At 38.5% G+C, this 72,089-nt stretch overlaps 2 protein-coding genes across 3 annotated transcripts; both read left to right on the top strand.

The window, feature by feature from the left end:
* The first annotated feature begins 18,395 nt into the window (after positions 1-18,395).
* LOC147371852 (lysozyme C-2-like) lies at positions 18,396-45,464 on the top strand. 2 transcript variants are annotated; one of them, XM_086400047.1, is made up of 5 exons: positions 18,456-18,591; positions 42,051-42,195; positions 42,968-42,978; positions 43,566-43,641; positions 44,910-45,464. In XM_086400047.1, the coding sequence occupies exons 1-5, from the start codon at positions 18,456-18,458 to the stop codon at positions 44,974-44,976; spliced, it is 435 nt and encodes a 144-aa protein (XP_086256173.1). In that variant the 3' UTR covers positions 44,977-45,464. The 2 variants fall into 2 exon arrangements, with proteins under 2 accessions (XP_086256172.1, XP_086256173.1); XM_086400046.1 differs by lacking the exon at positions 42,968-42,978 and having other exon boundaries at positions 18,396-18,591; positions 42,051-42,208; positions 43,568-43,641.
* A 13,767-nt stretch (positions 45,465-59,231) lies between these two features.
* On the top strand, positions 59,232-66,236 carry LOC147371851 (lysozyme C-2). Its single transcript, XM_086400045.1, has 4 exons — positions 59,232-59,395; positions 60,648-60,812; positions 62,607-62,682; positions 65,672-66,236. The coding sequence occupies exons 1-4, from the start codon at positions 59,260-59,262 to the stop codon at positions 65,736-65,738; spliced, it is 444 nt and encodes a 147-aa protein (XP_086256171.1). The 5' UTR covers positions 59,232-59,259; the 3' UTR covers positions 65,739-66,236.
* The last annotated feature ends 5,853 nt before the right edge of the window (positions 66,237-72,089 follow it).

Raw genomic sequence — 72,089 nt, 5'->3', positions numbered from 1 at the left:
CAGACTTAAAAAAAAAAAAAAACATAAAATAAGTTGGCACAACTATATTGGGAACTAAAATCAGCAAGAGGTAGACAAAGAGGTTATAGTGTGTTAAGGGCTGAGAATAGTGTTGCATTGGAATTTCTTCCCTTTCATTTGAACTTCAAGGTAACAAGGTAAACTGAAAAGACCATGGACCTGACCTGAATCTAACTCCCAGATCTCCCACTCACTATCTATATGTCTTTAGGCAGGTGACTTTTTTTCTCTGGAGATATAGTTTTTCATTTGTAAAATGGACATACTACCTATCTTTAAGACCCCTGCAAGAATTATAAATAATGTTTATTAAGTGGCTAACACTTTGCAAGCATTTGACAAAAAAAAAAGCTAGTATTATTTACCTTTCCTTTTTCTGCTGTGTCCCAAAATAATCTCCAATCTTGATTATTAAAACCTCTTAAATATCTCTTGAATCCCCCCACTTCTATTATCCATTCCCTGCTCTATCTGCCATCTGGATTACTTGTCAGTTTTCTAGCAGTAGTCCCTGAATCCAACTGAGAGTGTTATTTTGTTTTGTTTTTTAAAATTTTGATCCAGTTACTCTCCAGTTTAATAGTCATGAATAGTTTCCATTGTCTTTGAGATTAATTGCTGAATTCCACTGTTTTGGGGATTAAGCTTCCCAGTCTGGTTCTGCTCACCCTCCAATGTTCTCTTTGCCACCAGACAACCTGATATTTTTTCATTGTCTGCCTAGCACATTGAGGAGACAGTAGCAAGGAAGACAGAAGAGAGTGAGTGCATGGCAAGTATGCTTGAGTGCTCAGTTGCTTCAGCCATGTCCGACTCTGTGACCCTATGGACTGTAGCCCACCAGGCTCCTCTGTCCATGGGATTCTCCAGGCAAGAATACTGAAGTGGGCTGCCGTGACTTCCTCCAGGTAATCTTCCCCACCCAGGGATCAAACCCACGTCTCCTGTGTCTCCTGCATTGCATGTGGATTCTTTACCGCTAAGCCACTGAAGAAGCATGGCTAGTATGAAGAAAGGTAAAATCTTTGTGAGTAGCAGTAAAGTACCTGGCAGATTTATTAGACTGGTACTGTTTTAGGCTTAAAGATCATTCATGGGTCAGCAACTCTGTGCTAGACTACAGTAACTCTTAAAGCACAATATTGACTCCACAGTAGAAATAATTTCTCCTGTGTGTATTAAGTAGTAATATTTTTTCTCAATATGAACAGTGTTGTTGTTTAGTTGCTAAGTCATGTCTGACTCTTGTGCAACCTTATAGAGTGTAGCCTGCCAAGCTCCTCTGTCCATGGGATTTCCCAGGCAAGAATACTGGAGGAAATAAATACTCAGAATGGAAATACCCTGTCCATTTCCTTCTCCAGAGGATGTTCCTGACGCAGGGATCAAACCCACATCTCCTGCTTGGCAGGTAGATGCCTTACCACTGAACCACCTGGGAAGACCATGAACCAAGAGTATCTGACTCAAAACACCAAAACAGCAAGAGCACAGAGTAAATTAAATACAAAAGTTAGATGATTTCTGGAGTTTGGATGCTGTCAGGAGACGTAGGAAAGCATCTTGCTTGTTTGATCTATTTTGCAAAGAGTGGAAACTTAAATTGCAGAGACATTGAGAGCTAAAAGAACAGAAAGTGGTCACTAATCCTCAAAAAGGATACAGTGGTCTGGATTAGGCAAACCCAAATCATTTACCATTTTTCAATGACCCAGTACCTGGTCAACAAAATGCTAGCTTTGGATTGGGGTGAAGCACTGCCCTGAGTCAGGGAATGTCCCCACAGAGAGCCACTCTGACCTGTGGCTAGGATGCTGGACTTGCTGGGAGAAGCTGGATGCTGGTGCTGTTTCACAGGGCTATTACACAGCTCCATTAGTTGAATAAGAAATTATTCCATCTTAAGCTTTCAGCATCTGGGCTCCCTGGGAAAGTCCAGTTGTGCCCCCCACCCCACATGCCAGCCCTCCCATCTCCCGTACCTCTTCCAAATTCTCCTAGCAGCCATGCTGCCACAGCAGAGATGAGATTAGGTCCTCTGCACCCCTGAGCCAAACTACACAAGGACAGTATCAGCTGGGTAATGAGAGCAGTGCAGCTGCTCTGACCATGGTCTCCAAAGGTCCATAATGGCTTCAAGAAACTGGCACTACTTCATAGCAAATGACTATTTACAGTCTTTGACAAAACTCATTCCAATGCCTCTTTTCATTAATACAGTCAATTAATTTACCAGTGTCAATTATTAATACTTTCTGAGGTTATGCTATTTTCATATAGCTTTTCATGTCCTTCATATGTTGACACAAATAGATTTTAATTTAAGAAAAAGCGGAGACATCACTTGCTGACCAGTTCCATCTACTCAGAGGTTGGAACTTATCTTCCCAGAGCCTGCTGGGAAGCTGGTGGGGCACGAACTCCCCCAGGGATCCCCAGGAGGATCTCAGCAGGAAAGGAGGCAGCCTACTGAGCCAGCCCTTGGGTCCTCTCTCTCCAAGGCAGGCAAGGGAACAGGGTTCTTCCAGCAAGCCCAGGAGCCCCACAGTGCCTCTCCCCCAGAAACAGATGTGTTCTTGGAAGGTTTTCTTTTCTTTGTTTTAATCAAAGGATTAAAACAATTTTAATTTACTAGTGTCAGTGATTTTCTGAGATTATCTATCTTCATACAGTTTTTCATGTCCCTCATATACTGACACAAATAGGTTTTAATTTTGTGCTCATAGAGAAAAACAGGACTACAGGAACAACAACAAAAAAGTGATGGGACAGATTATAGTGAAACTAGATTATCAAGACAGAGAGGTCTGAATCACTGAAAACAGAAACACCCAGGCTTACCTCCAGAGTCAATGGTAGCCTGAATCATGGAATGGTAGAGCCAGATGAAAACAGTTTCATCTCTAGGGCTCCCCAAAACCATTTCACTTCCCACTCTCCAGTCACATTCCCTCCCATTACATTCAGAGAAGGTAAGTCTGGGTCAGGTAGTGCAAAGGGCATAAATTTGCTATACCATAAATGGGTGCAAGAACCACCACTTTGCTTTATTTCTCTAAATCAAACAAAATTTGTCTCTAAGCCCTACTTCCCCAAAAGATGAGTCAACAATAGTTTTTTGAAACTTCTGTAGGTAATCCCCTGCCCAGAAACTTCCACCATCTCAAGAAACAACAGAGTCCAGAAAGCTTGAGGAAGACCTTAGAGTTTCAGTCCATCACTGAGATGTTCATACAATAGTTATTACCCAAGTTGACACGGTTCACTGAAAGACAGAAGCTCCTTCCCAAATCTTCATTGATTCCCAAGGTGGGCAATTCGTGTTCGCTTTCCCCAGCAGTTACAGGCCATTCAAGAGACCTCTTGCCATCGCTCTGGGCCCCACATGGGAGTGGGATGCAAGGTCCTCCCATTTTTCAAGCACGATATCACTGTCATCTTAGGTCTCTCCAGACTTGCCTCTTCAATTACCCCTGGCCTCAGGAAATCTTTCTCTCCAGCTTATCCTCCTTCAGTGATATAATCTCCCAAATGAAAGCCTGGATGGGACAGAGTGTTCCAGGAGCTTGGCAACTTGTCTTTCACTCCAAGAATTATAAATTCTATCCTTACAAGAGTATTTTTTAGACTTTTTAATAAATTAACTATACAATAAAAATGATCCTAACCAAACAGCATTGTTCTGAGATATTCTCTCATGTTTCTCTTTATATAACTTACATGCCATTTTAATCCAGCTCATGAAGCTCAGTGAAAAATAATATTTAACTCCTTTCCATTGAAGCTTAAGAGACCACTGATCTGGATACAGATGAACTACATAAGAGAAGGTTAATTTTATTTATTTATTTATTTTTATTAAAACGTAGTCAATTGAGAAGGTTAATTTTAAAGTTAAATGGCAGAATAATTCTACCAATATAGCTGAGTTCATATACACAGAGGAATGTTGAGGACTTCAAAAAAAAATCACTCTATTTTTAGTGATTCCGCACACTCCTCTCTGTATGTGTAATTACTTAGTATTTTGCTAATTGCAAAAGTAATATATGCTGAAAGAAGAAAACTTGGAAAATGCCAAAATATACAAATTAAATAAAAATTCTGAAGCATATTCATAGATAATCATTGTAAACATTCTGATGTATATCTTTTATATCTTTTTCTTACGTAATACATTTTAAACTTTTTTCCTTTTAATATATATATTTTATTGAAGTATAGTTGACCTACAATGTTTCAAGTGTACAGTATGGTGATTCAGTCATACATATACACCTATATTACTTTTCAGATTATTTTCCATTATAGGTTATTACAAGATATTGACTATAGTTCCCTGTTCTATACAGTAAAACTATGTTGCTTGTTGTGCATTTGTTTTTTTAATTAGAAATCTAGCATTCTATTCATACTAAGTCAAACAAGTGGAATCAAATGTTGTAAGTTTTTTAGCTAGGTAAACATTCACAACTTTTAAAATATATATATTATAAATACTATTTATATAATATGTTTACAAAAGCTTTTCTACTATGCTTGATAAAGGCTTGAGAAAGAACATTGATAAAGATAAAAACAAGATGGGAGATATTGGAAAACATAAGCTAAATGAAATGGGAGCACTGAATATGAAATTTAAAAAGTGAAACAAACTAGATACAAGTAAAACATTATCATATAGTCCAGTTGTTTTTAAACATGGCTGCTCATTAGAAACATATCTGGAGTTTTGGAGAAAAAAACTTTACCTGGGCATTTGTATTTTTCAAAAATTCCAAGATAATTCTGATATACACCTGGATTTTAATTACAGGTTTTTCTATTAAATGGTAGTTTTAGGGATATAGAATTCTATTATTTTGTGTAGACCAATCATGATACAATGGTATTAAGTGAATAATTACATAACTACAATAGTAAAAATGCCTATCAGTTTTCACAATCAATAGCCAGACAAAAAATAAAAGAGAATTACAGTTGCAAGCCATAATGGAAACATGATTAACCTAACAGTATAAAATAATTACATACAATTTGGGGAGTTAAGTAGAGTGATGTTATAAATGGAAATGCATACATGCACATGTTTTCATCCACCCAGTCAGCAATGTCTTTTGGTTGGTGCATTTAATCCATTTACATTTAAGGTAATTATTGATATGCATGATCCGATTACCACGTTCTTTGTTGTTTTGGGTTTATTTTGTGTAGATCTTTTCCTTCTCTTGTGTTTCCTGCCTAGAAAAGTTCTTTTAGCATTTGTTGTAAAACTGGTTTGGTGGTGCTGACTTCTCTTAACTTCTTGTCTGGGAAAGCTTTTGATTTCTCCATCAAATCTGAACAGGAGTCTTGTTGGGTAGAGTATTCTTGGTTGTAGGGTCTTCCCTTTCATCACTTTGAATATATCGTGCCATTCCCTTCTTGCTTGTAGAGTTTCAGTTGCAAAATTAGCTGATAATGTTATGGGAGTTCCCTTGTATGTTATCATTTTCCCCTTGTTTCTTTTAATATTTTATCTTTCTCTTTAAGTTTTTCAGTTTGATTACTGTGTGTCTCCGTGTGTTCCTCCTTGGATTTATCCTGCCTGAAACACTCTGTGCTTCCTGGATGTGGTTGACTATTGCTTTCCCATGTGAGGGAAGTTTTCGGCTATTATCTCTTCAAATATTTTCTCATATCCTTTCTCACTCTCTTTTCCTTCTGGGACCTTTATAATGCAAACGTTGGTGTGTTTAATGTTGTCCCAGAGGTCTCTTAGACTATTTTCACTTTTCCTCCCTTTTTTCTGTATTCTCTTCTGTGGCAGTGATTTCTACCATTCTGTCTTTAAGTTACTTATCCCTTCTTCTGCCTGAGTTATTCTGCTGTTGATTCCTTCTAGTGTATCAGTCATCTCTACTTGTTCTTTAGTTCTTCTAGGTCTTTGGTAAGTATTTCTTGTATCTTCTCCATTCTGTTTCCAAGATCCTGGATCATCTTCATTATCATTATTCTGAATTCTTTTTCTGAAAGATTGCCTATGTTCTCTTCATTTACTTGTTTTTCTGGAGTTTTATCTTGTCCTTTCAGTTGGAACAAAACCCTCTGCTTTCTCATCCTGATTGACTTTCTGAAATATGGCTTTCATTCTAGCTGCTGTGGGATTGTGGTTCTTTTGATTCTTCTGTCTGCCCTCCATTTAATGAGGCTAAGAGGCTTGTGTAAGCTTCCTGATGAGAGGGACTAGCCATGGGAAAAACAGTGTCCTGATCTGGTGGGCAGGACCATGTTCAGTAAAGCTTTAATCCAGTTATTTGCTGATGGGTGGGATTGCACTCCCTCCCTGTTGGTTGTTTGGTCTGAGGTGATCCAGCCCTGGGGTTGATGTGGCTCTATGGTAGGGTTAATGGACACCTCCAAGAATACTCACATTAAAGGGCACCTTCCAGGACTGCTGCTGCTGGTGTCCCAGTCCCTGTGGTGAGCCACTGCTGACCCACACCTCCATGGGAGACCCTCCAACACATTGGATTGTGACATGTGACAAAAAGTGGATTTTATACAACAACCTGCAACATGTCACAGACAGCATATAGGTCTGCTTCAGTCTCTTATAGGGTCACTGTTCCTTTCCCCTGGGTCTTGGTACATGCAAGATATTTCCCCCCCACTTTATTTATTTTTTTGAATGAAGGATAATTGCTTTACAGAATTTTGTGGTTTTCTGTTGTACCTCAGCAAGAATCAGCCATAGGTACACCCATGTCCCCTCCCTCTGGAACCTCCTTCCCATCTCCCTCCCCATCCCACACTTCTAGATTGTCACAAAGCTCCTGTTTGAGTTCCCTGAGTCTTGCAGCAAATTCCCATTGGCTATCTATTTTACATATGGTATTGTAAGTTTCCATGTTACTCTTTCCATACATCTCTCTCTTTCCTTCCTTCTCTCCCCTGGTGTCCATAGCTCTGTTCTCTATGTCTGGTTCTCAAGATTTTTGTTTGTGCTGTCCAATAGTAGAGTCTCTGCTTCCCCCAGCCTTGTGGAAGTCCTGTAATCAAATCCTGCTAGACTTCAAGGTCAGATTTCCTGGATTTCCCTGTCCCTTTGCCAGATCCCCAGACTGAGAAGCCTGATGTGGGGCTCAGAACCTTCACAAAAGTGGAGAACTTCTTTGGTATTATTGTTCTTCAGTTTGTGGATAGCCCACCTGGCGGATATGGCATTTGGTTTTATCATGACTGTACCCCTCCTATACCAGCTTGTTGTGGCTTCTTCTTTGTCTTTGGATGTGGGGTATCTTTTTTTGGCAGGTTCCAGTGACCTCCTGTTAATGGCTGTTCAATAGCTAGTTGCAATTTTGATGCTCTTGCAGGCGGAGATGAGCACACATCCTTCTACTCTACCATCTTAAACCTTTTTTTAATTGTAAAATACATGTGTATATTTTTAAAAGTCAAATGAGGTGTTATAAATTTAATGATAAAAATAGTCCTGACCTTTCTCATCCAATTCCCAACAGCAGAGGCAATCTCTTTCAACTTCTTTAGCTATTTTTAATAGGTTGGTACATGGGGAGGGAGGAGGGAGGAGGGTTCAGGATGGGGAACACATGTATACCTGTGGCGGATTCATTTTGATATTTGGCAAAACTAATACAATTATGTAAAGTTTAAAAATAAAATAAAATTAAAAAAAATAAATTATTTACACTTACAAAAAAAAATAATAGGTTGGTACAAAAGTAACTGTGTTTTTGAACTGTGAATTTTAAGTCATTATAACTAGGTTCAATCACATCTTTATTAATCAAAATAGGAACCATTACTGTTAACACATTTTTGCCAATGAAAAGCATTTGTTTATTTCTGTAGCATAAAAATTTATGCTTTGGATGGCTGACTTTATTTTTCTGGGCTCCAAATCACTGCAGATGGTGATTGCAGCCATGAAAGTAAAAGATGCTTACTCCTTGGAAGGAAAGTTATGACCAACCTAGACAGCATATTAAAAAGCAGAGACATTACTTTGTCAACAAAGGTCCATCTAGTCAAGGCTATGGTCCGTCTAGTCAAGGTATGTATGTATTCATACATACAGTGGTCATGTATGGATGTGAGAGTTGGACTATAAAGAAAGCTGAGCACTGAAGAATTGATGCTTTTGAACTGTGGTGTTGGAGAAGACTCTTGAGAGTCCCTTGGACTGCAAGGAGATCCAACCAGTCCATCCTAAAGGAGATCAGTCCTGGGTGTTCACTGGAAGGACTGATGTTGAAGCTGAAACTCCAATACTTTAGGCACCTGATGTGAAGAGCTGACTCATTTGAAAAGACCTTGATGTTGGGAAAGATTGAGGGCAGGAGGAGAAGGGGACAACAGAGGATAGGATGGTTGGATGGCATCACCGACTCAATGGACATGGGTTTGGGTAGACTCCGGGAGTTGGTGATGGACAGGGAGGCCCGGTGTGCTGCAGTTCATGAAGTCGCAAAGAGTCGGACATGACTGAGCGACTGAACTGAACTGAACTGAAAAGCTCTGCCTCCTGCTGGTTGTGGAAGGGTTTTCCCTGCAAAAAGTTGTTGAGTTGCTTGAACAAGTGGTAGTCAGTTGAGAGGTCAAGTGAATATGGAGGATGAGGCAAAACTTTGTAGCTCAATTTGTTCAACTTTTGAAGTATTGGTTGTGGAACATGAAGTTGAGCTTTGTTGTGGAAAAGAATTGGGCCCATTCTGTTGATTGACCTGAATCAACCTGAATGCAGGTTGCAGGTATTGCAGTTTTCAGTATATCTCATTGATTTGCAGAGCATACTTCTCAGATGTAATGGTTTCACCAGGATTCAGAAAGCAGCAGTGGATCAGACCAACAGAAGACCACCAAACAGTGACCATGATCTTTTTTGGTGCAAGTTTGGCTTTGGATAGTGGTTTAGAACTTCTCCATCCAGCCACTGAGTTGGTCATTACATGTTGTCGTATAAAATCCACTTTTCATCGCACGTTACAATCTGATTGAGAAATGGTTCATTGTTGCTGCATAGAATAAGAGAAGACAACACTTCAAAACAATTTTTTAAATTTTTGGTCAGCTCTTGAGGCACTCACTTATTGAGTTTTTTCACCTTTCCAGTTTGCTTCAAATGCAGAGCGAACATAGAAGGGTCGACATTGAGTTCCTCAGCAGCTTCTTGTGTAGTTGTAAGAGGATCAGCTTCGATGATTGCTCTCAATTAGTGGCTGTCAACTTCCGACGGCCAGCCACTGCACTCCTCAATGTCAGGGCTCTTTTCTCCTTTGCAAAATCTCTTGAACTACCACTGCACTGTACGTTTTTTGTCAGTTCCTGAGCCAAATGCGTTGTTGATGTTGTGAGTTGTCTCTGCAGCTTTATGACCCATTTTGAATGTGAATCAAAAAAATCACTTGAATTTGCTTTTTGTCTAATTTGTTTCCATAGTCTAAAATAAATAAAAAATAAATAGCAAGTAAAGTCATTAGCAAAAAAAAAAAAAAAGAGAGATAAAGCAAGAAAGGCACATCAAAATGATGTATAACATAACCACATTTATTTAACAATGTATTCTAACATCAAATGGCAAAGTTCAGCAATGCAAAACTGCAATTACTTTTGCACCAACCAAATAGCTTCTTTAGTTATATTCTAGTATTACAGCTATATGGCTTCCCAGGTGGCTTAGTGATAAAGAATCTGCCTGTCAGTGCAGGAGCCACAGGAGACTCGAGTTTGATCCCTGGGTCAGGAAGATCTTCTGGAGGAGGAAATGGCAACCCACTCCAGTATTCTTGCTGGGATAATCCCATGGACAGAGGAACCTAGTGGGATACAGTCCTTGGGATTGCAAGGAGTTGGACACAACTGAGCAACTGAGGACACACACAATTACAACCGTATGTCATAAGAGTATGATTATTTTACTCATTTTTGATTTTCAATCATAGATACTCTTTATTTATCTCCAACAAGGAAGATGAGGATTTAGCTCTCTCAACTCGCCTTGCCTTGTTCCTCTTTATAAGCGTGTACAAATACTCACAGATGAGTATAATATGATCTTATAGTTTGGTTGTATTTCTATTCTTAAGTTTCCTGGTTTCCTTGGAATTAACAATTGGCTTCCTTTCTGTTTGCTTACTTTCCTGTGTATTTATGCATGTATTAATTCATTATCCAAAGTCTCAGCCAGAGTTGTCAAATTCCTTTCAATAGGTTCAGACATTCCTGGTCTTTTTTTTTTTTTTTTTTTTTAAGCTGGGCTATAACACATGTATTCTAAGATTTTTTTTTAATTGATTAATTGATTTTTATTTTTTGGTTGGGTCTTTGTCTCTGCAAGGGCGCTTTCTCTAGTTGTGGTGAGGAGGGGCTGCTCTTCATTGCCATGTGCAGGCCACGCATTGTGGTGCTTCTCCTGTTGAAGAACACAGGCTCCAGGTGCTCCAGCTCCAGTAGCTGCAGCGCATAGGCTGCAGGGTCTAGAGGGCAGGCTCAGTAGTTGCGGCACACAGGCTGAGTTGCTCTGTGGCATGTAGAATCTTTCTCAACCAGAGATCGAACCCGTGTCCCCTGCATTGCCAGGGAGATTCTTATCCACTGTGGCACCAGGGAAATCCTCCAGGACTTTTTAAAGTTGATTTTTCCCCAGGGAGTCCACAAGGATACGGTTCCCTTCATTTTGATAATTTTCCTTCTCCTCTCTCCTGTATTAGCACTCTGTTACTAGAACCCACATCTTTTATCTTATTTGCTCTTTTGAAATTTTATCTACTTATTTATTTTTTGTCCAAGTTGCATGGCTTTTGGCCCTTATGCCTTTTTATAGTACAATTGTTTTAAAGTGGCAAAAATAAAATGTTATTAACAGACCCAAGTACCTTTAGTTTCTCTAAAATGAAGTGAAAAGAAGATAAACCTATATTTGACAATGTTTCAGCATTTCCTCTTATCTGGAAATGAGCTAGATATTCAATGAATATACATCATTTAAACTAAGGTTACAAAGAGTTTGAAAATGTTTTTTAAGCAGACATATTTTATAAAACATGATGAGAGTTGCAAAATGTATTTACAAATATTCCTCCCACTTATATCCATTTAATTCATGTGTTCTTAACACTTATGCTTGAGTTGCCGTGAAAATTTAATGAGACATTAAAAATTAATAATCATTTTAAGTTATTTTTCTTGTTGAAAAAACAGGCAAGTAGCAAAAATCACAGAAGCAAAGAACTTAAAAATTTAAACATGGCTTTTCTTCCTCCTAAGATGTTCACATACATTAAAGAAATGATTTTTATTGTAAATTTAGTTCTTAGGTTGAATTTACAATTTTATAATCTCAAGCATCTAGTAGAGATAACATAAACTTATTTGACATCTTAATTTACATAAGTACTTATATTTTCTTTAAGCCAATTAAATAGAGCTCTTTCACAAGTTTTTATGACTACTATCCAGAGGGAGAAAAATGTCATATGTACAGAACATACATACATAAAGGTACATAGACATATAGATATTAACAGATGGAAACAGAGATCTTATAACTTTCATTTAAAAATTTTAGCCATGTATCAAGTACAATAGTATAAAACTCACTAGCTTATAAAGGATTTAATGGTGTTTCTTGCAAATGGACCAAGTTAAGTTTACCCCCTCAGATGACTGAAGCCTTTTGCTAATATTTTCAGAAAAGTCTATTAAGAATTTTGTCTTTAATGAATAATCTTGTAGAGCCAATGGGCAAAATTTGGGGCAAAGGAGCTTATGAAAATATCAAATGCAGTTTGTTCTTTTTAAAAAGTCTCTCTTTTTTGTTTGTTTCTAGTGCCATGATTGCTTTAGTCAACAATGATCTCTTTGGATGCTTACATTTCAAAGATATGGTAAGAACAATAGTTATAAGGGACTGAGAAAGGACTGTAGGTTTTATATGAGATGGAACTCAAGGGCTTATTTGTCTATTTTCAGAAATCTAGGATAATTCTATAGCATTTTTCTTTTCTTTAACACTAGGAATTTATAGTTCAATGATTTTTTTTTTTTTTTTTTTTTGTAGTGCAGGCCCAAAATATAGGAGGTCTGGACCTGGTGGGATCTGCTATATAGAATAAGGGACATTAAATCAAGTCTTCTTGTGCATTTTCTGGATCTTTGTGAAATCTATTCCTTGGCTATCAACATTTAGGTAAGTTTTACACCTGCTTGAGAGATGTTGGCAGTTCTTGAAATTTATCCTCTTACCTTCCCCTCATAATCTTGTTAAGAAAGTGTGTGTGTGTGTGTGTTTCTCATACTAACCAAGGTGCTATTCTGTAGCTATTTCTCTGTTGTCTTTTTTTCATCTGATCTTTCCACTGGTATCAATAGGACATTTATTTAAAATGAGAGCTCTCTTAAAAATCCTTTTAGGTGTAAAAGTCCATCTTCAATATACCTATTTCAATTGTGACTCCAAACCAATAAGTGTTTTTATGACTTGAAACCAATATTAGGGCTTAGCCATGGACACAAGAGTCATCTCCTAAGAAATGTAGCCCTCTCAAAATGCAGAGCCCCCTCCAGAAAAGCCTAAGAATGCCAAAACTTTTCTTGTCATAAGTGGCAAAGAAACCTCTATCTCCAACAAAGTGAGACACCTTGAATCACTATCCTCCTAACCTGAGTTACCAGAAGGTGATACTGCTATGAGAGTTTTTCCTTCACAAATGAGGCAACGAAGGTAGAGGCCATAAAGGGCCCTTATGATTTAAGACAAACTCCCCTGATAGCCAGCATGTTTGGACAAAAAGAATGTTGCCTGTCACTTCATGTCTTCAGCTCCTAGCTGGCTGGCTAGCTGCTGGTGCAAGTCTGACAGACAACCTGAACTACCTCCTCCCCACCACCTCCCCACTGGCAGAAGCCAGAGGGAATATTCTCACTGGTTACAAAGCCAAGTTCTCAGGATATAAAACAAGACAAATGGAGATTCTCACCTTATGGTTGTTCATCCTTATGACAAATGACAGAGACAAAGGGAAACATGATTCGTTCTGGAAAGCTAAGGATCAATAACCATAGGTGTTGATTACCAAAACCAAATTCACAAAAGTCAAAATTCAAGATCTATTTTCACAAATGCTTTTCTCCTGCCAGTGTGAATTTGAATAGGAATAGACAAGGAGAAATTGTTATCCTCTTTTCTTGACTGTGCACTCTAGATAGAAAGCTGGGAGACTGAAATGGTAAGAATTCTTACTTTCTGCTGGTCTGTTGTTGGTTATCCCATATCTCAACTGCCGTCTCCAGGGAAAGGGGAGCATTCCAGCCTTTCACTGTCCCATCTTCATCACTAGAAACTGTACAGGAGGAAAAATTTGTTTCCTTTTACCTTTTTTTAAATTTTTGGCTGGGGCTCTGTAACGAAAGACAGATTAATAAGATAAAAGCAAACAAGTGTATTAAAATGTACATGCTACATATGCTCTGGAGAAATGCAGGGATGAGTAACTCAAAGAGGTGGCTAGAATTGGACTTACCAGATCATCTTAACCAAAGAACAGTATATTTTTATGGGACTACAAGACAGAGTGAAAGAGTGCTAGGCTTCTAAGGTGCCAAGTTGTGGGGTAGTAAATACATCAGAAACTAAGAGAAGATAATAGCTAGTCAGTAAAGGTTGCTTTCTAGAGTCCTATGATCCTTTCTTGGGGGCTAATAAGTGTCTGGGGCTGTTGAGGATAATTTCTGCACAAATTTATGCTCTGCTTTCAGGAAAATAGGGAGAGGACAGAGAACTTTTCTTGGATCTGCTCCTTCTCAGTTGCCTTCAGCTCAAAATAATTCTTGTGCCCAAAGGGAAGATTTTGGGGTGGCATATTCTGTTATTCTTCTGTGTGTGCATGCATGCTGCTGTTTCAGTTGTGTCTGACTCTTAATGACCTTATGGACTGTCGCCCACCAGTCTCCTCTGTCCATGGAATTTTCCAGGCAAGAATCCTGGAGTGAGTTGCCATGCCCTCCTCGGGGGGATCCTCCTGACCAGGGATGGAACCCACATCTCATGTCTCCTGCATTGTCAGGCAGATTCTTTGCCACTAGAGATGAGAGAGTTGATTTCTAGGTAGGTTGATAAGAAGTTCCAGGTCTCCAAGGAGGAGAAAGGAGCCTGGGGCTTTCAAAGAGGAGATAGAGTGTTAGAATTCTCAAGAAGGAAAAAAGAACAAATGTCTTTTTTCTCTACATTCTTTAGTCTTAATGAGGAGAAGGGAATGACAGAGGATGAGATGGTTGCGTGGCATCACCAACTCAATGGACATGAGTTTGAGTAAGCTCCAGGAGTTGGTGATGTACAGGGAAGTCTGGCATGCTGCAGTCCATGGGGTCGAAAAGAGATGGACACATGACTGAACTGAACTGAACTTAGTCTTAGTCACATAAAGCTTTCACTTTCATTAAGAGGCTCTTTAGTTCTCCTTCTATTTCTGCCATAAGGGTGGTGTCATCTGCACATCTGAGGTTATTGATATTTCTCCCGGCAATCTTGATTCCAGCTTGTGCTTCAAAGTGAAAGAGGAGAGTGAAAAAGTTGTCTTAAAATTCAACATTCAGAAAACTAAGATCATGGCATCTGGTCCCATCACTTTATGCCAAATAGATGGGGAAACAGTGGAAACAGTGACAGACTTTATTTTGGGGGGCTCCAAAATCACTGCAGGTGGTGATTGCAGCCATGAAATTAAAAGACACTTGCACTTTGGAAGTAAAGCCATGACCAATCTAGACAGCATGTTATAAAGCAGAGACATTACTTTGCCAACAAAGGTCCCATCTAGTCAAAGCTATAGTTTTTCCAGCAGTCATGTATGGATGTGAGAGTTGGACTATAAAGAAAGCTAAGCGCAGAAGAATTGATGCTTTTGAACTGTGGTGTTGGAGAAGACTCTTGAGAGTCGCTTGGACTGCCTGGAGATCCAACCAGTCTATCCTAAAGGAAATCAGTCCTGGAAGGATTGATGCTGAAGCTGAAACTCCAATACTTTGGCCACCCGATGCAAAGAACTGACTCATTAGAAAAGACCCTGATGCTGGGAAAGATTGAAGGCAGGAGGAGAAGGGGATGACAGACGATGAGATGGTTGGATAGCATCACCAACTCAATGGAAATAAGTTTGAGTAAACCCCGGGAGTTGGTGATGGACAGGGAACCCTGGCGTGCTGCAGTCCATGGGGTCTCAAAGAGTCAGAAATGACTGAGCAACTGAACTGAACTGAATCCTGTTATCTTAAAATGTAAATTATGGGAGTGGGTCTGGTAAGATCTTTCTATTGTTAGTTCTAATCCTGTCATCTTAAAATGTAAATTGTGGGTGTGGGTCTGGTAAGATCTTTACAACCTTGAGACATTCTTTTGATTTATTCTAAAAATCAACTTAAAAACGTATATAGCTCCCTTGCTAACACTAGCGAGTGGGGCACTCTTTGTCCCTCTTCTGATGTCTATGTCAGAAGCTTTCTCAAATTGCCAACGTCTGTTGGATCATCGAAAAGAAAGAGAGTTCCAGAAAAACATCTACTTCTGCTTTATTGACTATGCCAAAGCCTTTGACTGTGTGGATCACAACAAACTGTGGAAAATTCTTCAAGAAATGGGAATACCAGACCATCTGACCTGCCTCTTGAGAAATCTGTATGCAGGTCAAGAAGCAACAGTTATAAATGGACATGTAACAACAAACTGGTTAAAAAGCAGGAAAGGAGTACATCAAGGCTGTATATTGTCACTCTGCTTATTTAACTTATATGCAGAATACATGATGAGAAACGCTGGGCTGCATGAAGCACAAGCTGGAATCGAGATTGCCGGGAGAAATATCAATAACCTCAGATATGCAGATGACACCACCCTTCTGGCAGAAAGTGAAGAAGAACTAAAGAGCCTCTTGATGAAAGTGAAAGAGGAGAGTGAAAAAGTTGGCTTAAAGCTCAACATTCAGAAAACGAAGATCATGGCATCTGGTCCCATCACTTTATGCCAAATAGATGGGGTAATAGTGGAAACTGTGACAGACTTTATTTTGGGGGGGCACCAAAATCACTGCAGATGGTGACTGCAGTCATGAAATTAAAAGACCTTGGAAGAAAAGTTATGACCAACCTAAGAGTATATTAAAAAGCAGAGACATTACTTTGCCAACAAAGGTCTGTCTAGTCAAAGCTATGATTTTTCTGGTAGTCATGTATGGATGTGAGAGTTGGACTATAAAGAAGGCTGAACACTGAAGAATTGATGCTTTTAAACTGTGGTGTTGAAGAAGATTCTTGAGAGTCCCTTAGACTACAAGGAGATCCAACCAGTTAATCCTAAAGGAAATCAGTCCTAAATATTCACTGGAAGGACCCATGCCACCTGATACAAAGAACATACTCATTTGAAAAGACTCTGATGATGGGAAAGATTGAAGGCAGGAGAAGGGGATGACAGAGGATGAGATGGTTGGATGGCATCACCAACTCAATGGAAAAAAGTTTGAGTGAACCTCGGGAGTTGGTGATGGACAGGGAGGCCTGGCATGCTGCAGTCCATGGGGTCGCAAAGAGCTGGACACGACTGAGTACTGAACTGATGATACTTTAATAAAACTCTGGTAAACAAAAGCTCTTGAGTGATCAAGGCTGGTCTCTGGTCCAGAAGCTAAGTCTTCTTCTAAATCTTCAAAGATCACAAATGCGACACCGTTCACCATAAGCTATCAGAGCCACCTGGGAAGCCCTATTCTTCTGTAGGTTTTACTGTAAATTCCCTTTGCACAATGACCCTTTATGTTCTAAAATAGAAACTGAAGTAAGGCATTGTCAGAAAGGAGTTGGAATGTTATTCATCTGAACTTATGATGGTAAACATTAATTTATAAATTAAGAATTTAGAATAGACACTGGAAAAGTGAGTATAGGAATCTGGCTGAGCAACACAGTGTTGTGATACCTATCTATCAGAACAACAGGCAGTGTGTCATGTTCTTTTGTGGAAAGTGTTAAATGAAAAAGATGAAGCCAAGTTAGTGAAAGCACATAAAACAATTTGATGAAAATAATTTAATGAAAGATTGGAGCTCATTTTTAGTTGAGTAAAATGTTCATTCAGGTTTCTTTTCTTTATACTTGCTTAAATTATATGCAGGTCAGGAAGCAAAAGTTAGAACTGGACGTGGAACAACAGACTGGTTCCAAACAGGAAAAGGAGTACGTCAAGGCTGTATATTGTCATCCTGCTTATTTAACTTATATTCAGAGTACATCATGAGAAACGCTGGGTTGGAAGAAGCACAAACTGGAATCAAGATTGCCGGGAGAAATATCAATAACCTCAAATATGCAGATGACACCACCCTTATGGCAGAAAGTGAAGAGGAACTCAAAAGCCTCTTGATGAAAGTGAAAGGAGAGTGAAAAAGTTGGCTTAAAGCTCAACATTCAGAAAATGAAGGTCATGGCATCCGGTCCCATCACTTCATGGGAAATAGATGGGGAAACGGTGTCAGACTTTATTTTTGGGGGCTCCAAAGTCACTGCAGATGGTGACCACAGCCATGAAATTAAAAGACGCTTACTCCTTGGAAGAAAAGTTATGACCAACCTAGATAGCATATTGAAAAGCAGAGACATTACTTTGCCAACAAAGGTTCATCTAGTCAAGGCTATGGTTTTTTCAGTGGTCACGTATGGATGTGAGAGTTGGACTGTGAAGAAAGCTGAGCGCTGAAGAATTGATGATTTTGAACTGTGGTGTTGGAGAAGACTCTTGAGAGTCCCTTGGACTGCAAGGAGATCCAACCAGTCCATTCTAAAGGAGATCAGTCCTGGATGTTCTTTGGAAGGAATGATGTTAAAGCTGAAACTCTAGTACTTTGGCCACCTCATGGGAAGAGTTGACTCATTGGAAAAGACTCTGATGCTGGGAGGGATTGGGGGCAGGAGGAGAAGGGGACGACAGAGGATGAGATGGCTGGATGGCATCACCGACTCGATGGATGTGAGTTTGAGTGAACTCTAGGAGTTGGTGATGGACAGGGAGGCCTGGCGTGCTGCAATTCATGGGGTTGCAAAGAATCGGACACGACTGAGCAACTGAACTGAACTGAACTGGAATTCATAATAAAATAGGTGTAAGTTCCTCTTTAGCAATAGTGCCAAATTCTTCCTGAGCAATGTCTTCAAGCAATGTCATTTCATAATTTTCTTGCAGATTAGTTCTTAGGACATCAGAATGTCCCTCTTCAGACATAAGAAAGAAAAAATTTAAAGTCAGTGGACCAATAAGCATTTCCTATTTACCACATGTCTCAAAGGGTGGAGCTTCCAAACCTGTCAGATAAGAGGGAAGTGAAAAGATGTTAAATACCAAGACCAGCTCACCCTGGTCAGCCTGGACTTTTGGCTTCTCAGTCAAGATGAAGGCTCTCCTTATTCTGGGGCTTCTCCTCCTTTCTGTCCCTGTCCAGGGCAAGGTCTTTGAGAGATGTGAGCTTGCCAAAACTCTGAAAAGACTTGGAATGGATGGCTTTAGGGGAGTCAGTCTGGCAAATTGTAAGTTAACTTCTCTTTCTCCTTTCAAACAGGTAATCATGTGTGGAACAGATACTAATAGAAGATGAATAATAAGAAAGGGACTTTGAACAAATGGTTTTTTTCTTTCTTGGTGGGTTTGTACACTTACAATTATTCAAAACATTGACTTGTTCCTTTAGAATCAAATGTACCAAGTGAAGGATTGATGCATGAAAGGGTCAAATTCTACAACATTCTAAGCATACCAGGTCCCCATGTACTCCTCTCAGTTCAGTTCAGTCACTCAGTCATGTCCAACTCTTTGCAACCCATGAATTGCAGCACGCCAGGCCTCCCTGTCCATCACCAACTCCCAGAGTTCACTCAAATTCAAGTCTGTCGATTCGGTGATGCCATCCAGCCATCTCATCCTCTGTTGTCCCCTTTTCCTCCTGCCCCCAATCCCTCCCAGCATCAGAGTCTTTTCCAATGAGTCAACTCTTCGCATGAGGTGGCCAAAGTACTGGAATTTCAGCTTTAGCATCATTCCTTCCAAAGAACACCCAGGACTGATCTCCTTTAGAATGGACTGGTTGGATCTCCTTGCAGTCCAAGGGACTCTCAAGAGTCTTCTCCAACACCACAGTTCAAAAGCATCAATTCTTTGGCACTCAGCTTTCTTCACAGTCCAACTCTCACATCCATACATGACTACTGGAAAAACCATAGCCTTGACTAGATGGACCTTTGTTGGCAAAGTAACATCTCTGCTTTTGAATATGCTATCTAGGTTGGTCATAACTTTCTTTCCAAGGAGTAAGCACCTTTTAATTTCATGGCTGCAGTCACCATCTGCAGTGATTTTGGAGCTCCAAATAATAAAGTCTGACACTGTTTCCACTGTTTCCCCATCTATTGCCACTAAATTTGCCAGCTGGCACATGTAGGCTGACTATTACATAAGATGCATTTGAGAACCTGGAATGTGTCTGTCAGCCCTTGGTGTTTTACTTCAGCCATTTCCAGTTTGGAACTTGGGTTCTGTAAGCCTGAGTAAGGTACTACTTTTCTCATTTTTAATCTTCCTACCATGATGTTGGCTTTTAACAGCAAAGTTTTTTTCAAAATTACATTGAACTCTCAAAAATTGATTGATTTCTCCTCAATCAATATTGGCACAAGGATCCCTGAAATGCAGCATAAAACATCATTTTTAAATTCTGACTCTAATTCATTAATTGTTTTTCATTTTCTTCCACAGAATTCAAGGTGTGCTCTAAGGAAAAGCTTTTTTGTACTTTAGTCCATATTTGTCAATGTCATCACTGTATTTTTCAGGTTGAATTCAGACATATCCTTTCCATAGCTATTTTTTTTAATGAATGAGCCAATGGCTAGATGAATGGATAGTTGAAATAGTTTTTCCTAATCTTTGATTCTTGTTGTCTGGTTTCTAGTTTGATACCCGAATTCAGCTTTCAGTTCAGTTTAGTCACTCAGTCCTGTCTGACTCTTTGAGATCCCATGGACTGCAGCATGCCAGGCGAATGTCCATCACCAACTCCCCAGAGCCTCCTCAAACTCATGTCCATCGCATCAGTGATGACATCCAACCATCTCATCCTTTGTTGTCCCCTTCTCCTCCCACCTTCAATCTTTCCCAGCATCAGGGTCTTTGCATCAGGTGGACAAAGTATTGGAGTCTCAGCTTCAGCATCAGTCCTTCCAATGAATATTCAGGACTGATTTCCTTTAGGATGGACTGGTTGGATCTCCTTACAGTCCAAGGGACTCTCAAGCGTCTTCTCCAACACCATAGTTCAAAAGCATCAATTCTTCAGTACTCAGCTTTCTTTATAGTCCAACTCCCACATCCATACATGAATACTGGAAAAACCATAGTTTTGACTAGATGGACCTTTGTTGGCAAAGTAATGTCTCTGCTTTTTAATATGCTGTTGAGGTTGGTCATAGCTTTTCTTTAAAGGAGCAAGTGTCTATTAATTTCATGGCTGCAGTCACCATCTGCAGTGATTTTGGAGCCCCCCAAAATAAAGTCTCTTAGTTTCCATTGTTTTCTTATCTATATACTATGGAGTGATGGGACTAGATGCCATGATCTTACTTTTCTGAGTGTTGAGTTTTAAGCCAACTCTTTTCACTGTCCTCTTCCACTTTCATCAAGAGGGTCTTTAGTTCTTCATCACTTTCTGCCATAAGGGTGGTATCATCTGCATATCTGAGGTTATCGATATTTCTCCTGGTAATCTTGATTCCAGCTTGTGCTTCATCCAACCTGGAATTATACATGGTATACTCTGCATATAAGTTAAATTAGCAGAGTGACAATATACAACCTTGATGTACTCCCTTTAACCATATTACCATTTGTTTCATCTTTCTATACAGGGTGGCATGGAAAAACAAGTGTCAAACCAAGATCTCAGGAGTTATGTTCAGGACTGCAGAGTCTAGCAGTGGTGTTTTCTTTCTTCAGCTTATTTCATCTCTTTTTCATATTAAGGAAATAATAGTTGAGTGGAAGTTTATGCTACCGTTCTTTCAAACAAATAATGTTTTTATAGAAGCGGAAGCGCATGGTCTTCCTTCTAAGAGGCTTAATGTTTGCCTCATGTGTTTATTGTTTGATATTAGCCTAGAGTATATTTACGTTTGTTAATTGACTTAAGCTAGTGAATATTTGTCTAAAATGTTGATTATCAAATATACCTCCAGTACATTCATTTCTTAATTAAATAACCCAGACGTAATCTTGAATGACGCAAGTACTCCTCAATACTCAATATAAATATAACAAAAGAATACCTTTTTGTTATATCAAACAAATTGATCTTAGGCAAAAATCCCACCTGTGTAAGCCTGTGACACCTTCATCTGTGGAGTTGTCTCTAAAAATAGTAAAAGATAACTACTCTTGTTGGGCAATATAAAATTTAAAAGGAAGCAGAATGCCAAATAGCTAAAAATGAAAACAGCCTGCCCTAAGGATTTTGTTTTCATAAAGTGTGACCTTTGAATTAGATGTTTTCTTAGAAATGCTGCATTTACACAACTTCAGGAATAAACTCAGAATTTATTTATCAACGTATTTTAAGCCTTTTAAAAAACTCATTTATGCACCTTGCTGATCGTGAAAGAATATAAAGAAGGATTAGATAAATTGTTGCTTTCTCTTAATTTTATTTGCTTAGATTAATGCCTTATGACTGAATTCAGAGGCAGATAATTTTGCAAATATTGAAATCATTGCTAATTAATCACAGGTATGAAATCATGCATGCTAAACATTTTCAATACATCTTTGCAATTCATATCTTGTCTTTTTCTGTTCAGAGCGATTTAGTGTCTCTGAAAAAGTGCCTATGTATATCTTAGGAAAAAATGATGTGACACTTGGTATTTCCTACCTCCTTACCTGTACCAAAGAAGATGGATATGGCTGCAGAAAAATTCATAAACATGTTCACAGATCTCACTTTATTTATTTATTTTTGTACTTTCGGCCATGCCACTGGCTTGAGGGATCTTAGTTCTCTGACCAGAGATTGAACCCCCACCCTCACCAGTGAAAGCTGGGGTCCTAACCACCAGACCCCGAGGGAGTTTCCCTCACATTAAATTCATAACCACAAATCTCAAATGGCCTCTCAAGTCTGCCTGGTTGTCTTAGTCACTTCTCTGCAATCCTTCAGTGTTGGTGTCCTGACTCTTCAAAATGGCTGCCATTTTACTTCTCTCACTTCAAAGTCCCATTTACCATTTACTTCTCTCATTTCAAAGTCTCATTTACCATTTACTTCTCTCATTTCAAAGTCCCAGCGCACATGCCAACCACTGGCCTTCCACACTCTTCTCTCAGTAGATAACCTGGCCTCACTTTACACTGCCAGAACAGAAGCAACTGATACAAAATTCTCCGCTCCTGGCCACAATATAAAGCTCACATTTTCCCTGGGCTCACCCTCCCTTCCTTAGCCTTTTTTCACTGGGATGAAGGGCCTTTGTTCCTGCCAATGGCAGTGTATCCACACGCAGTCTTTTTTTTTTTTACTTTTTATTTTGTGTTGGGATACAGCTGATTAACAAACAATGTTGTGATAGTTTCAGATGAACAGCGAAGGAATACAGCCATACACGTACATGTCCCCCAAACCCTCCTCCCATCCAAGCTGCCACTTAGCACTGAGCAGAGTTCCATGGACTCTACAGTAGGTCCTTGTTGGTTATCCATTTTAAATAAAGCAGTGTGTACATGTCCATCCCAAACTCTCTAACTATCCCTACCCTCATCCTTCCCCAGGGCAATTATAAGCTCGTTCTCTAAGTCAGCGAGTCTCTTTCTGTTTTGTGAGTTCATTTGTATCATTTCTTTTTAGATCCCACATATGAGGGTGCTATATGATATTGCTCCTTCTCTGTCTGGCTTACTTTCACTCAGTATGACACTCTCTAGGTCCATCTATGTTGCTACCAATGGCATTATTTCATTCTTGCTTATGGCTAATACTTCATTGTATATATGCACCGCATCTTCTTTATCTGTTCCTCTGTTGATGGACATTTAGGTTGTTTCCATGTCTTGGCTATTGTAAACAATCCTGCAATGAATATTGGGATGCGTGATTATTTTCAGATAATGTTTTTCTTTGGATATATGCCCAGAGTGGGATTGCAGGGTCATGTGGACGGGTCGTGGTGTGGAGTTCTGACAAAATCTGGTCCATTGGAAAAGAGAATGGCAAATCACTTCAGTATTCTTGCTTTGGAACCCCATGAACAGGATGAAATGGCAAAAAGATAAGACACTGAGAGATGAGCCCCTGAGGTCAATAGGTGTCCAATATGCTACTGGAAAGACTGGAGGAATAGCTCCAGAAAGAATGAAGAGGCTGAGCCAAAGCAGAAATGACACCCAGTTCTGGATGTGTCTAGTGGTGAAAGTTAAGTCCAATGCTGTAAAGAACAATATTGAATAAGAGCCTGGAATGTTACATCCATGAATCAAGGTAAATCGGATGTGGTCAAACAGGAAATTTGGCCTTGGAGTAAAAAATGAAGCAAGGCAAAGGCTAACAGAGTTTTGCCAAGAGAACGAGCTGGTCTTAGCAAACACCCTCTTCCAACAGCAAAAGAGGTGACTCTACACATGGACATCACCAGATGGTCAATACTGAAATCAGATTGATTATATTCTTTGCAGCCGAAATGGAGAAGCTCTGTACAGTCAGCAAAAACAAGACCTGGAGCTGACTATGACACAGATCATGAGCTCCCTATTGCAAAACTCAGACTTAAATTGAAGAAAGTAGGGAAAACCACTAGGCCATTCAGGTAAGACCTAAATTAAATCCCTTATGATCTTACAGTGGAAATGACAAATAGATTCAGGGGATTAGGTCTGATAGACAGAGTGCCTGGAGCAATATGGATGCAGGTACAGGAGGCAGTTACCAAAACTATCCCCAAGAAAATAAAATGAAAGAAGGCAAAATGGTTGTCTGAGGAGGCCTTACAAATAGTTGAGAAAAGAAAAGTGAAAGGCAAAGGAGAAAGAGAAAGATATACCCATCTGAATGCAGAGTTCCAAAGAAGAGCAAGGAGAGATAAGCAAGCCTTCTTAAGTGAACAATGCAAAGAAATAGAGGAAAACAATAGAATGGGAAATATTAGAGATCTCTTCAAGAAAATAGAGATACCAAGGGAACATTCCATGCAAAGATGGGTACAATAAAGGACAGAAAATGTAAGTAGTAACAGAAGCAGAAGATATTAAGAAGAAGTGGCAAGAATACACAGAAAAACTATACAAAAAAGGTCTTAATGACCTGGATAACCACAATGGTGTGGTCATTCACCTAGAGACATACATCCTGGAGTGTGAAGTCAAGTGGGCCTTAGGAACAAAGGTAGTGGAGGTGATGGAATTTCTGCTGAGCTATATCAAATCCTAAAAGATGATGCTGTTAAAGTGCTGCACTCAATATGCCAGTGAATTTGGAAAACACAGCAGTGGCCACAAGACTGATAAAGGTCAGTATTCAATCCAATCTCAGAGAAGGGCAATGCCAAAGAATGTTCAAACTATTGTAAAGTTGTACTCATTTCACATGCTAGTAAGGTTATGCTCGAAATCCTTCCAGCTAGGTTTCTACAGTATGTGAACCAAGAACTTCCAGATGTACAAGCTGAATTTAGAAAAGGCAGAGGAACCATAGATCAAATTGCCAACATTCATTCGGTCATAGGAAAAGCAAGAAAATTCCGGAAAAACATTTACTTCAGCTTCATTGACTATGTGAAAGCCTTTGACTGTGTGAATCACAACAAACTGTGGAAAATTCAAGAGATGGGAATACCAGACCACCTTACCTGCCTCCTGAGAAATCTGTATGCAGATCAAGAAGCAACAGTTAAAACCAGATATGGAAAAATGGACTAGTTAAAAATTGAGAAAGGAGTACATCAAGGCTGTATATCATTCAGTCTACTTATTTAGCTTTTATGCAGAGTACTTCATGTGAAATGCTGGGCTGGATGAATCATAAGCTGGAATCAAGATTGCTGGGAGAAATATTAATAACCTCAGGTATGCAGATGACACCACTCTAATAGCAGAAAGCTAGAGGAGCTAAAGATCCTTTTGATGAAGGTGAAAGAGGAGAGTGAAAAAGCAGACTTAAAACTCAGCATTTAAAAAACTAAGATAATGGCATCTGGTCTCATCACTTCATGGCAAATAGATGGGGAAAAAACAGAAATAGTGACAGAGTTCATTTTATTGGGCTCCAAAATCACCTTGGATGGTGACTGCATCCATGAAATTAAAAGACGCTTGTTCCTTGGAAGAAAAGCTATGACAAACCTAGACAGCATATTAAAAAGCAGAGACATCACTTTGCTTGAACCATCACAACCAAGGTTCACATAGTCCAAGCTATGGTTTCTCCAGTAACCATGTATGGATGTGAGAGTTGGACCACAAAGAAGGATGAGTACTGAAGAACTGATGCTTTCAAACTGTGGTGTTGGAGAAGACCCTTGAGACTCCCTTGGACTGCAAGGAGATCAAAGCAGTCAATTTTAAAAGAAATTAATCCCGAATATTCATTGGAAGGACTGATGCTGAAGCTGAAGCTCCAATACTTTGGCCACCTGATGTGAAGAGCCAGCTTATTGGAAAAGACCTTGAAATGCTGGAAAAGATCGAGGGCAGGAGAAGAAAGGGGCAACAGAGGATGAGATGGTTGGATGGCATCATTGACTCAATGGACATGAGTTTGAGCAAACTCCAGGAGACAGTGAAGGTCAGGGAACCCTGGCCTGCTGCGGTCCATGGGGCCGCAAAGGGTCGGACATGACTTCGCAACTGAAAAACAAAAACAGTTGCTCTATTTTATACTGTTCTCCATAGTGACTTTACTAATTTATATTCCCACTAACAGTGTAGGAGGGTTCCCCTGTCTCCACATCCTTTCCAGCATTTATTTTTTCCACAGGCAATCTTCATCACAGCCCTCTTACTACTCCAGTTCAAGCTGAGTGTTTTCTGCATCTGAGTTTCTCCCTCTTTGCTGGATGATTTTTATCACCATGCAAAGTGCCCTGGTAAACGTCTATCTTACAAAGAACTCTCCATGGACTCTACATAACCCTCCAAGGACAACATCATTCTCTGCTCCCTTTTATAGGAACACTTCTGGGATGAGATATCTATGCTAATCTTCTCTGTATCCTTCCAATTTTTGTATATTTGCTGCAGAGGCAAGCACAACTGTGAATTTTAAAGTAACTCATCTTTAGCCAGTCTTTCTAAAGCATTTAACAAAGTTTTCTTTGAACCAATTGTGTTCATAGTTGTATTTTGTTGGTTTCCATAATACCAAGCCACGAAATCACTGGAAAAAGTACTATTGATATAGTTTAGGAACACATGCCTGAGTCTGATGGAATGTAATTAGTAACCAGAAGTTTCTGGACTTAAATGTGTGAATAAGTCAGTTTTATAGAAAGACTGTATAGCTAGGCTGTGTAAAGTTCTTATAATTGGGTACTGAGGTTATTCCACTAGATTTCTGACTTGTATAAAGGATACTCTAATGATCTTACTTACAAGTAAATCTAAATGCATATCTTTTCCAAAAAGTAGTTTCTTGTGCTTGATTTAATAAGTATGAACAATTGAAATTTTTTGATACACGAAGTTGCTCTCTGACTTTCACCACGTCTATACGTGAAGATGCATATTTTCCCACAGCTTTTTCAATAATGGGTGCTTTAAAATATATTTATTTTAGTGGTAAAAGTTGGTATCTTTTAAAATATTTTGTGATTTTTTTTTTACAGTAGCTTAAACTCTTTAACATTTTAAAATATTTTAGGTATTTAAAAATATTAGTGTACTGCCATCTAGTGATAACTTTGTAAGAAAGAAAAGGGTAAGTCATACTTCAGTAATTTCACCTTATAATAGAGGAAACAGTTAAGCATATGCATTCATACCCCAAGTAATATACCCAATTAAGTGCGAACTCAAGAACAGAAAAATCCAAGCCAAGCTCTCATCCAAGAAAGATCTGAAAGATTCTTTTCTAATCCATTGTTCCTCCTAAGTCACAGCAGTACAGTCAAACCCAAAGTTCAGATGGTGAGGAAAATAATATTCTCATTCTTCAGATGAAAGCAGTTAATAAACCCTTTTTATATTTATACTGAAAATATTTCTAAATTTGCTCAATGCTCATAAAAAGAGTCATTTGAAGGAAAGGAGTTTTGTACCTACATATTTTGCATTTATATATAGATTATTTGGGAAATATATTTAACATCTCTTTGAAGAGTATAGAATTCTAATGTCATTCTGAATAGATTTCTCATGGTAGGTGTAAGAGTGTGGGCTTAATTTTACTTAGTTACATAGTACCTGTTTTGTTTTTATCCCTAGGTGAAAGAGCCTATTTTTTTTTGGCATTTGAGTGCCCACTCTGATGCTATACATGACATTTGGAAAGGGGATATGAGTCAAGGAATATTCTTTCTGTCCTTTGAGAGTAAAGAAATAATTTATACCCAATGAATACTCAAAATGACTACAATGTGCAAAATTCCATGAGCACACAAAGAAAGAAAACCGTGTGTTGTCTTGGAAGAAAGCAGTTGAAGGGACATACTGGCCACTTTCCCATGTGGTATTTTTAATGTAAGCACCAAATCAATTCCGTTGGAGTTCCTCATTTTACAGGTGTGGAAAGAAATTTAGGAAGATTCAGTAGCAAAGCAGTAATCCACTTAGGATCAGAAGAGCCAGTCTAGAGCATGTGACAGGGGGACTTAGTGGCGATTACTTACAGAAGACGGGAGACGGCATGAAAGACTCCCCAGATAAAGCATCAGGATCAACAGGTTAGAAAACTTTGTGAACACAACGGTATAGAAACCAGATATAAAGTAGCTAGTATTAAATCTAATAAAGAGTTCAAGCCCTTTTGGAGAAACTTTTAAACCTTTAGCGGAAGGCACTAATATAGACCCAAAGTCAACAGACATACCAAGTTCATGAACAGGAAAGTTCAACGTAGTAAGTGTGACAATTCCCTCCAAAGTGACTTAGCATTAATGCAAAGCCTATTAAAATTCCAAGAGGTTTTTCAAATCTTACTGGATATGACAATCTAGTTCTAAATTTTATGTGGAATTAAAAGTAAATGAAGAAAGAGACTGGGGAAGAGTTGCTCCATCAAATTCCAAGAGGTTTTTCAAATCTTACTGGATATGACAATCTAGTTCTAAATTTTATGTGGAATTAAAAGTAAATGAAGAAAGAGACTGGGGAAGAGTTGCTCCATCACATATGAAGGGCTATAATAAGATAGTGCAGACTTTCTACAAGAATAAACAAATAGGCCATGGAAAAATACAGAGGTACCAGAAACCACATGTATATGAAAACTAGAGTTTATGCTAAGATGGAAATTGCTACGGATTACACTGAAATAGAAAAATGAGATCTTTACCTAATACTACACATAAATATCAGTTCTAGGTGGATCAACGTGGACTTAATGGGAGGGGCAAAGATAGACTATTAAGAAGAAAATATAGAAAATAATTTTATGACCTCAGATTAAGGAAGAAAATTTTAATATACAAGTACAAATCATAACAGGAAAGATTGGTAAATGTGACTAACGTAAGAACTTCTGTTCATTAGAAGATACCACAAAGGCAGAGAAAAGACAAGTCCTAATGACTATCTGGGGTGAGAAATAGTCTCTCAATAAATAAACAATTAACATACTGTTAAAAAAAAAAAAAAGACAAGTCCTAAAGTGGGGAAACATACTTGAAACATACAAAAGTGACAAAGGATTAATATCAAGTATATATAATAAACTACAGATCTATAAGAGAATGACCGAAATCCAGTAGGAAAATGAGCAACAAACATGAACTGATATTTCACACACACACAAATAGTCCATAAATATATAAAATGATATCCAACTTCATCGGTAATCTAAGAAATGCACATTGAAATCACAGGTGCCATTTCATACCTGCTAGGTTGACCTCCCAAAAAAATTTAATCAGTTCTAAGTAAAGTAAATGTCCATATACCCTTCAGGGAAGCTTGCATCTTTGCACTTGGGGGGCATTTGCAATAATGCATACAGCAACATTATTTCTAACAGCAAAAAACTGGAAACAGCTCAGATGTCCACCAGTATTAGAGGAGATAAATAGTAGGACATGTATATAATGAAATACTACACAGGCTGAAAAGACAAGAAGTCTAACAGCACACTATGACCTAAATGAATCTTAAAATTATGTTGACTGGAAGAAGCAAGTCACGGAAGAATTCACACAGTATTATTCTGTTTATACTACTGGCAGGATCCAAGGATTCCAATTTCTCCACATCCTCACCAATGCTTATTTTATTTGTTGTTTGGGGTTTTGTTATATTTTGGTTTTATAATGGCCATCCTAGTGGGTAGGAGATGATATCTCATTTTTAGTTTAATAGGAATTTCTCTAGTTATTACTGATGATGATGATCTTTTCATATGCTTGTTGGCCATTCCAGGGATCAAGCCCATGCCCCCCACAGTGGAAGGCGGAGTCATAACCACTGGACTGCCAGGGAAGTCCCTCTCTTACCCATTCTTTAATCAGGTTCATTGTTTTGGTGTTGAGCTGTTAAGAGTTCTTTATATATGCTAAATATTGCCCTTTATCAGATATATGATTTACAATTTTCCTCCCATTCCATAGTTACCTTTTCACTCTGTTGATTATTTACTTTAGTGTGCACAGTTTTTAAGATATGAACCCACTAATCTGTGTTTGCTGTTGTTGCCTGTGTTTTTGGTATCTTATCCAAGAAATCTTTGCCAGATCCAAGGTCATTAAGTTTTTCTCCTATGTTTGCATCCAGGAGTTTTACAGTTTTAGGAGGAGATGAGGATTGAGTACAGTTTTCAGAAAGAGTATGGCTACATTCAAATTTCCTACTTTTAGGTCCCAGAACCATGAATCAATGGGAGAGAAATTAAAGTGGCTTGACTGAGATAATAGCAGTAGAGAGGAAGTAAGACTGAGTATATTTTAAATGTAGAGCCAACTTCGTTTGTTGATGGACAAAAGGTGAATATGAGAGAAAGAAATCAAGGATATCTCTATAGTTTTTGACCTAAGAAAGATTTATCTGTTTATTTTATTTTGGCTCTGCTGGGTCTCCACTGCTGTGCTCAGGCTTCCCCTGGTTGCAGTGAGTGGGGGATACTCTCTAGTTGTGGTGCATGGGCTTAGTTGCCTCACAGCATGTGGGATCTTCCTGGACCAGGGATAGAACCCATGTTCCCTGCATTGGCAGGTGGATTCTTAACCACTGGGCCACCAGGGAAGTCCAAAATTTTCTTATTGAGTATGTTGGGTTTGAGAAAATGATTAGACTACCAAATGGAAACATCAAGTACTCATTTGGATGTATATATCTGGAATTCACCAACTTGATGGATGTGAGTTTGAGCAAGCTCTGGGAGTTGGTGATGGACAGGCAAGCCTGGCATGCTGCATGGGATCACAAAGAGTCAAACACGAATGAGTGACTGAACTGAACTGAGTCTGGAATTCTGGGACAATTTAATGGTTGGAGATATAATTGTGTGAGGTTATCAGTGTCCAGATAGTGTTTAAAGCAGTGGGACCAGGTGAGATCACCAGGAGATTGTTGATGGATAAAGAAAAAATGTCATCAGCCTGAACCATAGGGAGCTCCTATGCCTAGAAAAAGGGGAAATAGAATGATGCAATTAAAAAGACAGAGGCAGAAGCTTATGAGGTAAGAGAACCAAGGAAGAAAGGAAAAGGGTGAGAAGGGAAAGAAGAGAGAGAGGGAGGGAGAAAGGAGGGAAGACAGGGAAGGAGAAGGGAGAAAAAGAAGAGGAAAAGTAGAGGAAGGAAGAAAGGAGGGAGGGAGGGAAAGAGGGAAAGAAAAGTTGGGTGTCTCAGAAGCCAAGTTTCACAAAACAGGGAGTGAAGTGTGTCACATGCCACTGAGGGTTTTGATGAGATGAAGACTAATCTGAGCTTTTGGCTTGACATCTGGAATTCATTGGTGACTTCCAGTTGAATGATTTTAATGGAGTGGTGAGGATAAAAGGATGATTAGAGTGAATTCAGGAGGGAATGGAAGGAGAGAAAAGAGTTTTTAAAAGAGTAAAGAAATGGGAAAGTAACTGGAAGGGGATGTTGTTATTAACTGGTGGATGTCTGGAATCTTACACAAACCAAGGGTCATGATGATGTATTCAGGAATGGCCAAGCCATATTTGAAAGATCATCTTCCACTTGTTGACTTAGACAAAGTTGAAGGCCCACAAGGAGCATAGATTTTTACAAAATATCCACCTTCCAGTGAGCCGGTTTTGAGTTGTGAGAGTATGTAAAGATCCAGAATAGTAATCTCATTAAGGCCTCCACAGTCCTAACAATGGAATTTCATATTTTTCTCACATAGTACACCTGTGTGTCCTCATAGGATACTTGAAAGGCATAATGAACTTTTACCAGAACATGGTATATATTGACTTCAAAAGAACCTTTGTTTCTAGCAAGGACACAAAGTCACTATAACTCTAGCCTTCTAGATTGTGGTCCCACTTACACTATGGAGAAGTTCATTTGCCTCCATATACAAATATACTCCTTAAATATATTTATTTATTCAGGATAATTTGTGAGTTAGCATATGAAATTAGAGCCCATTCTTTTTGGGAAAAATCATGTAAGAGAATTCTTTTGTAAAAATGGAGAGTACTACTAGGCTGTGAAATTGGTGACATCCTAGATCCAAAGTTCCTTTTACCTTCTACTTAGAAACCAGCCAGTGCAACAAGGTGGCAAGGGAGACACCCTCTGAATTTGCTTCCTAGCACTGCTGTAACAATGCACCACAAAAACAACAAATGTATTGATTCATGGTTCTGAGACCTAGAAGTAGGAAACTTTAATGCAGCCATACTCTTTCTGAAAACTGTGCTCAATCCTCATCTCCTCCTAAAACTGTAAAACTCCTGGATGCAAACATAGGAGAAAAACTTAGTGACCTTGGATCTGGCAAAGATTTCTTGGATAAGACACCAAAAACACAGGCAACAAAAGCAAACATAGATTAGTGGGTTCATATCTTAAAAACCTGTGCACACTAAAGTAAATAATCAACAGTGAAAAGGAACTGTGGAATGGGAGAAAAATTGTAAATCATATATCTGATAAAGGGCAATATTTAGCATATATAAAGAACTCTTAACAGCTCAACACCAAAACGATGAACCTGATTAAAGAATGGGTAAGAGAGGGACTTCCCTGGCAGTCCAGTGGTTATGACTCCACCTTCCACTGTGGGGGGCATGGGCTTGATCCCTGGAATGGCCAACAAGCATATGAAAAGATCATCATCATCAGTAATCACTAGAGAAATTCCTATTAAACTAAAAATGAGATATCATCTCCTACCCACTAGGATGGCCATTATAAAACCAAAATATAACAAAACCCCAAACAACAAATAAAATAAGCATTGGTGAGGATGTGGAGAAATTAGAATCCTTGAATACTGCCAGTAGGAATGTATTAATAATATGGTGTATGGACTGTGGAAATCAGCATGAAAATTCCTTTAAAAATTCAAAATAGAGCTTCCTTGTTGTTCAGTTGCTAAGCTGTGTCTGACTCTTTGTGACCCCATGGACTCAGCACACAGGCTTCCCTGTCCTTCACTATCTCCCAGAGTTTGCTCAAATTCATGTCCATTGAGTTGGTGATGCTATCTAACCATCTCGTTCTCTGCCACCCCCTTCTCATTTGGCCTTCAATCTTTCCCAGCATCGGGGTCTTTTCCAATGAGTTGGCTCCTTGCATCAGTGGCTCAGTGGTAAAGAATCCACCTGCCAAAGCAGGAAACAGGGGTTCAAGCCCTGATCTGGAGGATCTCACATGCCACGGAGCAGCTAGGCCCATGCACCATAACTACTGAACCTGTGCTCTAGAGCCCAGGAGCCGCAACTACTGAAGCTCACGTGGCGTAGAGCCCACACTCTGCAGTAGAGAAGGCACCTCAATGAGAAGCCTGCACACTGCAATTAGAGAGTAGCCCCCACTTGAGACAGCTAGAGAAAGCCTGTGCAGCAATGGGATTCTCCAGGCAAGAATACTGGAGTGGATTGCCATTCCCTTCTCCAGAGGAACTTCCCAACCCAGGGATCAAACGCTGGTCTTCTGCATCGCAGGCAGGTTCTTTACCATTTGAGCTATAGGGAAGTCTTAATTGAAGACCCAGTATAGCAATAAATAAATAAATAAATATATAAATAAATTTTTAAAAAAGCCCACATGTGATAAAATGTAACCATTTCTTTTTATATTAAAAAATACTCCTCAAAATAGAATTACCATGTGATCTGGCAATCCCTCTTCTCATATCCAAAAGTATTAAAAGACAGGATTTTGAAAAAAATATTTGCACACACATGTTCATTGTGGCATTTCACTCACAATGTCCAAGAATGGAAGCAGTCCAAATGTCTGCTGATAAACGGATGAATAATGTGTGTTTTATTCATACAATGGAATATTCTTCAGTCTTAAAAGAAGGAAGAAATCCTGTCACATGCTGCAACATGGATGAGCCTTGAAAATATTATGCTGAGTTAAAAAAGCCAAACATAAAAGAACAAATACTGTATTATTCCACTTTTGTGAAACATCTTGATAAGTCACCAGCAAAAAATTATGATTCTAGGTTTCCTGTAAAAATCATGGAAACAGAAAGTAGAATAGTGGTTGCCAGGTGCTTGGAGGAGAGAAAAATAGAGAGTTGTTTTTGGGTGGATATACAGTTTTACTTTTTCATGAAAAAGTTCTAGAGACCTATTACACAACAATGCATGTTGTGAATATAGTTGACTTTACTGAACTGTACACTTAAAAATGGCTAAGAGGTTAAATATTATGTATTTTACAATTTTTAAACTGCAAAAATGTGATAATAAATGATTTAACACATTGTAAAAATAAGCCTGAGCTTATGCAAATATAAACAAATAAATGTAACTTATGGGTGAATTGACAAGGAATGGAATATTTGCAGAGTTTCAGGTATCTCCATACAAAGTATTTACTAATGATAAAGGGGAAAAATTAAACTTAGGGGTGAATGATAAGGAATGGGATATTTGCATAGTTTTAGATATTTCCACAAAAAGCAGTTACTAATGATTAAGGGGAAAACATTAAGTTCACAGTGGAGGTGCCTCATAGACCCAGCCTTAATTGAAGTGATCAAAGTGATTATCATCAGTAATGGGAGAAGTGAAAGTCATGTGCTGACAGGATGCATTGAAAGGAATACAGCCTAATATCTGTAATATTCCTGCCAAAAATACACAACCTGAATCTAGTCATGAGGAGAAATCAGACAAACCGAAATTGAATGATATTTCTATAAAGTAAATTACTATGATTTCAAAACTGTCAAGGTCATAAAAGTCATGAAAAGACTAAGGAACTGTTGTAGCCTAGAAGGACTAAAGAGAAATGACAAAGACATTGTGTGATGATAAACTGAATTCTTTTTCTCTAAAACACTATTGCTAAATTTACCAACATTTGAATAGGGTCTAAGTTGATAGGAAAGTTGTTGTTGTTCAGTCACTAAGTCTTGCCAAATCTTAGTGACCCTATAACTGCAGTACGCCAGACTTTCCTGCCCTTCATTATCTCCTGGAGTTTGCTCAAACTCATGTCCATTGAGTTGGTGGTGCTATCCAACCATCTCATCCTGTTGTCTCCTTCTCCTCCTGCTGCTGCTGCTAAGTCACTTCAGTCGTGTCCAACTCTGTGCGACCCCATAGACGGCAGCCCACCAGGCTCCCCCATCCCTGGGATTCTCCAGGCAAGAACACTGGAGTGGGTTGCCATTTCCTTCTCCAATGCATGAAAGTGAAAAGTGAAAGTGAAGTCGCTCAGTCCTGTCCGACTCTTAGCGACCCCATGGACTGCAGCCTACCAGGCTCCTCTGTCCATGGGATTTTCCAGGCAAGAGTAGTGGAGTGGGGTGCCACTGCCTTCTCCTCCTACCTTCAGTCTTTTTCAGCATCGGGTCTTTTTCAGAATGAATCGACTCTTCACATCAGGTGGCCAAAGTATTGGAGCTTCAGCTTCAGCAACCGTCCTTCCAACGAATATTCAGGGTTGATTTCCTTTAGGGCTGACTGGTTTGATTTCCGTGCAGTCCTAAGGACTCTCAAGAGTTTTTCCAGCTCCACAGTTCAAAAGCATCAATTCTCAGGCACTCAGCAACTCTCATAGCCATACATAGCTACTGGAAAAATCATAGCTTTGACTATATAGACCTTTGTCGGCAAAGTGATGTCACTGCTTTTTAATATTCTGTCTGGATTTGTTATAGCTTCCCTTCCAAGGAGCAAATGTCTTTTAATTTCATGGCTGCAGTCACCATGCACAGTGAATTTGGAACCCAAGAAAATAAAATATCTCACTGTTTCCACTTTTCCTTCTTCTATTTGACATGAAGTAATGGGATCAGATGCCATGATCTTAGTTTTTTAAATGTTGAGTTTTAAGCCAACGTTTCTACTCTCCTCTTTCACACTCAAGAGGCTCTTTAGTTCTTCTTCACATTCTGCCACTAGAGTAGTATCGTGTGTATCTGAGGTTGTTGATATTTCTCCCAGCAATCTTGATTCCAGCTTGTGATTTATCCAGCCTGCCATTTCTCATGATATACTGTGCATACAAGTTAAATAAACAGGGTGACAATATGCAGCCTTGTTGTACTCCTTTCCCAATTTTGAATCAGTCAGTAATCGGTATATTAATTCATTACCCAGAAGTCTCAGCCAGAGTTATCAAACTCCTTTCAGTAGGTTCACACATTCCAGGCCATCTTTAAGTTTTACCCCAGGGAGTTCACAAGGATACTTTTCCTTTCATCTCAATAATTTACCTCCCCTCTCTCCTGTATTAGAACCCTGTTTCTTAGAACTCACTTATTCTATCTTATTTGCTCTTTTAAACTTTTATTTATTTTTTGGCCAAGCTGCATGGCTTGCAGAATCTAAGTTCCCCAACCAAGGACTGAACCTGGGCCCTGGAAGTGAAAGCACCAATTTCTAGCCACTAGACTGCCAGGGAATTCCCAGGAATACATCATTTTGTAATTTCTAGAGACATAAGCCTTTATATAGTACATCTTTTTAAGTGTCAAAAAAGAACATGTTATTAACAGATCCAAATATCTTTCATTTCTGTAAGAAGTCAAAAAGCAGATAAACTTAAAGCTATATTTGATAATTAATGTTTCAATAATTTCTCTTTTTTGAAAATGACCTACATATTCAACTTAAAGTTAAGGTTACAAAAATATTTTGGAAACTATTTTTAAGTAGGTATATTATATAAAACATAAGGATGGTTGCAAAATTCATTTATAAACTTTCCTCCACTTATATCCACTTAATCCAAGTGTTCTTAACAATCATGCTGAGTTGCCATGGAAATTTCATGAGATACTAAAATTAACCATCATTTTAAGTTTTTTTCTTGTTGACAAAGCAGGCAAGTAGTAAAAATCACAGAAAGAAAGAAACGTAAAATTTACATGTCTTTTTTTCTGCACCATATTGAAGTACATTAAAGAAATAATTTTTATGTAAATTGAGTTCTTAGATTGAATTTATAATTTTATCATCTCAAACATGTAGTAGAGATAACATAAACTTATTTGATGAGCCTAATTTATTTTATTAAAAAATATATTTAGTTATTTGCCTGCACCAGATCTTAGTTGTGGCATTCAGGATCTTTATTTGCAGCATGTGGGATCTAGTTTCCTAGACCAGGAACTGAACCTGGGCCTCCCTACTGGATGCTCAGAATCTTAGCCACTGGACCACCAGGGAAATCCCATGACTAGACTTAATTTATACAAATGTTTCTATTTTCTTTAAGCCAGTTAAATAGAGCCCTTTCACAAGTTTTTAGGAATATATCCAGAGGGAGAAAAATATCCCATATACATAACATATATACACAGATAAATATAGACTTATAGATAGATGCAGCAATCTTACAGGTCTCAATTAAACATTTTAGCCACATTCAGGTACAGTAGTACAAAATTCAATAGCTTAGGAAAGAATCGTTAGCTCTAAATGGTGTTTCTGCAGATGGAACAAGGTAAGTTTACACACTCAGATGGCTGACCCCTTTTACCAAGATTTATGGGTACACCTTCTAAGTTTTTACTTGTCTTTAAAAGGTAATCTTATGAAGGCTGTGGACAAAATCTGGAGTAAGAGAGCTTATGAAAATATCAAATAACAGTTTGTTCTTAAAATCTATATATTTTTCCAGTCCCATGTTTGCTTTAGGCAACAGTTATTACTTTGGATGCTTGCATTTCAAAGATATGGTAAGGTCAATATTTCTATAGCACTGAGAAAAAATTGTAGGGTTTATCTAAGAAGGAACTCAGGCATACTTGCCTATTATCAGAAATCTAAGTCAATTACTATAATACTTTGTTTAACAGTAAGATAGCATAGTTCAAGGATATTTAAATTAAAAAAATTTTTTTTGTAGTGGAGCCCCAAAATACGGGAAGGTCTGAACATGGTTGTGTCTGCTTAGAATATAACAGACAATAAATCAAGCCTACCTGTGCATTTTCTGGACCTTTGCCCAAACTCTTTGCCAGCTATCTTTATTTAATTTTTTAAACCTGCTTGAGTGACATCTGCAGTTATTGATGCTTATTTTCTGATCTTCCCCTCCTAATCTTAAGAAGGTGTTTTTTTTTTTTTTTTCCTTCACACTAACCAAGGTATTCTATACCTATCTTTCTCCTTCTTTCTTTCTTTTCGTTGCAATTTGATCTTCCCATAGGTAAAAATATGACCTTTGTTAAAATGTGGGCTCTCTTAAAATTCCTTTTAGGTGTAAAAGTTTAAATCTTAAATAAATGTATTCCAGTTGTGATTCTCAACCAGTGAGTCTATTATGGCTTGAAACTATTTTTAGGATTTAACCATGGACACAAGAGGTGTCTCTTAAGAAATGTAGCCCTCTCAAGATTAAAAGCCACTCCAGAGAAAGCCTAAGGAAGGAAAGACCTTCCTTGTTATAAGTGAAAAAGAAACCTCTATCTCCCACAAAGTGAGACACCTTGAATCACTGATCTCCTAACATGTGTTACCTGAAAGGTGATACTGCTATGAAAGTTTTTCCTTCACAAGCCTGGTAACGAAGGTAGAGGTGATAGAGGCCTTTAGAAACTAAGACCCCTTATTAAGACAAAGTCCTTTGAGAGCCAGCACGGTTGGACAAAGAGAAGGTTGTCTGTCACTTACGTCTTAGGCTCCTAGCTGGCTGACTAGCTGCTGATGCAAGCTTGACAGACAACCTGCACCCCTCAAGTGGCAGAAACCAGAGGGAGGATTCTCACTGGTTACAAAGCCAAGTTCTCAGCATATAAAACAAGGCAAATAGAGATTCTCATCTTATGGCTTTTCATCTTTATGACAAATGACAGAGACAAAGAAACATAACTCTTTCTGGGAGGTTAACAGTTAATAACTATAGGTGTTGATTACCAAAACCAAATTCACAAGAGTTATGATTCAAGATCTATTTTCACAAATGTTTTTCTCCTGCTGCTGTGAATTCAGAAAGGAAGGGACAAGGAGAAAGTTTTATCCTCCTCTCTTGACTGTGCACTACAGAGAGCTGAGAGACTGACATGGTAAGAATTCTTACTTTCTGGTGGTCTGTTGTCAGTTATCCCATATCTCAACTGCAGTCTCTAGGGAGAATGGAGTATTTCAGCCTGTCATTGTTCCATCCTCTTCACTAGAAACCGTACAGGATGAAACATTTGTTTCCCTTTTACCCTTTTCAGTTTTTGACTGGGTCTCTGTAATCACTGCAGATGGTGACTGCAGCCATGAAATTAAAAGACGCTTACTCCTTGGAAGGAAAGTTATGACCAACCTGGATGGCATATTGAAGAGCAGAAACATTACTTTGCCAACAAAGGTCCGTCTAGTCAAGGCTATGGTTTTTCCTGTGGTCATATATGGATGTGAGAGTTGGACTGTGAAGAAGGCTGAGCACAGAAGAATTGATGCTTTTGAACTGTGGTGTTGGAGAAGACTCTTGAGAGTCCCTTGGACTGCAAGGAGATCCAACCAGTCCATTCTGAAGGAGATCAGCCCTGGGATTTCTTTGGAAGGACTGATGCTGAAGCTGAAACTCCAGTACTTTGGCCACCTCATGTGAAGAGTTGACTCATTGGAAAAGACTCTGATGCTGGGAGGGACTGGGGGCAGGAGGAGAAGGGGACGACAGACGATGAGATGGCTGGATGGCATCACTGCCTCGATGGACCTGAGTCTGAGTGAACTCCGGGAGTTGATGATGGACAGGGAGGCCTGGCATGCTGCGATTCATGGGGTCGCAAAAAGTTGGACATGACTGAGCGACTGAACTGACTGAACTGACTGACTGTAACCAAAAACAGATTAACAAGAGAAAAGGAAACAAGTATAGTAACATATACATCTCATGTATACTTATGAGAAATGCAGAGATGAGTAACTCAAAGAAGTGGCTGGAATTTGGATTTATCGATCATCTTGACAAATAACAACATATATTGAGAGGAAAGACTACACAGAGAAAAAGAGTAATAGGGGCCAAGGGTGCCAAATTTCAGGACGATAAATACATTACAAACTGATGGAAGATAATATGTAGTCAAAATGGCTGTTTTGTAGTCTTCTGGTGCTGTCTTGAGGCTGGTAAGTGTTAAGGGTTGTTTCTACACAAATTTATGTTCTGCTTTCAGGATGATAAGGGGAGGAGAGAACATTTCTGGGATCTGATTCTTCTCAATTGCTTTCAGCTCAAAATAATCCTTGGGCAAAAGGCAAGATTTTGGGGTGGCATAGTCTGTTATTCCTCTATAGGTTTTACTATAAAGTTCCCTTGGTTTACAATGACACTTTATGTCCTAACATGGAAATTGAAGTAAGGCATTGTCAGAAAGGAGTTAGAAATGTTATTCACATGATGCTTACTAATTATAATAAGACATGGATTTATAAATTAAGAATTTACAAGAGACAGCAAAAGTATTTAGTATAGGAATCTGGCTGAGCCACAGGGTGCTGTGCTGTACTGATCAGAACAACAGGCAGTGTGTCGTGTTCTTTTGTGAAAAGTATATATAAAATAATTTTAAGTGAAAAAGATAAAGACAATATACTGCAGACATATAAAATGACTTAATGTAAATGCATGTTAATCAAAGATGGGAGCTCATTTTCAGTTGAGTAAAATGTTCATTCAGGTTTTTTTTCTCTAAACTTGCTCAACTTCATAATAAAACAGGAGGAAATTTCTTTTTTGGCAATAGTGCTAATCCCAGTTTTTCCTGAGCAATGTCTTTAAGCAATCTCATTTCATTATTTTCTTGCAGGTTAATTCTTAGATTATCAGAATATCTCTCTTCAAATGTAAGAAGGAAAACTTTTAAGTCAGTGGACCAATAAGCTCTTTTTGTTTTCCACATATCTCAGAGGGTGGAGTGACCAAACCAGTGATATAAGAGGGAAGTGAAAAGATGGTAAATAGCAAGTCCAGCTCACCCTGGTCAGTCTGGAGGTCTGGCTTCTCAGTCAGTGTGAAGGCTGTCCTTATTCTGGGGCTTCTCCTCCTTTCTGTCACTGTCCAGGGCAAGGTCATTGAGAGATGTGAGCTTGCCAGAACTTTGAAGAAACTTGGATTGGATGGCTATAAGGGAGTCAGTTAACTCTGACTCTGTTAGTTAACTCTTCTTCATCCCTCCAAATAGGTAGCCAGGTGTGGAACAGATACTAATAGAGAATGAATAATAAGAAAGGGACTTTGGGTGAATGGCTTTTTTCTTTCTTGGAGGGTTTGTACACTTATATCAGCTTGTTCCTTTAGAATCAGATGTACAAGCTGAAGGATTGAGGCATGGGAAGTTCAAATTCTATACCGTTCTAAGCATGCCAGGTTCCCATGTACTCCTCTAGCACCACTAAGTTTGCCAGCTGGCACATGAAAGCTGACTATAAGACATATTTCAGCACCTGGGATATCTCTTTCAAGCACTTGATATCTGACTCTATCCATTTCCAGTTTAGAAGTTGGGTTCTTCAAGCCTGAGTAAGACTAAGATTTTCAATCCCCCTCCCATGATGTTGCAGAGAAGGCAATGGCACCCACTCCAGTACTCTTGCCTGGAAAATCCCATGGATGGAGGAGCCTGGTGGGCTGCAGTCCATGGAATCGCTAAGAGTCGGACACGACTGAGAGACTTCATTTTCACATTTCACTTTCATGCATTGGAGGAGAAAATGGCAACCCACTCCAGTGTTCTTGCCTGGAGAATCCCAGGGACAGGGGAGCCTGGTGGGCTGCTGTTTATGGGGCAAATTCACCTCAAATACCAAATTCACCTCTAGGTATCATAAGAAATTTTCTTTCATCCAGAAAATACTCATTTTTCCTAATAAAAGTATTTTCCACTAGTGTATATATCTGCATCAAACAACCAAACCCACTCAACAATTCTGTTGATTTTCTATTCTAGGCTCAACCTTACCTGAGAGATGGGAGCAGAAGAGCATCTTTTAATATTTAAAAAAATATATCATTTCATTGGTATTACCAAATGATTTGCCAATGAAAGAATTTTCTTAAAAGCCCTTTAACACAAAAGTGTTAAAATATTTCACAAGTAAATACATCTTTATACTTATAAAAAAGTCATTACGAAAGTAGAATTAGTTAAATTGAACTAATTGGGCTATGAACTCTAAGTCTAGTTGTGTTGCTGTTTATAATCTAAAAATATTTTTATTCAGGGTTGTGTTTGACCAAATGGGAAAGCGGTTATAACACAAAAGCTACAAACTACAATCCTAGCAATGAAAGCACTGATTATGGGATATTTCAGATCAACAGCAAATGGTGGTGTAAAACCCCCAAAGCAGCTGACGGCTGTCCTGTGTCCCACAGCAGTAAGACAAAATGAAGTTGAGTGATGGCTCAGGCCACATCTGGTTACACCTATAAGAACAGAGATTCAGTAGAAATGAAAATGTCTTGAAGAGTTCATTAGGGACCTAGAAAAATTCCACCATAACTTCTATAAACACTCTATTATCCTTCTCCTAATTTCTTAACTAAGAAATTAAAAAGCTGGTATCTTAAAAGGTTGCTGTTTGCTAACATACAGGTTAATTTACACATCTGTTTAATTGGAGTGAAATAAACATTCTATTGAGTTTCTTTTGAAATAGAGATAACGTATAATCTTAGGTGCACAAAATATTGGAGAACAATCTAAAATTTATATTGTTAAATTTTTATACATTAAAATTCCTAATAAAGAAGATTAGTCTAAGAATATCTTTTGTAACCAGGTAATTTACTTTAAAAAATATTTTGTATTATAATCTGTGAAGTGAAATTCGCTCAGTTGTGTCCAACTCTTTGGGAACCCATGGACTATACCGTCCATGGAATTCTCCAGGCCAGAATACTGGAGTGGATATATGTTCCTTCTCCAGGGGATTTTCCCAACCCAAGGATCAATCCCAGGTCTCCTGCACTGCAGGTGGATTTTTTTTTTTTTTTTTTTGTAGGTGGATTCTTTACCAGCTGAGCCACCAATATATATATACACATCTGTATATATATATATACACATATATATACACCAATATATACACATCTGTCCCACATATGAACATGTAAGCAATGTATTTCACATAAAAAGAAACTGTAGTAAATTTACTGCTTTACAATATGCTCTTTATTATACAAAATTGTTTTTATCAACAAATACCAATCTTTATTATATTTCAAGATGAATAAATTCCACTAAATAAATATTCTATAATTTATCTACCCAACTCACACTGTTAAGGACTTAGGCTATAATTTCTCCTTTTATTAATTGCTTTGAAACATCTTATACACACATTTTTGGATGCATCTCTTATTGTTTCTTTAGGTTAAACTTCCAGTAATAGAATTGCTAAGCGAAAAACTGCTAGACCAGTTTCTGCTTGTTTGTTTTGTTCTGTTTTTGTGGTGCATAGTAAGAAAAAGAAGCTTCTATCACATATTCAATAGTTCCAAAGATTCCGATGACTTTGGAAAATGAGAAACAGAATGCTTTATTTCATGCCAAATTGGATGGAATAAGGAAAGAGTTTTATTCCAACATTCACAGATACACTCACTCTTAAAAAATAATTTTAGTTGTTTTTTTCCTCAACCTAAGAGAATTTAGTTGTTCTTTCATTACCCTAAGAGAATAAACTTACATGAAATTTCTGTGTTGTTTTCATTTCTCACCACCTTATTTTCATAATTAATGGAAAATGACATAGCTAAAGCTGTAGCATGTGCAAAGAAGATTGTCAGCGAGCAAGGCATTACAGCATGGTATGTTGTTTTTGTTTGTTTGTTTGTTTTCTCCTTCCAGTTCTATTGAGATGTAATCGACATACAGCATTGTAGAAGTTTAGGGAGTATAGCCTAACGATTTGACTTACATACATCATGCAATTATTGTCACAATGTTTAGTGAACATCCATCATGTCATATGGATACAGAATTAAAGAAATATAAGAAAATGTGTGATCAAAATTCTCAGGCTTTACTCTCAACAGTTTTCATTATAACATATAGCAGTGTTAATTGTATTGATCACATTCCAAATTACATCCTTAGTATTTATTTTTCTTATTCCTAGAAGTTTGTAGTACCTTTGACTGCCTTTGTCTAATTCCTCACCCCTCACCCCTCAGCCTCTTACTTCTGGTAACCACATATCTGACCTCTTTTTCTATGAGTTTGTTTGTATGTTTGTGTTTGAAGTATAATGGACCTACAACAGTATGTAAGTTCATGTCACAGAGCATGGTATGTGTTAAGCATTAAAGAGGAGAGCTGGGGACTTCCCTGGTGTCCAGTGTTGAGCCTTTTTGCTCCCAACATAGGGGATACTGGACAGGGAACCACTTGGCATGTGATGGAGCCAAAAAAAAAAAAAAGGGGGTGATGGGGGGACTGGGGGCTTTTGGCAATGCCTCGGGCCAGGTGGGATTTTAGACCCCAACCCCACTACCAAGAATCAACCCCCAACCCCAGCACTGGAATGGCGGAGTCTTAACAACTGGACCACCAGGAAAGTCCCAGATGAGAGCTCTTTTATCCAACTTATGGGAGAAGCGAGGGAATATTCCCAAGTATGTTACTGAGAACTGAAAATTACAGCTTTAGGTTTATGCTAGACAATTTATTACATAGAAACAATCTATTTTCAGTGATTCAGAACCTTATTCTTTTATTCCTCAATTTATTTTAGGGGATTCTAAAGTTTTTAAGGTTTTACAGGCTCTACTAATTCCTTGTCATATCTTGAAATTATTTTTGGAATTAAGTAAATGTGGAGTGCGCTCTGCAGTTGTGTTGTGGACTACGTGGGACTCACCATTTGTGTTCGGCATTCTGTGCCCCAGTGAAGGGGTAGATGTGAAGTCCTTGGTATACATGTCTCCAGTTAATAAATAGCAATATTCGGATCTGTCTGTAGACTCTATTTCATGTACTGATAAACTATTTTGTTCTCCCAAAGGATTTGAAGTATGTACATTACAATGAAGCTATGTTTTAGCCTAAGTACCATTTGTTTCATCTTTCTCCACAGGGTGGCATGGAAAAGTCATTGTCGAGACCATGACGTCAGCAGTTATGTTGAGGGTTGCACCCTGTAACTGTGGAGTTAACATTCTTCAGCTCATTTTGTCTCTTTTTCATATTAAGAAAGTAATAGTTGAGTGAAAGCTTATACCATCATTCTGTCAAGCAAATAATGGTTTTACAGAAGCAGGAGCTGTGGTCTTTCTTTTAAGAGAATTAAAATGTATTAATATGCTACTTGTTTGATACTAGGCCTACAACATTTCTGAGTTTGCTATTAAAACTAATGCTGGTGAATATTTGCCTAAAACCTTAATTATCAAATATATCTCCAGCATATTCAGTTCTTAATCAAAAAAGATCATTTATGCATCTTACTGATCATGAAGGAATAAAAAGGGGAATTTGGTGAGCTGTTGCATTTCCTTAATATTATTATCTTAGATTCATGCATTATGACAGATTCAGAGGCTGATGAGTTTGCAAGTATTGAAATAATTGCTATTAAACAAATGTAAATTTATGCTTGCTGTAAAAAAAATGCATTTTCATTAAAAGCTTTGCAATTCATACCTTGTCTGTCTTTGTTTAGAGCCATTTAGTATTTCTGAAGAAATACATAAGTATATATTTGGGGAAAAACGGGCTGACACAGTAATTCAAACATCTTCACCTGTACACCAGCAGATAGATATTGCTGAATAAAACTCCATAGGCATGCTGACAGATCTCACTTAATTTTTTTTGAGCTGAGCTGCACAGCTTGTGGGATATTAGTTCCCCAACCGGGGACTGAACCCCGACCCTCAAAAGTGAAAATGTGGAGTCCTAACCACCAGACTGCTAGGGAATTCCCTTCAGTTTAAATCTGTAAACATAAACCTCAAATGGGCCCTGAAATCTGCTTGCTCATCTTAATGTCTTCTTGGCAATCCTTCTGTGTTGCTTCCTACTCTCCAAACTGATTGTCACTATTTACTTCTCTCTTTTCAAAGTCCAGCACACATGCCAGCTACTAGCCTCCATACTCTGCTCTCAGTAGATGACCTGGCCTCACCTTACACTGCCAGAACAGAAGCAACTCATACAAAATGCTTCCCTCCTGGCCACCATAACAGAGTTCACACCTTTCCCTGAACCTCCCTTCCCTTCCTTCCCCTTTATCACTGGGATGAAGGGCCTCTGCTCCTGCCAATGGCAGTGTCTCCGCATGCAGTCTTCATCACAGCCCTCTTACTACTCCAGTTTAGGCTCTTTCCTGCATCCTGAGTTTCTCCCTCTTTGCTGGATCTGCATCACTGTATGAACAGCCCTGGTAACCTTCCATCTTAGAAAGAACTCTCCATGGACTCTATATAACCCTCCAACTACAACATTTTCGACTCCCTTTTACAGCAGCACTTTTGGGGTGAGATATCTATATTCACCCACTCCACGTCCTCACCTCCATTTCTCTTTTCATCTCTTCTTAATCTGACTGCTGTCCTCACGCAGCTCAAAAGGGCTCCAGCCTGACTCCTCTCAGGATGCCTTGGGGCTGATTCTAGTGATCACCTGATTTCTGTTTATCCTCCTTGATCTCTCAGCAGCATTTGACAGAGTGAACCACTTCCTACTTCTAGAAAAATATTTTTTCCTCAGCCTTTCCTTCTTTATATCCTTTTAGCCCTCTTGGCTGGCTGTTTCTCTGCTGTTTGATTTTCAACTGTGAGAATGCCCCAGGACTCAAGTCTGTAACCATTTGATAAACCTGTTTTACTTATTCATTTATTTGTCTCTTCTTGCTGAAGGATAGCTTCAAAAGAATAGAATCTTTCCAGCTCTTTAAGGCAATTAAAATATTTCAATCTTTCCCGAATTTGCAAGTACAGGATAGACTTTTATGTTTTCTGAACAATATGAGAATATACTGCCAACATGGTGCCCAAAGGTTCTGAATCCTTCAGTATGTAAATCCTACAGAACCTCAAAACTTCATCCAAATCAGGAGGTGAACATTAACAAATTAGGACCACCTCATCATCAGATCTATGCAATTTTATCAATTGTGACATAACTTTTCTTAACTAAAGGTCTAATTCAGAATCACGTGTTAAAATTGGTTGTTATGTTTTTTCAGTTTCCTTCCATCTAGATCATTTCTTCACTTTTTCCTTAACTTTTATGACTTTAACCCTTTTAAAAACCTCAACTAGTTGTGCTATAAATGGCCTAGGGTTTTTCTGATATTCTCTGGAGTAGATTAAGTTATGCATCTCTGGCAGGGATGCCACAGACGTGATATTGTGCTCTTCCTCTTGCTTCCTTTCAGGTGACATGTAGTTTTGAAATGTTCTATTATTGATGATGTTCTCACTGATCATTTGATTAAGATGATGTCTGCAAGTCACCTACATTGTGAGGTTTATGGGAAAGGATGAGGTGCTTTGAGAAATCTTCTTCCTCATCAAAATGTCAATTTATGCATTTATTTCTTGTATCAGTATAAAACCCTGGCTTTCTACTTTATTCCAATTATAATGAGTCTGAAAGTGAAGTCGTTTCATTGTGTCCGACTCTGCGACTCTGTGGACTATTGCCTACCAGGATCCTCAGGCAACAGTCCATGGGGTTTTTCAGGCAAGAGCACTAGAGTGGGTTGCCATTTTCTTCTCCAGGGGATCTTCCCAACCCAGGGATCGAACCTGGGTCTCCCGCATTGCAGGCAGATGCTTTACCATCTGGGCCACAGGGAAGCTTCATTATCATTTACTTTGATGTTCACACTGTCCCTGATTTGGCCACAAGAGCCTCTGCAAGCTAGCTTCTGTGTCATTTTGACACATCCCTGTCATTCGCTGGGCACTTTTTTGTTTTCTGGCATAAAATGTTGTAACGCTCACTTTGCTCTTTTCTTGCTTCAGCCTGGAATTAGCCATTTCTCCAAAGAGCCCTTATTTTAAAAAACCAGCTCTGGGAAGTAAAGTCACTGTTCCCAGGCCCCATCAATGGTCAGAGCTAACGGATGTAGTATTTAAGTAATTTTTCTCTATTTAAATTGAATTTATATATCTCCAGCTCCAATCTTACATCACAAGGTTACTTCTAGCTTTTTTCTTTTTCATGTTGGCAACTCCCTTGTATGACCGTGGGAAACTGGGCACATACTGTCTTTAATATCCTTAAGATGTATCCTAAGCACATGCATATATTTGATCAATTTGCCTGTTTGTAACCAACTTTGTGATCTCCCAACACTGCCACATCATGGAATAGATGGTCTCCACTCAGGCTTTGATACCTCTCATCCGATCACCCCTTCTTCCACTTCTGGACGCCTTCTTTACTGTGTTACATCTCTGATACTGTATGCAGGGCCTGTGTCCTTGCAGGAAAGAGGGCAGAAATCCTTCAATCTTCTTTACACACATGTTGCAAATATATAGAGTAGTGTCAGTAGCATTGTACATGCAGTAGCAGTAGTATTGTACATGATCAATAAATATCGGTTAATTTAATGAATATTTCGATACTTTGGCAATTCCCCCACACTGGGCATTCTGAGAGTTTTCTTACTCTCTGATCCCACATGACTCCAGTACAGCAGCTTTTGGGGCTCCAAGGGTCAGGTGTCAAGTTTATGTGACCAGACATGAGAGGACAGCTGGGGGTCCAAGATTCTGGTACCATTTTAATATGAATAAATGGCAAAGAATATGGGTTTATTCATATCAGGATATCCAGAGGTGTATGGAAAATGAGTCAAGGTAGGGGAGAGAGACTTGACGAGTGACAGCTCAGATGCAGAGACAGGATATAGCTAAGAAGCCCCAGAACTGACCCATGAGAATGGCTGACTGAAGAAACAACCAGAGATTAGCAAAAGTTGGCCTAAGAGGGATAGTGATTCTTGTTGAAGATTCTGCTTAGTGTTTTTGATAAATGTCATATCTTACTTACACCTGTTATTTTAATACCTTCAAGTTCCCAAACCAAATTTTGATCCTTGTTCTGAGATAGAAATAAAAATCAATATGAAAGTTTCATCATTTTTAAAAGACATTCAATTCCAATGTTGCTCAGTTTCACCTCAGGATATGATTTTGAAATGCAGAGTGATATTCCAGATGATTACTGGGCTCTTTCTTCCTGTAGCACTAGTTGTAACTGAACCTTGAGCACATCTCTTGCACTTATATTTAGCAGACTTATTTAAAGAATATTTTCTTAAAAGTTGCTAAAAGGGAATTACTAAAAATGACTAATCATGTGTGACTAATTAGATATGATGCATTTATATAGATGTCTATTATGCAAAGTATACTTTAAATCATTTACAATTTTTTGTTGTTGCTGTTCAGTCACTAAGTCGTGTCAGACTGTCTCCTGCACAATATTAGGAATCTCCACCCATAGTTCTTTAGACATCCTGTCTACAAGATCTAACCCCTTGAATTTATTTGTCACCTCCACTGTATAGCCATAAGGGATTTTATTTAGGTCATATCTGAATGGCCTAATGGTTTTCCCTAATTCTACAATTTGAACCTGAATTTTGCAATAAGGAGCTCATGATCTAAGCAACATTCATCTCCAGGTCTTGTTTTTTTCTGACTGTATTGAGCTTCACCATCTTTTGCTGCAAAGAATGTGATCAGTCTGATTTCAGTATTGACCATTTGGTGATGTCCATGTGTAGAGTCACCTCTTGTGTTGTTGGGAGAGGGTGTGTGCTATGATCAGTGTGTTCTCCTGAACACACTGTTAGCCTTTGCCCTGCTTCATTTTGTACTCCAAGGCCAAATTTGCTTGTTACTCCAGGTATCTCTTGACTTCCTATTTTTGCATTCCAACCCTCTATGATGAAAAGGATGACATCTTTTGTTGGTGTTAGTTCTAGAAGATCTTCTAGGTCTTCATAGAATCAGTAAACTTCAGCTTCTTCAGCATTAGTTTTTGGGGGCATACCTGAATTACTGTGATGTTGAATGATTTGCCTTGGAAACAAACCAAGATCATTCTGTTGTTTTTGAGACTGCACTGAAGTACTGCATTTTGGACATTTTTGTTGACTATGAGGGGTACTCCATTTCTTCTAAGGCATTCTTGCCCACAGTAGTAGATACAATGGTCATCTGAATTAAATTTGCCTTTCTGGTCCCTTTTAGTTCACTTATTTCTAAAATGTCAATGTTCACTCTTTCCATCTCCTGCTGATCATATCCAATTTACCATGATTCATGGATCTAACATTCCGGGTTCCTATGTAATATTATTTTTACAGCACAGGACTTTACTTTCTCCACCAGACAAATCTACAACACAGCGTCATTTCCACTTTGGCCCAGCTCCTTCATTCTTTCTTGAGCCATTAGTAATTGCCCTCCACTCTTCCCCAGTATCATATTTGGACCCCTGTGACCTGGGGGGACTCATCTTCTGGTGTCATATCTTTTTGCCTTTTCATACTGTTCATGAGATCTTCACAACAAGGATACTGGTGTGGTTTGCAATTTCCTCCTCCAGCGGACCACATTTTGTCAGAACTCTTCAAAGGGACCTGTCTTGATAAACCAACTAAGTAAAAGAGAAGGCACAAATTACTAAATTCTGATACATGTGCTGATTAATACAAGAACTGATATAGGATGAACTTTGAAAAATTATGCTGAGTGAAAGAAGTCAGTCACAAAGGACCACCTATAATATGATTCCATTCATATAAAATACCCAGCCCAGGGAAGTACAGAGAGATAGAAAGCAGATTAGTGATTGCCTAGTGCTGGAATTAGGGGTCAGTGGGTGAAAGCTGAAGGATACCTGGTTTCTTTTTTTAACACGGTTTCATTCTAGTGTGATGAAAATGATCTGATATCAACTTAGTTAATGGATATACCTCTCTGTGAACAATTTTAATATATTCTTATATACAGAAAACTTGATGAACTTAGTTATTAGTTCTAACAGGTTTTTAAAATGGGTTCCTTAGGATATTCTAAGTTCCCCGTGGCTCAGAGGTTAAAGCATCTGCCTGGAATGCAGGAGACCCAAGTTCAATCCCTGGGTTGGGAAGATCCCCTGGAAAAGGAAATGGCAACCCACTCCAGTACTCTTGCCTGGAGAATCCCATGGAGGGAGGAGCCTGGTAGGCTACAGTCCATGGGGTCACAAACAGTCGGACAGGACTGAGCAACTTCACTTTCACTTTCTTTCACTTTAGGATATTCTATCAAGTTGGCCAAAAAGTTCCACAACATTTTATGGAAAAACCCGAACAACATTTTTGGCCAACCCAATACATGAAAGATCATGTCATCTGTGAATAGAGATAGTGTTCCTTCTCCTTTCCAATCTGAGTGCCTTTTATTACTTTTCAGTGTTGAACTGAGGTGGTGAGAGTGGGCTTCTTTGTTTTGTTCCTGATCATAGAAGAAAATTATCCTGTCTTTCTTCATTAAGTATAATCTTATCTGTAGCTTTTTAATAGACGTCTTTTATCAGACTGAAAATGTTCCCTTCTAGTCCTAGTTTGCTGAATAGTCTCATGAAACTGTGTTGGATTTTTTCAATGCTGTTTTCAATGTCTGCTGAGATGATCATTTTGTTTCTTTTTTTTTTTTTATCCTATTGACGTGATGTGTTACACTGATTTTCAGGTGTTGAACCAACTAGTATTCCTGGTAAAAATCCATTCGGTTATAGGATATAATTCTTTTTATGTGTTGCTACATTCAGTTTCATAGTATTTTGTCAAGGATTTTTACTTCCGTATTCATAAGAAATATTGATCTGTTAGCTTTCTGTTCTTGTGATGTTTTTCTTTAATTTTGGTATCAGGGTGATATTTGCCTCATAAAATGGGTTGGGTACCTTTTCTGATTTTTGGTAGAGTTTATGAAGAATTGGTATTCATTCTTCTCTTATCCATTTACATTTAATGTTATTATTGATATAGTTGGATTTACATCTGTGATTTTATATTTTATTTGTACATATCTCATGTCTTTTTTGTTCCACTTTTCCTCCCTTACTGTGTTTTTTCATTAAACAAAATTTTCTAATGTAGTATTTTAATTTCTTAAATGATTTTTCACTAGTTTTAGGGATTTTTTCACTTGTTCAAGAAAATGTGGATAGTTTACAGGTGTTGGCTATTTAAGAATAAAGTTGCTATGAATACTCATATAGAAGTTCTTAGGAGGAAAGAAGACATTTCTCTGGGGTAAATACCCAAGAGTGGATTGCTGGGTTGTAACTGCCAAGCTATTTTCATACTTAATAGAGAAATGAAATCAGAATACTCTTCTGGAAAGAGAAAACTAAAATGGGAACATTTCCATCACTTTGTAAACAAGATTATGCTTTATGACCTGTTTGAAAAATAATTTCTCAGTGATGATAGCCCAATTGTTATGTAAATTGAGAAAGAATTTTTGTAACTTTATCTATGTGATAAAGTGAAAAGAAGTGAGATCCAGCCTAAGTTCTAATTGTATTGACTGTGGATGTTTAAAGATAACAGAAATAATAGTACAAAGAAAGTATGCACAAAGAAATCCAAAGCTTTCCACAATTATCAGTTGTGCACATTAAGAATATTGATATTTAAATAGTCTCTAATTGTTCTGTGGCATTCCTGGTGTTAGATCAACCTCTTAGAGAAAACTCACACCTTAAAAATAAATACATAAAATGGGTTTGCATGACTATACTGGGATCTAAAATCAGACACGTGATAGACAAAGAAGTTATAGCCTGTTGAGGGATGAGGATTACATTGCAATAGAATTCCTTCCCTTTCACTTCAACTTCAAGATAATGTGGTAAACTGAAAAGGCCATGGAATCAACCTGAATCTTAAATCCTAGCTCTCCTGCTCACTAGCTATATGTCTCTGGACAGAGGATTTATCTTCTCTAGGACACATTATTTTCATCTGTAAGATGGACATAATTCCTACCAGTAAGACGCCTGTACAATTATGTTGTTGCTGTTGTTCAGTTGCTAAGCCGTGTTTCACTCCTTGAGACACTATACGTTACAGCAAGCCAGACTCCTCTGTCCTCCATAGTCTCTGAGAGTTTTCTCAGATTAATGCCATTAAGTGATAATGCTTTCTAATCATCTCATCATCAGCCACTTCCTTCTCCTTTTGCCTTCAGTCTTTCCTAGTAGTATGGTCTTCTCCAATGAGTTGACTCTTTACATCACATGGCCAAAGTATTGGAACTTCAGCTTCAGCATCAGTTCTTCCAATGAATATTCAGGGTTAATTTCCTTTAGGATTGATTGGTTTGATCTCATTCCAGTCCACGGGACTCTCATGAGTCTTCTCCAGCATCCCAATTTGAAAGAATCAATTCTTCAATGCTTGCTGCTGCTGCTGCTAAGTCGCTTCAGTTGTGTCCGACTCTGTGCGACCCCACAGACCGCAGCCCAACAGGCTCCCCCGTCCCTGGGATTCTCCAGGCAAGAACACTGGAGTGGCTTGCCATTTCCTTCTCCAGTGCATGAAAGTGAAAAGTGAAAGTGAAGTCGCTCAGTCCTGTCCGACTCCAGCGACCCCATGGATTGCAGCCTACCAGGCTCCTCCGTCCATGAGATTTTCTAGGCAAAAGTACTGGAGTGGGGTGCCATTGCCTTCTCCGCTTCAATGCTTAGCCTTCTTTATGGTCCAACACTCACAACAAACATGACAACAGGAAAACCCGTAGCTCCGAGTATACAGACCTTTGTTGGCAAAGTGACGTCTTTGCTTTTGAATACACTGGTTTGTAGTCGCTTTTCTTCCAAAGGGCAAGCATCTTTTGATTTCATGGCTGCACACACCATCTGCAGTGATTTTGGAGTCCAAGAAAGTAAAACCGGTCACTCCTTCCACTTTTTCCCCCTTCTATTTGTCATGGAGTGATGGAACTGGGGCCATGATCTTAGGTTCTTGAATGTTGAGTTTTAACCAGCTTTTTCACTCTCCTCTTTCATCCTCATCACGAGGCTCTTTAGTTCCTCTTCACTTTCTGTCATTAGAGTGGTATCACCTGCATATCTGAGGTTGTTGATATTTCTTCTGGCAAGCTTGATTCTAGCTTGTGATTCATCCAGACTGGCATTTCCCATGATGTATTCTGCATATAAGGTAAATAAACAAGCTAATAATACACAGCCTATCGTACTCCTTTCCCAATTTTGAATCAATCAATAATTGGTGTATTAATTCATTACCCAAAGTTTCGGCCAGATTAGTGGAACTCCTTTCAATAAGTTCACACATTCCAGGCCATCTTCAAGTTTTTCCCCAGGAAGTCCACAGGGACACTTTTCCCTTCATCTCAAAAATTTACCTTCTCCTTTCTCCTGTATTAGAACCCCATTTCCTAGACCCCTCATATTCGATCTTATTTGCTCTTTTAAATTTTTATTTATTTATTTATTTTGGCTGAGCTGGGTGGCTTGCAGGATGTTAGTTCACCAACCAATGATTGAACCTGGCAGTGTAAGCACCAATTCTTAACCACTAGCCTGCCAGGGAATCCCCAGGAATATATCATTTTGTAATTTCTAGAGACATATGTCTTTTTATAGGACATTTGTTTAGAGTGGCAAAAAGAGCATGTTATTAACAGACCCAAATATTCTTCATTTCTCTAACAGAAAGTCAAAAGCAGATAAACATATGTTTGGCAATTAATGTTTCAGTATTTTCTCTTTTTTTGGAAATGATGTACATATTCAGTGCTTGAGTTGCCATGAAAATTTCATGAGACACTAAAAATTAACCATTGTTTAAAATCACTGCAGATGGTGATTGCAGCCATGAAATTAAAAGACGCTTACTCCTTGGAAGGAAAGTTATGACCAACCTGCTGCTGCTGCTGCTAAGTCGCTTCAGTCGTGTCTGACTCTGTGTGACCCCATAGATGGCAGCCCACCAGGCTCCCCCGTCCCTGGGATTCTCCAGGCAAGAACACTGGAGTGGCTTGCCATTTCCTTCTCCAATGCATGAAAGTGAAAAGTGAAAGTGAAGTCGCTCAGTCATATCCGGCTCTTAGCGACCCCATGGACTGCAGCCTACCAGGCTCCTCCATCCATGGGATTTTCCAGGCAAGTGTACTAGAGTAGGGTGCCATTGCCTTCTCCTAAATTGTATATTAAAAAGCAGAGACATTACTTTGCCAACAAAGGTCCATCTAGTCAAGGCTATGGTTTTTCCAGTAGTCATGTATGGATGTGAGAGTTGGACTGTGAAGAAAGCTGAGTGCTGAAGAATTGATGCTTTTGAACTGTGGTGTTGGAGAAGACTCTTGAGAGTCCCTTGGACTGCAAGGAGATCCAACCAGTCCATTCTGAAGGAGATCGGTCCTGGGTATCTTTGGAAGGAATGATGCTAAAGCTGAAACTCCACTACTTTGGCCACCTCATGGGAAGAGTTGACTCATTGGAAAAGATTTTGATGCTGGGAGGGATTGGGGGCAGGAGGAGAAGGGAACAACAGAGGATGAGATGGCTGGATGGCATCACCGACTCGATGGACGTGAGTTTGAGTGAACTCCAGGAGTTGGTGATGGACAGGGAGGCCTGGCGTGCTGCGATTCACGGGGTCGCAAAGAGTTGGACACGACTGAGCGACTGAACTGAAAGTTATTTTTCTTGTTGACAAATCCAGCAAGAAGCAAAAATCACAGAGGCAAAGAACATTAAAATTTACATGTCTTTTTTTCTTACCATATTGATGACATACATTAAAGAAATCATTTTTAAAAAATTCAGTTCTGAACTTGAATTTATAATTTTATCACATCAAGCATCTAGTAGAGACAACATATTTGTTATCAAGCTTATTTTAAGAAGGTTAATTTATTTTTTAAAAAATATTTATTCAGTTATTTGGCTACACCAGGTCTTAGTTATGGCATGGGGGATCTAGTTCCCAGGCCAGGGACTGAACCTGGACACCTTGCATTGGGAGGTCAGAATCTTAGCAACTGGACCACTAGGGAAATCCCATGACTAGTCTTAATTTATACAAGTGCTTCTATTTTCTTTAAGCCAGTTAAATAGAGCTCTTTCACAAGTTTTTAGGAATATATCAAGAGGGAGAAAAATATCCCATATATATAACATACATATATAGATATAGACAGACATATAGATAGATGCAAACAGGGATCTTACAGCTTTCATTTAAACATTTTAGCCACATTTCAGGTACAGTGGTACAAAACTCAATAGCTTATAAAAGAATGTGTTCAGTTGCTTTAGTTCATGGGGTCTTTGAGACCCCATGAACCATATCTCACCAGGCTCCTCTGTCCATGGGATTTTCCCAGCAGGAATACTGGAGTGTGTTGCCATTTCCTACTCTTGGGGATCTTCCTGACCCAGGGATGAAACCCTGTGCCCCCTGCATTGCAGGGGGATTTATTACCCCTAAAGCCCTGTAGGGAAGCTTCTGGGAAGCCCTATAAAAGAATAATTGGATCGAAATGGTGTTTCTGCAAGATAGAACAAGTTAAATTTACCCACTGAGATGGCTGACCCCTTTTACCAAGATTTGTGGATAAGACTTTTAAGATTTTTATTTGCCTTTAAAAGATAATCTTACAGAGGCTGTGGACAAAGTCTAGAGTAAGGGAGCTTATGGAAATATCAAATAACAGTTTGTTTTTAAAATCTCTCTTGCTATTTTTTTTTCCAGTCACATGTTTGCTTTAGGCTACAGTTATCTCTTTAGATCTTAATGTTCAAAGATATGGTAAGGTCGATATTTCCAAAATACTGAGAAAGAATTGTAGGGTTTATCTAAGAAGGAACTCAGAGGCATGTTTGCCTATTATCAGAAATCTAGGATAATTCCTATGACATTTTTGTTTTCTTTAACCGTAGGATAGTTTAGTTCAATAACTTAGTTTTTTAAAAAAATTTTTGTAGCACAGCCCCCAAATACAGGAAAGTCTGGAAATGGTCAGGTCTGCTATAGAGTAACAGGCAATACATCAAGCCCTCTTATGCATTTCCTGGACCTTTGTCAAAGCTCTTTCCTGGCTATTTATATTAATGTAAATTTTACACCTGCTTGAGTGACTTCTGCAGTCCAGATGTTTATTCTCTGATCTTTTCCTAATCTTGTTAAGAATGTGTTTTGTTTTTTTCCTCACACCAAAGTATTCTTCTATAGCTATATTTTTCCTTTCTTTCTTTTTTCTTTTCAATCTGATCTTCCCATTGGTAAAAATAGGACATTTGTTTAAAATATGAGCTCTCTTAAAAATTCTTTTAGGTATAACAGTTCAAATCTTCAATATACCTATTTCAATTGTGACTCCAAACCACTGAGTCTTTTTATGATTTAAAACCAATATTAGGGCTTACCCATGGACATAAGAGGAGTACCTTAAGAAATATAGCTCTCTTGAGATGAAGAGCCTCTCCAGAGAAAGCTGAAGAAACAAAGATCTTCCATGTCTCAGGTGGCAAAGAAACCTCTGTCTCACACAAAGTAAGACCTCTAAAACAACTGATCTCACCCATATCACTAGAAAGGTGATACTGGGCTGAGAGTTTTCCCCTCAAACCAAGCAGGGAAGGTAGAGGCCATAAGGCCCCTTATGCATGTGGACACTCTATTAAAACAGACTGCCCTGAGAGTCGGCATGGCCGGACAGAGAATACTGCCTGCCACTTCATGTCTTAGGCTCCTAGCTGGCTAACTGTTGATGCAAGCCTGAAAACCTGCACTCCACAAGTGGCAGAAGCCAGAGGGAATATTCTCACTGGTTACAAAGCCAAATTCTCAGGATATAAAACAGGACAAATGGAGATTCTCATCTGATGATTTTTCATCCTTATAACAAATGACAGAGACAAAGTAAAACATGACTCCTACTGGGAGGCTAAGAATCAATAACCACAGGTGTTGATTACCAAAACCAAATTCACGAGTCATAATTTAAGATCTATTTTCACAAATGTCTTTCTCCTGCCGCTGTGAATTTGGAAAGGAAGGGACAAGGAAAAGCTTTATCCTCCTGTCTTGACTGTGCACTCTAGACAGAGAACTGGAAGGCTGACATGGTAAAAATTGTTACTTTCTGCTGGTCTGTTGTCGGTTATCCCATATCTCAACAGCAGTCTCCGGGGAGAATGGAGTGTTCCAGCCTTTGGCTGTCCCAGCCTCATCACTAGAAACTACAGGAGGAAACATGTGTTTCCCTTTACTTTTTACCATTTTTAGCTGGGGCTCTGTAACAGAACACAGATTAATAAGAGAAAAGGAAACAAGTTTATTAACATGTACATCTTATGTATACTTGGGCTTCCCTGGTAGCTCAGATGGTAAAGAATCTGCCTGCAACGCTGGAGACTCGGGTTCCATCCATGGGTCAGAAAGGTTCCCTGGAGAAGGAAATGGCAACCCACTGCAGTATTCTTGCCTGAAAAATTCCATGGACAGTCCATGTGAGCACAAAGAATTGGAAATGACTCAGTGAGTAACACTTTCACTTTCTCATGCATACTTGTGAGAAATGAAGGGATAGGTAACTCAAAGAGGAGGCTAGAATTTAGATTTACAGATCATTTTAACCAAAGAACAGCATATATTTAGAGGGGCAACTAGAAAGAGGAAAAGAATACTAAGCTTCTGAGGGTTCCAAATTTTGGAACGATAAATACATTAGAAAGGGAAAAAAGATAATATCTAGTCAAATTGTTGTTTTGTAGAATCCTTTGGTGCTGTCTTGGGGCTGAGAAGTGTCCAGGGTTGTTGCTGATTAATTTATGCACAAATTTATGTTCAGCTTTCAGGAAGATAGGGGGAAGGCAGAGAACTTGTCTAGGATCTGTTTTTTCAGCTCAAAATAATCTTTATGCCAAAGGGGAAGATTTTGGAGTGGCATATTCTGTTATTCTTCTGTAGGTTTACTATACAGTTTCCTTGCTTTACAATGACACCTTAAGTTCTAACATGGAAATGTGAAGACTTAATGTAAATACATGTTCATCAAAGATGGGAGCTCATTTTCAGTTGAGTAAAATGTTCATTCAGGTTTTTTTTTTCCTTTAAACTTGCTCAACTTCATAAAAATAGGAGGAAGTTCCTCTTCGGGCAATAGGTCTAACCCTGAATCTACCTGAGCAATGTCTTTATGCAATGTCATTTCATTATTTTCTGCAAGTTAATTCTTAGGATATCAGAATATCGCTCTTCAAACATAAGAAAGAAAACTGTTTAAGTATATGGACCAATAAACTGCTCCTGTTTTTCACATGTCTCAGAGGGTGGAGCCACCAAATCAGTGAGATAAGAGGGGAGTGAAAAGATGTTAAATAGCAAGTGTGGCTCACCCTGGTCAGTCTGGACATTTGACTTCTCAGTCAACATGAAGGCTCTCATTATTCTGGGGTTTCTCTTCCTTTCTGTCGCTGTCCAAGGCAAGGTCTTTGAGAGATGTGAGCTTGCCAGAACTCTGAAGAAACTTGGACTGGATGGCTATAAGGGAGTCAGCCTGGCAAACTGTAAGTTAATTCTTCCTCCTTCCAAACAGTTAGCCATGTGTGGAACAGATACTAATAGAGCATGAATAATAGGAAAGGGACTTTGAGTGAATGGCTCTTTTCTTTCTTGGAGGGTTTGTACATTTACAGAGGTTAAAAACAGCAACTTGTTTCTTTAGAATCCGATGCACCAGGGGAAGGAGTGAGGCATAGGAGGTTCAAATCCATATCATTTTAAGCATGTTAGGTGTGACTGTACTTGTCTAGAGCCACTAAATTTGCCAGGTGGTACAAGCAGGCTGACAAGAAAAATATTTCAGCACCTGTGATATATCTATCAAGTGTTTGACTAAACATTTTCAGTTTGGAACTTGGGTTCTGCAAGCATGAGTAAAGTAGTATTTTTCCACTTTTAACCCCCTTATCATGGTGTTGAGTTTTTAACAGCAAATTTTTAAAAAATTACTCTAAACTCTCAAAACAGGGACAGTGGGAACCTATTTCCTCTCAATTAATATCTACATAAGGATCTCTGAAATGCACCATGAAATGATATTTTATTAATCTGACTTTAGTCCGTTAATTAATTTTCATTTTCTTCCACAGAATTCAAGGTGCACACTAAAGAAAAGTAACTGTGTATTTTAGTCCATATTTGTCAATGTCATCACTGTATTTTTCAGATTGAATTCAGACATTTCCCCTCCATAACTATTTTTGAATGAATGAGCCAATGGCTAGATAGATGGATGGATGACATAGTCTTTTCTATTCTATGATTCCTTTGGTCTGGATTCTAATTTGATACCCAAGTTTACCTTTAGGTATCATAAGAAATTTTATTTCTCCGAGAAATTCCTTATTTTTCTTAATAAATATTTTTTTAAATAAAAGTATTTTTCCATTAGCTTATACATCTGCTGATAATGAACAAACCCATTCAACAACTCTGTTGACTTTTCTATCTTGGCTGCATCTTACCTGAGGGATGGGAGCAGGGGAAGAGTAACAGGAATGGCAGAAATAGCTATTTTAATGTTTTTAAAAATATGTTGTTTTGTTTCATTAGTATTACCAAATGATTTGCTAATAAAAGAATTCTCTTAAGGGAATTCTTAACATGAAGGTGTTAGAATATCTCACAAGTAAAATACATCTTTAAACTTATAAAGTTGTTACTAAAATAGAATTAGTTAAATAGAACTGATGGGGCTATGAAGTGTAAGTCATGTCATGTTGCTGTTTATAACCAAAAAATACATTTTTTTTTCAGGGTTGTGTTTGACCAAATGGGAAAGCAGTTATAACACAAAAGCTACAAACTACAATCCTAGCAGTGAAAGCACTGATTATGGGATATTTCAGATCAACAGCAAATGGTGGTGTAATGATGGCAAAACCCCTAACGCAGTTGACGGCTGTCATGTATCCTGCAGCGGTAAGACAAGATGATGTTGAGTGATGGTTCAGCCCCCATCTGGTTATACCTATAAGAACAGAGATTCAGTACAAATGAAAATGTCTTGAGGAGTTCATCAGGGACCTAGAAAAATTCCATCTGAACTTTAAGAACTTATTATCCTCCTCAAAATTTCTTAAGTAAAAAATTAATGAGCTGGTATCATAAAATGTTGCTGTTTGCTAACCTACAAGATTTTCTGGAATGACCTGTCATGTTATTATAACTAGACTTGTTGATGCTTGTAAAGAACAATGCTATTCCTCTTACTTACCTGGTTTGGGGAGGAGAGGGTAATTCGATTATGTGGTATTTTTCTAATCTGCCCTGATTTATTGGAAAACAAAGGATTACTAACTAACCAAAGAGGAGGACTATGTGTGGTCCTTTTAAAAATTTTGTTTTTACTTTTTATGATTAAATGTTTTAAATATATGGAAAATTAGAAACATTAATACAATAACCTTCAATATGTTCATCATGTACTGTGACAGTTATTAATATTTGGTCATATTTATTTATCTTATGTATATAAACTATATATATATATGGGTTTTTTTGCTGAGTGATTTAAAGTGAATTATTCACGGTGAATAGAAAATTATGACCTTTCATTTCGAAATTCTTTAGCTTGCATCTCCAAAAAGTACAGTTCCTATATGAACGTTGTCATTCTGACAAGTCAATTTATAGATCCGTTGAACTGGGGTGAAATAAATATGCTACTGAGTTCCTTTTAAAATAGAGATATGGAATCTTTAGTGCATAAAGTATTGGAGAACTAATACAAAAATTGTTAAATTTTTACATACTAAAATTCCTAATAGAGAAGATTAGTCTAAGAATATTCTTTTGTATGCAGTTAATTTACATAGATAATATTTTTTATATAGTAATCTTTAGTCATTGAGTAAAAATTGTCTCTACCCCAAGATTTATGAACACTGGGTAATTTTCGGAATTACAGCTTCTTTTACAATATACATCACTCATGGACATGAATATAAAACTATATTATGCACATTTGTACCCACATACAAACATGTAAGCAATGTGTTTCAACAAAAATGAAATTGTACTAAATATTCTGCCTTATAATATGCTCTTTATTGCCCAAAATTATATTATCAGCAAACACCAATCTTTATTATATATCAAGATGAATAAATTTCACTAAATATATATTCTATAATTTATCAATCCAATGCACACTGTTAATGCACTTAGACTATATTTCCTTTTTATTTTCCCCTATGAATCATTTTGTACACACATCTTTGGGGACATCTCATTAAACAGAAAGTGAAAGTGAAGTCACTCAGTCGTGTCCGACTCTTTGCAACCCCATGACCTGTAGCTTACCAGGCTCCTCCATCCATGGGATTCTCCAGGCAAGAGTATTAGAGTGGGTTGCCATTTCCTTCTCCAATTACAGAATTGCTGAGCAAAAAATTGCTAGACCGGTTTCTGCTTGTTTGTTTTAGTTTTGTTTTGATTTTCTGCTCCCTAGTAGAAGAGAACCTTCCATCACATTAGTTAATAGTTCCAGAGCTGCCAGTGACTTTGGTAAATGAGAAACAGAATGCTTTATTTCATGCCAAATAGGATGGAAAAAGAAAGAGTTTTCCCTCAACATTCACAGATACATGGACTCATAAAAAACAAAATTTTGGTTGTTCTTTGCTCAGCCTAAGAAAACAAAGCTGATCGAACTTAAACTTATAATGAAATTTCTATGAATGTTGTCTTCATTTCTTACCATCTCCTTTTCAGAATTAATGGAAAATGACATCGCCAAAGCGGTAGCATGTGCAAAGCATATTGTCAGTGAGCAAGGCATTACAGCATGGTATGTTTTGGGTTTTTTTCTCCCCTATTCCAGTTCTACTGAGATGTAATTGACATACATCACTGTAGAAGTTTAAACTATACAGCAAAATGATTTGACTTACATACATTGTGAAATTATTGTCACAATAAGTTTAGTGAACATCCATCATGTCATATGCTGCTGCTGTGGCTAAGTCGCTACAGTCGTGTCTGACTCTGTGCGACCCCATAGACGGCAGCCCACCAGGCTCCCCCATCCCTGGGATTCTCCAGGCAAGAGCACTGGAGTGGGTTGCCATTTCTTTCTCCAATGCATGAAACTGAAAAGTGAAAGTGAAGTCACTCAGTCATGTCCGACTCTTTTCGACCCCCTGGACTGCAGCCAACCAGGCTCCTCCGCCCATGGGATTTTCAAGGCAAGAGTACTGGAGAGGGTTGCCATTGCCTTCTCCATTATGTCATATAGATACAAACAAAGAAATAGAAGAAAAACTTTGTGTGTGTGATGAAAAGTCTTAAGCTTTACTCTTTTAACGATCTTCATATACAACATATATCAGTGTTAATTGTATATATTACCACATATATTACATCCCCAGTATTCATTATCTTATACCTAGAAGTTTGTAACAACTTTGACTGACTTCATCTAATTCCCCACCCTCATCCCCTCCCACTACCCCTACCTATGATAACCACATATTGACCTCTTTTCCTATGATTTTGTTTGGATGTATGTGTTTAAAGTATAATGGACTTACACTATGTAAGTTCCTGTTACAGAGCATGGTATGTGTTAAGCATGAAAGAGGAGATCTGGGGACTTGCCTGGCCATCCAGTTGATAAGACTTTGTGCTTCAATGCGGGGGTTGCTGGACAGGGAACTGCATGCCATTAGATGCGGCCAAAATAATAAGGGGAGGATGGAGAACTGGGGGTTTTGGTAATGCCTTTGGGCACCTAGGATTTTAGCCTCCTACCTAACTACCAGGAATATACCCCAATATTGGAGGGGTGGAGTCTTAACCACTGGACCTCCAGAGAGCTGTTTTACCCTACTATTATGAAAGAAGCAAAGGAATATATTCCCAAAGACCAAAATATGCTACTGAGGACTGAAAATTGCAGCTTTGTTTGTGTGTTCCATCAGTAAGTCATATCTGACTCTTTGTGACCCCATGGACTGTAGAACACAGGCTTCCCTGTCCTTCATTATCTCCTGGAGTATGCTCTAATTTATGTCCATTGAGTTGGTGAAGCTATCTAAGCATCTCATCCTCTGCCATACCCTCCTTTTTTTGCCTTCAATCTTTCCCAACATCAGGGTCTTTTCCAATGAGTCGGCTCTTCAGGACACCTGGCCAAAGTATTAGAACTTCAGCTTCAGCATCAGTCCTTCCAATGAATATTCAGGATTGATTCCCTTTAGGATTGACTGGTTTGATTTCCTTGCTGTCAAAGGGACTGTCAAGAGTCTTCTCCAGCACCGCTATTCAAAAGCATCAATTCTCAGGCACTCAGCTTCTTTATGGTCCAGCTGTCACATCTGTACATGACTACTGGGAAAACTATAGCTTTGACTATAGGAAACTTTGTCGTCAAAGTGATGTCTTTGGTTTTGAATACACTATCTAGGCTTGCCACAGCTTTTCTTGCAAAGAGCAAGTGTCTTAATTTCATGGCTGCAGTCACAAACCACAGTGATTTGGGAGCACAAGAAAATAAAATCTGTCACTGCTTCCACTTTTTCCCCTTCTATTTGCCATGAAGTGATGGGACCAGATGCCATGATCTTAGTTTTTTGAATGCTGAGTTTTAACCAGCTTTTCCGCTCTTCTTTCACACTCATCAAGAGGCTCTTTAATTCCTCTTCACTTTCTGCCATTAGAGTGGTATCATCTGCATATCTGCGGTTGTTGATATTTCTCTTGGCAATGTTGATTCCAGCCTGTGATTCATCCAGCCCAGCATTTTGCATAATATACTCTGCATATAAGTTAAATAAACAGGATGACAATATATAGCCTTGTCATACTGATTTCCCAATTTTGAACCAATGAGTCATTCCATGTAAGTTTCTGACTGTTGTTTCTTGAACTATATGCATGTTTCTCAGCAGACAGACAAGGTAATCTGGTATTCCCATCTCTTTAAGAATTTTCCACAGTTTGCTGTGATCCATAGCACAGTTTGCTTGTATATCCATACAAGGCTTAAGCATAGTCTATGAAGCAGAAGTAGATGTTTTCTAATAAATTCCCTTGCTTTTCCTATGATCCAGCAGATGCTGGCAATTTGCTCTCTTGTTCCTTTGCCTTTTCTAAATCCAACTTGTACATTTGGAAGTTTTCGGTTCATGTACTGCTGAAACGTAGCTTGAAAGACTCTGAGCACAACCTTACTAGCATGGGAAATGTGCTATGTGAAATGTGGAATACGATATTTTGAACAGTCTTTGGCACTGTCCTACTTTGGAATTGGAATGAAAACTGATCTTTTTGAGTCCTGTGGCCACTGCTGAGTTTTCCAAATTTGCTGACATATTGAGTCAGCACTTTAAGAGCATTATTCTTTAGATTTATGCTGAACAATGTATTATATAGAAACAGTTTATTTTAATTGAATCAAAATCTTATTCTGTTATTCCTCAGTTTATTTTAGGGGATTTCTAGAGGGTTTAAAATTCTCTCTCTTCTATCAATTACTTGTCATATCTTGAAATTATTTTGGAATTAAGTAAATGTGGAATGCACTCTGCAGTTGTGTTGTGGACTACACAGGACTCAACATTTGTGTTCAGCATTCTGTGCTCTAGTGAAGGCTTGATGGAGATGTGAAGTCCTTGGTATACATACCTCCGGTTAATAAATAGTGATACTTGGAACTGTCTATAGTCTCTACTTCATGTATTGATAAGCTATTTTGTTCTGCCAAAGAATTTGAATATGTTTATTACAGTATCACTATGTTTAAGTCCTATTACCATATGTTTCATCTTTCTCCACAGGGTGGCATGGAAAAGTCACTGTCGAGACCATGACGTCAGCAGTTATGTTGAGGGTTGCACCCTGTAACTGTGGAGTTATCATTCTTCAGCTCATTTTGTCTCTTTTTCACATTAAGGAAGTAATAGTTGAGTGAAAGTTTATACCACCATTCCTTCAAACAAATAATATTTTTACAGAAACAGGAGCATATGGTCCTTCTTTTAAGAGGCTTAATATTTACCTGATGTGTTAACTGTTTGTTAACAGGCCTACAATATTATTCAGTGTGCTAACAGAACTAATGTTGGTAAATATTTGTCTAAATTCTTAATTATCAAATATATCTCCAGTACATTCAGTTCTTAATCAAAGAAAGATCACTTATACATCTTGTTGATCATGAAGGAATATAAAGAGGGATTAGATGACCTGTTTCTTTTCTTTAATTTTATTATCATAGATTCATGCATTATGACTAAATTCAGATGAGATTGCCAGTATTGAAATAATTGCTAATTAACTATAGATATGAAATGATGCATCTGTAAAAAATACAGACATTTTCATTAAAAACCTTGCAGTTCATACCTTGTCTGTCTTTGTTTAGAGCTATTTAGTGTCTCTGAAGAATACATATGTATATATACAGGAAAAAATGATACTTAATATTTACAACATCTTTATCTATACCCAAACAGATGGATATTGCTGGAGAAAAATCCATAAGCATGCTGACAGTTCTTATAATTATTATTATTTTTTTTTTTGGCTGAGCTGATCAGCTTGTGGGATCTTAGTTCCCCAATCAGGGATTGAACCCACACCCTCAACAGTGAAAGATCAAAGTCCTAACCACAAGATTCCCAGGGAATTCCCTTCAGTTTTAATTTATAAACATAAACCTCAAATGGGCACTCAAGACTGTCCGGTATTCTTAGTCACTTCTCTGCAATCCTGTGTTGGTGTTGCCACTCTCCAAAATGACTGCCACTATTTACTCGTCTCTTTTCAAATTCCCAGCACACATGCCAATTACTAGCCTTCCACACTCTGCTTTCAGCAGATGACCTGGCTTCTCACATTACACTGACAGAACAGAAGCAACTCATACAAAACCCTCCCCTCCTGGCCACCATAAGAGAGCTCACGTCTCTCCCTGGGCCCACCCTCCCTTCCTTCCCCTTTATCACTGGGATGAAGGGCCTCTGCTCCTGCCAATGGCAGTGTCTCCACATGCAGTCTTCTTCACAGCCCTCTCCCTACTCCAGTTTAGGCTGAGTGTTTCCTGATCCTGAGTTTTCCCTCTTTGCTGGATCACCCCCATCGTGGTACGAACTGCTTTGGTAATCTTCCATCTTAGAAAGAACTCTCCATGGATTCTACATAACCCTCCAACCACAACATCATTTTTGACTCCCTTGTTTACAGCAACACTTCTGGGATGACATGTCTATATTCACCCACTCCACCTCCTCACCTCCCTTTCTCTTTTCATCTATTCTTAATCTCAGAGCTGTCCTTACTCAGCTGAAAATGGCTTCAGCCGACTCCTCCCAGGATGCCTTGGGGCCAGTTCTAGTGATCACCCGATTTCTGTTCATCCTACTTGATCTCTCAGCAGCATTTGACAGAGTGAACCACTTCTACATCTAGAAAAGTTTTTCTTCCTCAGCTTATCCTCCTTTACATCCTGCCTCATTGATGGTTTCTTCTTAGCTCTTCTTGGCTGCCTGTTTCTCTGCTGTTTACTTTTAACTGTGGGAGCACCCCAAGACTCAAGCCTGTAACCATTTGATAGACATGTTTTATTTATTCATTGATCTGTCTCTTTTTGCTGAAATATAACTTTCAAGAGAATAGAGTCCTTCCGCCTATTCTAGACATTGAAATAATCTCAATTTTCCCCCCAAATTTTCAAGTACAGTATAGCCTTTTATGTTTTCTGTAAAGTTTGAGAATACACTGCCAACATGGTGTCCAGTGGCTCTGAATCCCTCAGTGTGTAATTCCTACATAACCTCAAAACATCATCCAAATCAACAAGTGAATACTGACAAATTAGGACCACCTAATCAATGGCAACCCACTCCAGTACTCTTGCCTGGCAAATCCCATGGACAGGGCAGCCTGGTGGGCTGCAGTCCATGGGGTCGCTGAGGGTCGGACACGACTGAGCAAATTCACTTTCACTTTTCACTTTCATGCATTGAAGAAGGAAATGGCAACCCACTCCAGTGTTCTTGCCTGGAGAATCCCAGGGACGGGGGAGCCTGGTGGGCTGCGGTCTGTGGGGTCGCACAGAGTTGGACACGACTGAAGTGACTTAGCAGCAGTAGCAGCAGCAATCATCAGATGCTATGCAATTTCATCAATCGTCCCATTAGTGCTTCTTAATTAAAATGTCTAATTCTGATTCACGTTATATTTGTTTGTCATGTTTTTCAGTTTCCTGAAATATAGGTCACTTTTCACCTTTTCCTTGACGTTTATGGCTTTAACCCTTTTGAAGACCTCAACCAGCTATGGTGTGAAATGGTCTAAGATTTTTCTGATATTCTCTGGGTTAGATTAGTTATGCATCTTTGGCAGGGATACCATAGCAGTAATGCTGTGCTCATCTCCCTGCACCCTTTCAGGTGACACAGTTTTGAAACATTCTATTACTGATGATGTTCTCATTAATCATTTGATTAAGGTGATGTCTGCAAGTCACTTCCATTGTGAGGTATTTGGGAGAGGGTGAAGTATTTTGAGAAAATTTTTTCCTTATCAAAATGTCAATTTACATTTTTACTTATTATATCAGTATGGACTCTCGGCTTCCTACATTACTCCAATTATTATGTATCATAATCCATGGCTATTATTTATTTTGATGTTCACATTTGTCCCTGAGAGCCTCTGCAAGCTAGCTTCTATGTCACTTTAACTTGTCCCCATCATTCTTTGGCGACTTTTTTGTTTTCTGGTGTAAGATGTTCTAATGCTCACCTTCTTCTTTTCCTACTTCAGCCTGGAATCAGTGATTTCTTTCATGAACGCTTATTTTAAAAAACAGCTATAGGCAGTAGAGTCACTGTTCCCAGGCTCCATCAATGGTCAGAGCTAGAGGATGTAGGTATTTACATTATTTTAATCTATTTAAATTGAATTCATATAGTATCTCCAATATTAATCTCACACCACAAGGTCAATTCTAATTTTTTCCTTTTTCACTGTGTTACATCTCTGACACACCATCTGGGCTGCTGTCCTTACAGGAAATAAGGCAGAACTCCTTTACACTTGTTTACACCCATATCCCAAATATCTGGAACTGTGCCTACAACATGATGAACAATAAATATTGGTTGATTAAAAGGATCTCTGAAATTATTTGGCATATTCCCCCACCCGGGGAATTCTGAGAGTTTTCTCACTTTATAGTCCCACATGATTCCAGCACAGCAGCTTCTGGAGCTCCAAGGGTCAGGTTTCAAGTCTATGTGACCAGCCATGGGAAGACAGCTGGGGGGTCCAAGATTCTGGGACCATTTTGATATGAATCAACAGGAAAGAATATGGGTTTATTCATATAAGGATATTGAAAGGTGTATGGAGAATGAGTCAAGGTAGGGAGAGAGACTTGAAGAGTCACAGCTCAGATGCAGAGACAGGATATAGCTAAGAAGCACCAGGACTGATCCATAACAATGATTGACTGAGAAAACAACCACAGTAGCAACAGTTGGCCTAAGAGGGAAAACAATGCTTATTGCAGATCTTCCGTGTTTTTTTTTTCACGTCATATCTTACATATACCTGTTATTTTAATACAATCAAGCTCCCAAACCAAAAATTGACCCTTATTCGAAAATGAAGTAAAAATCAATATCAAGGTTTCCTCATTTTTAGTTCAGTTCCGTTCAGTTGCTCAGTCGTGTCCTACTCTTTGCGACCCCATGAATTGCAGCATGCCAGGCATTCCTGTCCATCACCAACTCCCGGAGTCCACCCAAACACATGTCCATTGAGTCAGTGATGCCATCCAAACATCTCATCCTCTGTTGTCCCCTTCTCCTCTGGCCTTCAATCTTTCCCAGCATCAGGGTCTTTTCAAATGAGTCAGCTATTCACATCAGGTGGCCAAAGTATTGGAGTTTCAGCTTCAACATCAGTCCTACTGATGAATACTCAGGACTGATTTCCTCTAGGATGGACTACTGGTTGGACCTCCTTGAAGTCCAAGGGACTCTCAAGGGTCTTCTCCAACACCACAGTTCAAAAGCATCAATTCTTCAGCACTCAGTTTTCTTTATAGTCCAACTCTCATATCCATACATGACCACTGGAAATACCATAGCCTTGACTAGACAGACCTTTGTTGGCAAAGTAATGTCCCTGCTTTTCAATATGCTGTCTAGGTTGGTCATAACTTTCCTTCCAAGGAGCAAGCATCTTTTAATTTCATGGCTGCAGTCACCATCTGCAGTGATTTTGGAGCCCCCCAAAATAAAGTCAGCCACTGTTTCCACTGTTTCCCCATCTGTTTCCCATGAAGTGATGGGACCAGATGCCATGATCTTTGTTTTCTGAATGTTGAGCTTTAAGCCAACTTTTTCACTCTCCACTTTCACTTTCATCAAGAGGCTTTTGAGTTCCTCTTCACTTTCTGCCATAAGGGTGGTGTCATCTGCATATCTGAGGTTTTTGATATTTCTCCCACCAATCTTGATTCCAGCCTGTGCTTCCTCCAGCCCAGAGTTTCTCATGATGTACTCTGCATATAAGTTAAATAAGCAGGGTGACAATATACAGCCTTGACATACTCCTTTTCCTATTTGGAACCACTCTGTTGTTCCATGTCCAGTTCTAACTGTTGCTTCCTGGCCTGTATACAGGCTTCTCAAGAGGCAGGTCAGGTGGTCTGGTATTGCCATCTCTTTCAGAATTTTCCACAGTTTATTGTGATCCACACAGTCAAAGGCTTTGGCATAGTCAATAAAGCAGAAATAGATATTTTTCTGGTACTCTCTTGCTTTTTCGAGGATCCAGCATTTAAAAGAAACTCAATTCCAATGTTGCTTAGTTTAACCTCAGGATAGGATTTGAAATGCAGAGTGATATTCCAGATGGTAACTGGGCTCTTCTGGTAGCACTAATTATAACTGAGCCCTGAGCACATCTCTTGCACTTATAGTTAGCAGATTTATTTTAATAGTATTTTCTGAGAAGTTACTAAAGGGAATTATGAAAAGTTATAATCATGAGTGACTAATGTCATTCACAGATACATTTTTTTAGTTATATGCATGTCTATTATGCAAATTATGTCTTAAATCATTTTTTAAAAATTGTTGTTTTTCAGTCACTAAGTCATATCTGACTCTGTGTGACCCCATGGACTGAAACTAACCCAATTTTATAAATCTAAATATAATATAAATATTATATTATATAAAATAAAAAATAATTTTTGAAACAAAACAGAGCAGCAACAGTAACAAATAAATAGACACCTGAATTCCATTATTTAAAGAGAGGAGAGGTTGGTTAGGAGAAAAATAGCTGAAGTATGGCAGACACCATCAGAATATTGTAAAGTAATTATTCTCCATTTAAATATACAATTAAATTAAAAAAGAAAAAGAAATGAGGCCCTGGAAACTTCATTCACCAAGAATTTTTTCTTTTTTTTGGCAATGCTTCGTTCTTTTCAGATCTTAGTTACCTGACCAGGGACCCAGGGCAGTGGAGGCACAAAGTCCTAATCACTGGGCCGCCAGACGATTCCCACACTAAGAATTTCTAATCATATAACATAGGTACTCTTGTTGTTTCTCAGGAATTCTTAATTGCTGACTTTCTCCCTCCCTATATTTATTTCTAGAAATAGAATGGAATATTTAAAAATTGAAATTCCTCTATATTGTTGTAAATTTTAGAGAAGTCACACTGTGATGTGAACGCTTCACTTTTCTAAGTTAGGACCTTATAGCTCCAGCCCAGATGCTTTTTTTTTTTTTAAGATGAAAGGACCCAGCTGGACCACCAGACATATGGACTTGGGATTTCAAACACAACATATTAAAAGTTGGACTTATCATATCCTACACTATCCTCCTTTAAGTTTATTCACTGTCCAATATTCCCCATAACTGCCCGCCGGCAACTCCAAAATTAAGCTTGCTTTCCCCCTCTGCCTTGTACCTCTCCATCAAAGCGATCAAAAAATTCTCCTGGTTCTGATCCTTTGATATCTGTCTTATCTATCCACTTTTCTCTGTACATCCTGCCTGCTTCTATCTTGATCTTTCATTATTTCTCTTGTAGATTGTAATAGCAGTTTCTCAAAGAATTATTTGCAGTCCACAGTCCTCCTAAGAGACCATGAATTGAACAAAATATTAAAGATTTTTTGCCCATTTTATGGACTGATGATGCACAATTCTATATATT

This window comes from Bos grunniens, chromosome 5 (genome assembly GCF_055505025.1).
Source record: "Bos grunniens cultivar Pamir isolate PY7600 chromosome 5, Bosgru_T2T1.0, whole genome shotgun sequence".
In the NCBI taxonomy this organism is placed as follows: Eukaryota; Metazoa; Chordata; class Mammalia; order Artiodactyla; family Bovidae; genus Bos; species Bos grunniens.
The sequence above is the reverse complement of the archived record's forward strand: the minus strand, read 5'-3'. Positions and strand labels throughout refer to the sequence as shown.

Excerpts from the sequence above, each read along its gene's own strand:
- LOC147371852 (XM_086400046.1), top strand. The coding sequence starts at position 18,396 with ATGTTAAATACCAAGACCAGCTCACCCTGGTCAGCCTGGACTTTTGGC. Across the intron at positions 18,592-42,050 it reads GGGAGTCAGTCTGGCAAATT|GGTTGTGTTTGACCAAATGG; the intron begins GTAAGTTAACTT and ends ATTTTTATTCAG. Across the intron at positions 42,209-43,567 it reads GTCCTGTGTCCCACAGCAGT|TTAATGGAAAATGACATAGC; the intron begins AAGACAAAATGA and ends TTATTTTCATAA.
- LOC147371851 (XM_086400045.1), top strand. The coding sequence starts at position 59,260 with ATGAAGGCTCTCATTATTCTGGGGTTTCTCTTCCTTTCTGTCGCTGTC. Across the intron at positions 59,396-60,647 it reads GGGAGTCAGCCTGGCAAACT|GGTTGTGTTTGACCAAATGG; the intron begins GTAAGTTAATTC and ends TTTTTTTTTCAG. Across the intron at positions 60,813-62,606 it reads CTGTCATGTATCCTGCAGCG|AATTAATGGAAAATGACATC; the intron begins GTAAGACAAGAT and ends TCTCCTTTTCAG.